At 32.6% G+C, this 72,089-nt stretch overlaps 3 protein-coding genes across 3 annotated transcripts; 2 read left to right on the top strand and 1 right to left on the bottom strand.

The window, feature by feature from the left end:
• Window positions 1-6,658: 6,658 nt before the first annotated feature.
• On the top strand, window positions 6,659-8,189 carry LOC127708412 (tetranectin-like protein). Its single transcript, XM_052213285.1, has 3 exons — window positions 6,659-6,790; window positions 7,077-7,164; window positions 7,969-8,189. The coding sequence occupies exons 1-3, from the start codon at window positions 6,659-6,661 to the stop codon at window positions 8,187-8,189; spliced, it is 441 nt and encodes a 146-aa protein (XP_052069245.1).
• Window positions 8,190-12,168: 3,979 nt separating this feature from the next.
• On the top strand, window positions 12,169-22,001 carry LOC127708413 (perlucin-like protein). Its single transcript, XM_052213286.1, has 4 exons — window positions 12,169-12,193; window positions 16,755-16,834; window positions 21,105-21,192; window positions 21,781-22,001. The coding sequence occupies exons 1-4, from the start codon at window positions 12,169-12,171 to the stop codon at window positions 21,999-22,001; spliced, it is 414 nt and encodes a 137-aa protein (XP_052069246.1).
• A 7,430-nt stretch (window positions 22,002-29,431) lies between these two features.
• On the bottom strand, window positions 29,432-54,830 carry LOC127707815 (ras-associating and dilute domain-containing protein-like). The gene is made up of 11 exons (XM_052212565.1): window positions 53,076-54,830; window positions 48,512-48,549; window positions 44,713-44,953; window positions 37,111-37,330; window positions 35,818-35,990; window positions 35,035-35,182; window positions 34,502-34,645; window positions 33,318-33,911; window positions 32,437-32,558; window positions 30,901-31,040; window positions 29,432-29,983 (listed from the first exon to the last, which is right to left on the bottom strand). The coding sequence occupies exons 1-11, from the start codon at window positions 54,693-54,695 to the stop codon at window positions 29,884-29,886; spliced, it is 3,540 nt and encodes a 1,179-aa protein (XP_052068525.1). The 5' UTR covers window positions 54,696-54,830; the 3' UTR covers window positions 29,432-29,883.
• Between the last annotated feature and the right edge of the window lie 17,259 nt (window positions 54,831-72,089).

A 72,089-nucleotide genomic window follows, 5' to 3' on the forward strand; every position in this document is an offset into this window, starting at 1 on the left:
GGATCTGCTTACCTGTCTGGAGCACTGATATCACCTCATGTTTTTGATGGGATTTGTGATGCTCAGTCTTTACTTTTCTATGTTTTGCTTTGTGTACTGTTGTTTGACTTTTGGTCTTTTTCAGTTTTGCCATGGTGTTGTAAGTTTATTTTCGACTTTACGTTTGAATGTACCTTTGGTACAAGTGAGAGGTTAAGCTAGCTATAAAACCAGGTTTAATCAACCATTTTCTATATAAAGAAATGCCTGTACCAAGTCTGGAATATGACAGTTGTTTACCATTCGTTAAATGTGTTTGAGCTTTTGATTTTGCCATTTTATAAAGGACTTTCCTTGGAGTTCTGTATTTTTGTTATTTTACCTTTTAGTATATTTCGCTTTTCTTTTGCTGGGTACATAAACTTAACAAGAACCTATACAAACAACGATATATAGTCTGGTCATCTTTATGTTTCACAAAACATCATTCTTATGTTTGTACTACAATGTTTTCTACAATAAAAGATGGCATCAAGAATAGTGGTGTTCGAATTTACGAACATATATTTTGGTTTTCTATCTTTCCATTTCGTATCGTTCCATTATTCGTGATCAATTCACCACTTCAAAATGTCCAAAAAATACTTCCATTATCGTTACAAATCTTACAGACTGCTGGAAGTACTTATGGACATTGCTAATTACAGACCATCAACACCGTGTAACTTCTTTCAAAGATGATGTTAAAAGTTTTTGAAAGTAAAATTTGCTGATAAGATTTTGGATGCTATGAATAGTAGCAATATTGTCCACCACAAATCTGTACAGAAAGTAATACCCGATTACTTAAAAGATAAATCTACGGAATATCCGTTTCACAGATGACAACGGATATGTTCCAATTGTCGTAACTACAATCCCGTTCCCCTTTATTCCTGATTGTGACCTACCGAATTAGACCTATCACCGGGTTTGTACTAACATGAGCAACACGACAGGTGCCACATGTGGAGCAGGATCTGCTTACCCCTCCAGAGCACCTGAGATCACCCCGAATTTTTTATGGGGTTCGTGTTGCTCAGTCTCATGTTATCTATGTTGTATTTTGTGTACTGTTGCTTGTTTGTCTTTGTCTTTTTTAGCATTGCTTTGTCAGTTTATTTTCGACTTATGAGTTTGAATGACCCTTATGTATCCTTCGCCTCTCTTCTACACCTATCATTTCTTTTACCTTCAACACACCATAGCATCCAAAATGATAATCACAAGAGGACATTAGAGACCTTTGTCCATATGGATCCAAACCTCCAGACTGCTGGCGTCAATGGTTCGCATATAAATATGGTTCTGCTTATCAAAAATGAACTAGGGACATATGCATGTTCCCTACAGGAGGTCTTGGCGTGGTATGGCGCCCTCCCTTTTTCTTGACGCCCTTCCTTTTAAAACAAATTGTCGCCATGTCCCTTTTCCATCGTATTTTATAACGCCCTGTCGTTATTTAAGATTGGTTCTGCGATTCATCTTTTAATAAGACAATTTTGAGTCATTTTCCTTTGGACGAAATTAAAGTTATAATGGCTAACATTTTATTGAACTTCTTGAAGCGACCGAGTACAATTATGGTTTCATGATTGAATCTGATAAGGACAACATCGACTTTGCGGCTTTTATTTTAGGCAATTAAAAAGGGAATCAGGCAATTGTTTGGGTTATAATTTTACGATTCAATGGATGAACATTACGTACTAAACAATCAGCTGTTTGTATATTTTCTGATTCTGATTTCTTTAACTATTTGATCGTTCGAGACGTCGGATTTGGTTTGAATTTACGACAGCTTTCTTACTGTTATAAATTAAAGTTAAGAGAATATATGATATAGTTCTGATTAGTTCCAAAAATCAACACCGTTAAAAAAAAAACAAAAAAAAACCCACAAAATTAGAAGGAAAAAAAAGAAGATTAATGGCCTAAAGTTTTGTACATTTATGAGTCAAGATAATGTAAGAGTTTATTAGTATAAACATGTCAGATCCAAACTAATTCTTTTGTGCAGCTAAAAAATCAATGCATATGCTCTTGGGCATGCAAGTCTTAACACTTTCAACACTTTCACAACACATTCTTAGACAATCAGGGACCCAGTTTTAAAATTTATAACTGAACTTATTGTTTAAAATAAGGCAGTTGTATTGTCAAATTCTATTAGCTGAGTCTAAAAATGAAAATCCTATTGCAAAAAGAAATTGAAATATTGTCTCAATATACGTATACATATCTTTATTTCTTACCATTAAATATTAAACAATTGTTTATTTCTATTAATTAGATATGAGAAGATGTGGTATAAGTGCCAATGAGACAACTCTCCATCCAAGTCACAATTTGTAAAAGTAAACCGTTATACGTCAAAGTACGGCCTTCAACACGGAGCCTTGGTTCACACCAAACAGCATGCTATAAAGGGCCCCAAAAAATGACTAGTGTAAAACCATTTAAACAGGAAAACCAACGGCCTAATCTATATAAAAAACGAAAAACGAGAAACATTTATGAACCACATCAACACACGACAACCACTGAACATCAGGTTCCTGACTTAGGACAGGTACAAACAAATGCAGCGGGTTTAAACGTTTTAATAGGCGCCAACATTCACCCTACCTGAAACAATAGTGTAACATCACAACATATTAAACCTCTATCCATAACAGTGTCTTTATATCTACGTTTAGGATGCCCTAAAAGGGTTGTCCACCATGTATACGATGACCTTAAAGTGGCGTGCTAAGAGTGCCCTCTTAGAACAATTACTATGCCGTTTTAAAAAGGGGCGGCCATCGTAAACAATAATCAACTTAATGAGTTATTAGCCAAATGCCCGAAACATCAAATTTCCAAACCAATACAGTGGAATACGAAATTCAGGATACTAATTGAAACAGCTAGTGATTATCACGAAAAATGGGTCACGGGAGATCCAGATGAACCAAAACTGGACATTTTATCAAATGATCAATGCTGTTCGAGCATGAATTCAGAAGCGAATGAAAAAAATATGATGCATCATGATCACATTGGTTTCTAACCCATGAAAAACTGATGTATGCTTTATCCTTTTTAATGACAAAAATGTTGTTTCAGCAGACATAACCTCAAGCAGTATTATGAAAAAATCTTTATTTTGGAATGCTTAACGGTAGAGGGAATTTTAAAAACAAAATTATGTGTTCTATTCTTTAGAAACTTTTTTCTTAATACATACACATTAAAGAATCTTTACAAATAACGATATGTAGACGCATTATCTGGATGTTTCCCAAAATACCTTACTACAGTTCATACTACCATTACTTCTACAGTAAAAGTTGACATTCAAATATAGTGTGATGAGGTCACCAATCAGATGAAAATTGTAAAACAATTCTGAAGATCTATTCAGCGATCTTCAATCACAACCACTGCAACTTTGCATGAACACCCCCATTTTTTTTATTTCAATGCGCTCTGCACTTCTTTTCCCCGCGCTTAACTGAATGATCGACTACATCTTCTCATTATACAGTGCTTTCTGTACAAAAATATGAATAGTCGTCTAATCTATAAATTTACCGATTGTGTCCTCATTTGACTTAGTGAAATCGCACAGCGGGTGCTGATTGCAAAGCAGGAGACGCTTGCCCTGTCGACACACCCGGTCTCGCTTTTAGAGTTCATTTGATTCCCGCAGGTTTTGCTATTATATATCGATTTTTTAATGGATTTATGACATTTGAACATCGGTAATCTACAGTAATCTCTTATTAAAATGTATGGCCTATTTTAAACTCGTCTATATTATCAATGTGAAATAAGGATTTGCATCTATCCTACAGAATATGAAGAACATTTCAATCATGAATTCTATATCTTATGGGACGAGATTCCTATTCTAACCACACAAGTTGTCTTTCTTTGTTTGAAATCCGGGGGATTCCTCTTGTTTAATTCTGATGTTTGTGCTTACACTAGGGCGTATTTAGGTAAACAACCTTCATATCGACTGCATGATTTCCTCAGGTGTAACGAAATGGAATAACGCAGGTTTCGGTGTCGCAATCGTAAGCTATGAAACTTTCTGCATTGTAGAAAAAGGCAGTGAGAGCTGGGGCCAACAAACTAGTTTAACCCCGCCACAGTTTGTATCTACCTGTCCTAAGTCAGGAGCCTGTAATTCAGTGGTTGTAGTTTGTTGCTGTATATCATATTTGTTCTTCGTTCATTGTTTTGTACATAAATCAGGCCGTTAGTTTTCTCGTTTGAATTGTTTTACATTTGTCATTTCGGGGCCTTTAATAGCAGACTATGCGTATGGTTTTGCTGATTGTTGTAGGCCGTACGGTGACCTATAGTTGTAAACTTCTATGTTGATTGGTCTCTGGTGGAGAGATGTCTCATTGGCAATCATACCACATCTTCATACTTTTATATTAAGGCATTACAAGAAACTGTCAACGTCATGTTGAGAGGGAAATATACTGTGAGACCTATTGTATTAGCACTTGTATACTGTAGACTTGTGTGTTGACCTTCAAATAATTGCGACAGACTTCTTTCAAATTTTCTCCTAACTCCTGCATAAAGTTAAGGTTAACGTACATGAACTATTTTATTACAGAAATCATTGTGGAGCAATATATTGATTATATCAAGTGGCCGATCTTTTTTTGTATAAAAACCGATAACCAGGTATAACTCAACATTTTCTTTGGAAAAGAGGGATATACCTGTACCTAGTCAGAGATATATATATAACAGTTTTTGTGCATTCTTTCCATTGGTTGTAATAGTCGAGAGTTTGAAGTTGTCAGGTTTTATGGGCATGTCAGAAGAATTTGAGCTAGCAGTATATGGATCTAAATTCAACATACAATGAACAATTTGTTGTTAATACACTAATTATTACATGATTGACAAAGTTTTAAGTAAACACATTGCAGATTGTATGAATGACATGACATTAACTTCTATCAATAGGAAAATATTGAATACTAAATAGTCTTATCAGCCTATTCCTTCGTAAGGAGACACAACACAAACAAATTTCAATTGACTGCATGGTATACCACAGAATAATTTGTTTAATAAAAATAAGATTTGCAGCTCTATACACAAAATTTTGGTGTTTCAAAGAACACGTAGTATCGTTTCTTAAGTAGAGAATAAAATATCCTTATTTCTAATTCTTATGATTTCAAAAGTCACAGAGAATGTATAAGCATGAAGATAAGACATCTAGATAATAATGAACTATGCATGTTGAATCAATAAATTTGTGACGTAGAAGACAACCTTTAAACTAAGCTAGTATCTTATTACTTTACAAACAACTTGAGATGAACGTGATTGTTTTTGTGGTGTTTCTATGTTGTGTGTCTTCTATCAGTTGTGAGTTACCGTACAATTAAGTTGCAGTCACAGATTTTTAAAAGCAATTCCAACAAGGCATATTAACTAAATATGAATAAGGAAAATTAAATGCATGTTATTTTCTAAAATATAATTGAATTATTTAAATGTCACGTATATTCATATTTGTATCAAATGCACGTAAAATCGATATAAAACATTCTTAAATTTATATGAAAATTATGAATTTTAATAGACTAATCCATTCGAAGCTTTACAAAAATGGCATCTTGAAGCTTGGTTTGAAAAAGGTGGAATGAAATTCAATATCATTTGACACCGATTAAACGGAGTTCGCTCAATTTCTGTTTAGTAAACTCATACATCTATATATCATATAATTTTAATTTAAGCATGTTACAAAAGTCTTGTGTGGTATATGAAAAATCAAATGGTAATAGTCCCAGCTTCATCTAAAATATCTCTTCTGTTTATGTATTTTGAGCTGTTTTAGTTAGGGATCTTAATATTTATGTTGTTTGAGTGCAAACCTGATGAAGGTTAGTACACAAAATCTTTTTTAAAGCGGTGACATATTTTATTGTTTTACTTTACATGCTTTTTGGTTGACCGTTAAGGAACATCAGCGTCACAAATAACAATACCACGGCTATGTTCGATTTGTCGTAACAATTATCCCGTCATCTGTTCAACGATTGTGACATCACCAAATGAGAATAATCACCGATTTCATACATACCATGAGCAACATGACGGGTGCCACTAGTAAAACAGGATCCGTTTACCATTCCAGAGCAGCTGGGATCACTCTAGGTTTTTTATTGGGGCTCGTGATACTTAGTCTTTAAGTTTTCTATGTAGTGTTTTGGACTTCTTTGTCTTTTCGTCGTCTTTCGATTGTTGGGCATTGTTAGTTTTCATTCGACTTATGAGTTTAGAGTGCCCCTTTGTATCTTTAGTCTTTTTATCATAATCTAGTTATCAATCATTGTAAAATAAGTCTTTAGAAACAATGTATCCATGTGCGACGTGCTACGTAGAGAAATCTCATAATATTTTCATAACGTTTAATATTATAGGATTTATCAATATGTATTTGTATATTTAATACTGAGTAATAGAAAATAGTATAATAACCGACGGCCACGATCTTCAACAATCGAGGCGAACACGAGACAAGCGATGCAGGTTATGCAGGATAAAAAATAACAGTTGCACGTTTCATTTGTACTTAAATGTTGGTGAACATGCTTTACTCCATAACAATATGACTTTAAGTATCATAAAATCTGTCTATTGTTTTTTTTTCTATTCTATAGGTTGCATGAATGGATGGACACAATTTGAAAACAGGTGCTATTTGTTCAGTCGGCAGGTGGAATCGTGGATTGAAGCATCGGTTAGTGGATTGCAGGATTGTTTGCTGCTTACAGAATTTCAAATGTTTATCTCTTTTTATTCAATTATTGTTCATCGTGATTTTAAATCTCATGTTCATAGACTAACTTTGAAATAACGAATAGTACATGCTTGTAACTACCGAATCAAGGCAATTTGTCCTATAGAATAAGACTTTAGAATGTGTTTTTATACAGGAAGTTCTCTTGCATAAATCTTTTATAATTATTGGTCTATCTGTAACACTCGAGTTGTCCACCCAGTCAGTTTGATATGTTTTTTTAAAGACAGTTTGTGGTGGATTTCATTCTAAACTTGCTGAGCCAATGAATACCAACACATCTCATTTCTTGATAAGTCACAGTCAGATCATAGGTATGTTTTAATAGAATAAGGAGCATGAAAAGAGACGATAACAACACACAAAAAAAAACACAAAAAACAACAAAAAACAACATTACACAATGAAATGATTTGATGACCATATAACAAGGGAACAAATATGTTTTACTTTACTTTATCCTAACAACTTCTGCATGGCCATGAACAAATCCCCTCTTCTCTATTAAAGCCTAATAATTAAAAAATTGCCACATCACTCCAGCTTTCATGGATCTTACTTAACTGCTAAAATATTCTTAAAGAGACATTTTTGTCAGCTGAAAATTGCTAACAGAACAAACTTATAGCCGTGGGCTTGTATACAACAAGGTGAATCAACATTATATTTACAATTAACTTAGAAGATTATTTAAGTATGTTCAAATTCAAATGCACGTAAAATGAATACACAATTTAAAATTATTACATATATCACAGATATATTGAAAATAGTGGGAATGGGTGGACGGAAATCAAACATTACATTCTGCAAGTCTGCATAACTGAAATTGAAATTCATGAAACGCTGATAAATGTGGATTTTCTTATTGTTTCAACGATGTAGATGTCAACAGATGTGAAGGAGAAGACATTCAAAATAACCCTGAAAAACCGTTACAACAAAGATATAAAACATAGAATAATAGTTGACAGTTTTACAGATAAAAAAATTAAAAGCATGCGCATCGCAAAATTTTTACTTTAGGAAAAAAAAGAAAAACATATACCATGTTATCTTGCCTCTACCTTAGACACATAAAAGTAATACGCATTTTATTGAATTGATTTACTTCGAAGGCGGTACCTTCTGGATAGGCATATCAGATATAATTCAAGAGGGAAAATGGATATACTCAACCAGACAGATTCCGATAAAAGTCAACAATTTTCAACCAGGGGAACCAAATGCTGGGACGGCTGCCAATTGTGTCGCTTTGTGGGCTGGCTTCTATGGGTATTGGGCAGATGAGAACTGTCTTGTAAGATACCAGTTCATTTGTGAAGCAGATAATAAGTAAGATTATTGGGGGAATACAATAATGCAAACACTATACGAAACATAAGTTAAAACAAAAAATGAACCAGATAAAAATAAATATCGATCCTTTAAAGAAAATTATTCTAAAAGGTTATCAATTCAACACTGTAATTAGATCTTGAACATTGTTTTATATTGATTTTGCTATCAGTAAATTAAAATCAAACTAAATATTATTTTTATATACATATGCACATTCATGGCTCTACAATCTGTCGATACCTGTATCTTGGCATTGCACAAGGTCGTGTTTTTCTCTGACTGTTAGTGACGTCTTTACACTAAATCCATTGGATGTTGGATGTGTACTGATTGATATTTTAGTCTTTGATGCATAATTGAATTTTTTTTTTATTAGTTGTTATTGGCTTTGAACTAGCTGTCAGTAACTGCGAGTACTCTCAGATCTGTACTTAGTGTTTTGTTTGTTGTTGTGGGATGTATAAGTACCCTGCTACGTCCACTCTGTGTTTTTGTTAGATGTATTTCTATTTGTTTCCATCTGATGAGTTAAGCCTTTTTCAACTGATTTTTTATAGATTGTTCTTATGTTGTACTGTTAAACCACTGTCCCAGGTTAGGGGGAGGATTGGTGCCTTCAAACTAGTTTAACCCCGTCACTTTCTATATGTGCCTGTCCCAAGTCAGGAGCCCGTAATTGAGTGGTGGTTGTTGTTTTTTGCTGTTTATCATATTAGTTTTTCGATTATTGTTTGTATAGAGTGTTCTTGTGTTGTACTGTTGCACCACTGTCCCAGGTTAGGGAGAGGGTTTGGTGCCATCTAACTAGTTTAACCCCGCCACATTCTTTATGTGCATATCCCAAGTCAGGAGCCTGTAATTCAGTGGTTGTCGTTTGTTGCTGTGTATTATATTTGTATTTCGTTCATTATTTTGTACATAAATTAGGCCCTTAGTTTTATTGTTTGAATTGTTTAACATTTGTCATTTCGGTGCCTCTTATAGCTGACTATGCAGTATGGATTTTGCTCATTGTTGAAGGCCGTACGGTGACCTATAGTTGTTAATTTCTGTGTCATTTGGTCTCTTGCGGAGAGTTGTCTCATTGGCAATCAAACCACATCTTCTTATTTTTATATGATATGAAAGAAAAAAAAAAGATTGGAGAAAGATATTCATTGGGTACAATTAAGAATTTTTTTAAGGCCAAATAAAGTACGAAGTTGAAGAGATTTGAGTATCAACATTCCGATAAGTTTTGCAAAAATAAATATAAGGTAATCTATTCCTGGGGTAGAAAATCCTTAGTATTTCGAACAATTTAAAGTTTTGTAAACAGATAATTCAGTGATGAACTCAGTTTTAATACATTAATTTAATGTATAAACGTCACAACGTATGATCATTAGGCCATGCAGGACCAACGCATTAGCTAATGAAGACAGGTATCCCCGGGGACTGTTAAACCAAAATCGGCCGAAATTCGTAATTTTTGTTAACGTTGCTTTGTTTCTTTGTTTTCGTTTGAATTCTTTTTTTCTGTATACCAAGTTAAACGTTTTAAAACTATTTGAAAATTTCTTAGACGAACGTTGTATTCCTGTTATTTTAGCAATTGTTTGTAATCTATATTGAAGAATTTGTCAAATTTAAAAAGAAAAGTCAAACAATTTTTTCTGATTTCCAAATAAAAAAAATCATTATCAGAAGCAATGATATGTCTTTTATCAACAACTTTTGTGTCTTTGCAATCCAACACGACAAGTACAAATTGTGATGGTGATGAAATGTAAAATGTTTGTCAGCACTACAAAATATGAAATGTAACTTTGATTTCAAAAGAAACTACATTTAGCACGTGGAGGGTTTGACAAGTTTGTAAATATACAATTTACGTGTTTTTCTTTAAGTTTGGTACTTTTTTGTTTGATCAGCTTTTCAATGCTTGTATTACTTTTTTTGATTTTCAAATATGTCGGCCTTGAGCATAACTGAAGATACATTAATTGTTGAAATGCACATCTGGTGCAGGAATATTGATACCATAAATGTTATTACTACCACAGGGTCGATACCTCTGCTGTTGGACTTTTAGTCCTCGACGGTATTATTAATCCAGTAGCCAGTACTGGCATGAAAATACTAATACTGTTGTAAAGCTGTTTCAAAATTTCAAAACCATTTTAAGTTATGGAATGTATCTCCCTCATGCATAGCTCGGCCTGCTGGTCCAGGTTTCGCTTTACTCTTGGTACCTTTGTATTCGTCTGTTCTTTAGTGTTTGTATTATGTTTTGGATTTTTATAAATAAGACTTATCAGTGGTGCTCTAATAAAAACAGTTGTTAAACCTAATCAATAACAAACCGAAAATATCAAAAAGAGTTGTGCCAAATCTGGTTTAGGCCATCTATTCCAATGGTAGAAAAACTTCAGTGTCTCGAATAATTTTATAAATTTAATGAACAGTAAATTTACAGAAATTGATCGTATCAATTAATCAATGAAAAAGGAGTGCTGACTTCTGGGTAGGTAATACCCTCGGGGCAATGAACTTTAAACCAGCATCGTCATTGACTATGTGGTTATAAAAAACTCATCAATGATACCAGTCAAACAATATTTTATATAAGGTATATCTTATTAGATTATATAAATTATAAATACGATTAATTTGCATTAAGATATGCAGTATGCTAAAAAACAAATCCACAAACACTATTGTTTAGAGAAAAAATGAACAATTGATGGAGAAAGGTATTTTGTATATTTCATAATGTATTTTTTTCTTTCTATTTAGGGTTGCTGGATGATGCTTTTACATGGATAAAGTGATAAAGAATAAATAAGGATAATCACAATTTATTATTTGTCATATTGTTTGCCACTTCAGGGATCGTTGCCCTTATATATATTGTGATCTATTCACGAAGACAAGCGTATAGACTACAGAATTTTAAGTCTAAAGTTTTATGAAATAACAAAAAGTCATCATCAATTTTTCAATCAAACAATTAGTTATCTTTCAATTCAAATTGAAAAAAAAATCAAGCCTGTCAACACTGAGGTTGTGAGTTCGAATCCCGTACGTGGCAGGTGCGTTAGACTCCAATCTTAATTGACTAGGAGTTTTCTTACCGAAAGTTGGTAGTTCTCTCCTGGCACTTCGGCTACTAATAAAACTGACCACCACAACATAGCCAATAGTGCTGAAAGTGGTGTTAAACACCAATCAATCAATCAATCAATCAATTCAATTCAAATAGTTGCTCTGTTAGAGCCCTTTTGGTATTAATGCTTTTCAATATGCAATGTATTTAGTTTCCTCAACCTTTGTTTTCGAGCATACCTGATTAGGGTTTTTCCAGAAACGCGTGTGTCATGAAATCGGGTAGACCGTAATAGAACATACGATTTCTCGCAAATTAGTATATATGATAAGCAAAATGCATCATGAAAATAGTACGGACTTTGCCCTCTTCCTGCCTCATATTATATAAGTTTGTTAGTTAACTTAAACTAAGGTTAGAACTACTACAGGAAGGGTAAATCTTGTACATTCTCTTTGAGTCCTGATTCATTTAAGCGTTTAAATGAAAATGGACAAGGTGCGTGACTTATGAACCAAAACTGAACACTGTATCTAAAAGGATCAACGCATTCCGGTCATGCATTCAGATGCTAAATCAACATCTACTACGTACAATGAGCATACTGGTGTTTAACCCTTTTAAGAAAAAAATGTATAGCAAATATACCGAACCCCAAGGTAATTCAAAACGGGGAACGCCATAAAAAATGACAAAATCAAATGTTATCAACCAACAGAACGATTGAGAAACAACTGTTATATTTCTGACATGTAACAGGCGATTTCAGAAGAAAACGGTGGGTCAAACCTGGTTTTATAGCTAGCTAAACCTCCCACTTGTATGAAAGTGGTTTATAGTTCCATTCTATTGACATAATTGGGTGAGAAACCAGGTTAATTTGACAACAATGGGGATACAGCAACCAAAACTGGGTGAACATATACACCACAGACATACAACACAACTGACTAAAAATCAAACAAACATACAAACAAATCTAACAAAGACGCAAACAAAAAAGTTTTTGTCGTTGATAGTAAATTGATAAAGACGCCGATTAAATTTAATTTTGTAGTTGATAGTTCATTCCGTATATAGTAAACAATTTCTTGATAGAGTACGAATTAAGTAAAATATAAATACAAGGAAGACTAAACTGGATGTTTTTTTTCTCTTTTTACAAGAATTAAATTAATGTTATATCAGACAGAGCCTATAACAATATTGAACTTGTAATTCACGGCAAAGCTAGGAATCCCACATATGTTCCTACATCTTTGACGAAAGAGGAAATTTTAGAAAATACAAATCCTTCCTTTTCCTTTATGATATCAACATTATAAAAGTAATATAGATATCTCCCGTATGAAGAACAGTATGTAGCTAGGTCTTCAAGATGTTCAACGAAATCTTTTTAAATTTCTTACTACCATTCTTTCGACAATAAAAATTGACCTTAAGAAGTATTGTGATGAGGTATATTCAACCAGTGGTGTCAATCAAATGAAAATTCTTTAAAATTCTTAAGATCTGCAAAATCTTCAATTATAGTTTTTACAGTTTTGCAGTAATAGCAAAACTTGATTTCACTACACTTAATGCTTCTATTACCATGCTTTGATACTATAACTGCTCATGAATTTTTACTAGATAACATTTTTGTTCTCTATGGAGATTCCGTATATCGTCAGGTTATCGGAATTCCCATGAGGATTAACTGTGCATCACTTATTGCGGACCTGTTTCTGTATTGTTATGAGTTACAATTTATGACTAAAATCAGCAAAGACACATCGAAACAACATCTGATTCAAAAATTTAATAACACTTTTAAAAATTGAGATGATATATTGGCTCTCAATGATGACGACTTCAGTATGTACACTAAAGAGATTTATCCTGCCGAACTAATTCTAAATAAAGCTAATACTAACAATGAACACTGCCCTTTCCTGGATCTCTTTATCTTTAATGGGAAACTTCATACCAAAATTTATGATAAAAAAGATGATTTTTCATTTCCTATTGTTAATTATCCAGTTTTAGATGGTGACGTTCCCTTGTCGCCATCTTATGGTGTTTATATATCTCAACTTGTTCGATTCGCTCGTGTATGTAACAACGTATTTGATTTCAACGAAAGAAATCTCTGCATTACTGAAAAATTATTACACCAGGGTTTTCGATATCACAAACTAGTCAAAACATTTACTAAATTTTATCATCGGTACAAGGACATCATTCGTAAATATAAATCAACATGCAGACATCTTATAAGTTCAGGTATTTCACATCCAATATTTTATGGTAATATTCTTTACAAAGCACAAAAAGTCGGCATTCACCTCAAAAGCTAACCAAACCTTTAAAAAGACTATTTCGGAAAGGATATAGTTACGATATTGTTGTCAAGTCATTAAGGATTGCATATTTTGGTATTAATATTGTTTCATTCATAGGGTCTTTGCATCGGAAATAAACACATTTATACTAAAACCAGTTGTTGGCATGATACGGGTTATATTCTTCTCGTATATTTTAAGATGGTATGATACTAAACCCCTAACGGGAGGGATTATACTTGATTTTCATATGATGAAGACATAATCTTTCAATCAGTTTAATTGAGGTTCGGAGCTGGTATGTCAGTAACTTCTAGTAGTCCTTTGTTCATTTATGTATCATTGTCATGTTGCTTAGTTTCTTTTGTTACCTATTCTAACATCGGACTCGGACTTCTTTTAAACTGAGTTTTACTGTGCGTATTGCTATGTGTTTCTTTTTTCTACATTGACTAGAGGTATAGGGGGAGGGTTGAGATCTCACAAAACATGTTTAACCCCGTCGCATTTTTGCGCCTGTCTCAAGTCAGGAGCCTCTGGCCTTTGTTAGTCTTGTATGTGTTTTAATTTAAGTTCATTTATATGTTTTGGAGTTTAGTGTGACGGCCCTTTTCACTGAAATAGCACACAATTTCATTTAGGGGCCAGCTGAGGACCACCTCCGGGTGCGGGATTTTCTCGCTGCATTGAAGACCCATTGGTGGCCTTCGGCTGTTGTCTGCTCTTTGGTCGGGTTGTTGTTTCTTTGACATATTCCCCACTTCCATTCTCAATTTTATCATTTGAAAGATCGAATACATCGTCTATTAAAACAAAGCTTTTTTTTGACACAAATGAAAATCGTAGATTAAGGTCATAAGAAATCTGACTTTTGTGTAGAACTGCACTGATTCCAAAACATAATTACGCAGAAGATGATGATATCATTAAAATGTTGGACTTTTTGATAGACAACATATTTGTTGAGTTTGGTGGATTGATATTGAAAATTTCTAAACTTAATAATCAAATCCTTCTCTGGTCATCTCAATGAGTAAAAACGTGATATGGTTGTCAGCGGCTATCTACCAAAAAGTCAAAGGACAAAGATGTAAGGACTATGATAAGAAAATTATACCGTATTGTAAGCTATGAAATGCTCCGGAAATCAATTATATGAAAAATTCAACAGAGAAACTTTCGACCTGATTTAAAATCATTACAAAAAACAGTTGTGACAGACGGCAACCAACTTAAATCACTCGACTACGGGCTCCTGGATTGGGACAGGCACATTAAAGTGGTTTGGGTTAAACATGTTTGTGAGCGCTCAACCATCCTCCTTACCTAGGAAAAATTTGTACCAGCAAAACATCATAACAAACTGTTGAAGTAACTTGAAAGAACTGGAGTCAACAGATCGATTCTAGATTTAAAAAAAGATCACCAAATGAGATTGATCACCGAATGGGATTGATCACCGAATGAGATTTATCATCGCATCTTTTATTAAAGTGTGTGTGGTTAGTTTGTGTTGTAAATAGATTTGCCTGTATCCTAATATGATTTTTTTTGGACATGAGTTCGTAAGTGTTCTCGTTTCATTCTGTAGAAAATGTAAAGCAGGTTTATACACTATTCTTTGGTGTTTCAAAGTATCGTTTCTTGAGTAGAGAATAACATACCTCAATATCTTACTCTTATGTATTCGAAAGTCACAGACAATGTATAAGTCTTGAGATAAGACATCTAGATGATAATAAACTATATTGAATTAATGTGTGTGTGTGTGTGTGTAAGACGAAGTTGATAACCTTTAAATTAAGCTAGTAACTTGAGATGAACGTGATTGATTTCGTGGTGGTTCTATGTTGTGTCTCTTCCATCAGTTGTGAGTTACTGTAAGATTAAGTTGCAGTCACATATTGTTTATTTATTTTTCATACAGCATGGCATATTAACTTTACATGAAAAAGGAAAAATTAAACCCATCTGTCTTCTTTATTTTCTCAGATATCATTGAATCATTTAAAGTATATTCATTTTTGTACCAAATGCAAGTAAAATCAGAATAAAATATTCTTAAGTTTGTCTGAAAATTATGATTTTTCAGAGACATTCATAGCTTTAAAAAAATATCTTGAAGCCTAGTTCTCAAAAAGTAAAAATGAAATTCTAATTGGCGTCCATTTATATCAATAGACGCCAATTAGAATAAAGTAGTTAGCTCAACTGGACTTAAAATTTTCTGTTTAATTTACTTGTCAAGGCAGTCTCATACATATGTATATATATATTAAACATCAATTTCTAAGTGAGGCATAAGTGCCTATAATGTTGTTTTTTTTTATTGGGACTATGCAAGTGTCTTTTGTGATATTTGAAAAATCAAGGGCAATTTTGTTAATTAACAATAGCATATGTAAAGTAAAAGGTCATAACCCCAACTTCCTTATCCATATATCTTTTATTTCTGTATTTTGAGCTGTTTATCCTTCTGAAGCACCTGAGATCACTGCTAGTTTTTGATGGGGTTCGTGTTGCTAAGTCTAAAGTTTTCTATATAGTGATTTGGACTTGTTTGTCTTTTCGCTATCTTTTGTTTGCTGACAGAAAGTTGCAAGTTTTTGTTCGGCTTATAAGTTTTGATTGTCCCTTTATATCTTCAATCTTTTTTGTTATAATAAAGATATCAATCATGGTAAAAAAGACTTAAAAAAAGATGTTATATTCAAATTTTATGAAACAAGCCACGTAGCTAAATCTCAAAATAAATTTAGTTTTTCGCTAGTTTTTAAATTTTGACAATGCCATTACAAATAACTTCTCTTATTGTTTGAACTCTGCTAATGATAAATATGACTGTAGGCTCCGGTGCAAACACGGATAGTTTTACACAAGGTATACTGCAACCCAATATATCTTCTATGTAACTTACTTCTTCAGTTAATATATTCAGAGTAACTTTTTCGGATTGATCAGATTCATAAGATCAGTTTTTAAACTTTAATTTCCTTTATGAGTTGGTTGAATAATTTACAAATCGTTTGAGTACTTTCTGGTTTATTTTTTATCATTTTAAAAGTTACCTCAGTATAAATCTATATTCTCAAAATTTACAATTATCTTTAAACAATTATCTCATACTTTCTATATTAATACTCCTCTTAAGGCTGTAAAAATGGATGGACACAGTTTGGAAATAAATGCTACTTCTTCAGTCACCAAGTTGAACCGTGGAGTGAGGCAATGGTGAGTAGTACTGTTCTTGCCTGTTTTACATTTCTTTGATAATATTGTTCGTGCCTATTTTAGATTTTTTGACAGTACTGTTCTCGCTTTTTTTAGATTCTTTGATAGTGCTGTTCCAACCTATGTTAAATTTCTCTGATAGACCTGTTCTAGCTTATTTTTGATTTTTTTGTTTCTACTGATCTTGTCTGTTGTAGATTTCTTTGATAGTACTAGTACTGTTCTTGTATATTTTAGATTTATTTGATAAAACTGGTACTTTTCTTAGATAAAGGAAGATGTGGTATGAGTGCCAATGAGATAACTCTCCATCAAAGTCACAATTTGTAACAGTAAACTATTATAGGTCAAAGTACGGCCTTCAACACGGAGCCTTGGCTCACACCGAACAGCAAGCTATAAAGGTCCTAAAAAATTACTAGTGTAGAACCATTCAAACAGGAAAACCAACGGTCTAATCTATATAAAAAATGAGAAACGAGAAACACTTATGAACCACATCAACAAACGACAACCACTGAACATCAGGTGCAAACAAATGCAGCGGGTTTAAACGTTTTAATAGGCGCCAACCTTCACCCTACCTGAAACAATAGTGTAACATCACAACATAAAAAGACACACTATAAAATATCAATTGAAATGGCTTAACTCAATCAAAAAACATATTAACAAAAACAAGTGAACATACACTGAACGAATAAATTTGATCTATGCCACAATTTAAATACAAAATTAATAAAAAACAAGGGGGTTAGATGTAAAACAGTATCATAAAGACAACCATAATCTTGGACAAAATGTCGCCAAATAAAATAACGTACACAGGTAAATAAAAATAATTTTGTTGTAAGGTATACATGGAGTACGTAGTACGAGAACAAAAGTGAAAATTTATCGTCATACTAAACACTTATCAAAGGTGGTATATATTAAAAATAGTAAGACTAGATATAACACTAAATAAGTAAACATTAAATAACAAAAATACATTACAAATTGTATTAACAGGTCAAATTAACACGAAAGTACGATTTGAAAGTATTCGCAGTTACTGAAAGCTGGTTAAAAGCCAAAAACAATTAATAATAAAACATCATGCATCAGAGACTAAACTCAACTAAAACACATCCCAGGGATTTAGTGTTTAAACGTCATGGACAGTCAAAGAAGACATGACTTGTGCAATGCCAAAATAAAAGTATAGACAGGCAGTAAGATAGTAAGGAGCTAACCTGTTAATAAATTTGTATAATGTAATATATAGATAGAGTAATCTATATAGAAAATGAACGTGGATGTGTATTTATACATCCCAAAAAACCGTTTGAAAAGAATACAAATTTAGTTATGTTTTAATTTGCTGATGACAACATCGATATTTGTGTCAATGTTAACTATATTCAAAGATCTAATTACAACATTGGTATGAGTGCCAATGAGACAACTCTCCATCCAAGTCACAATTTGTAACAGTAAACTATTATAGGTCAAAGTACGGCCTTCAACACGGAGCCTTGGCTCACACCGAACAGCAAGCTATAAAGGTCCTAAAAAATTACTAGTGTAGAATCATTCAAACAGGAAAACCAACGGTCTAATCTATATAAAAAATGAGAAACGAGAAACACTTATGAACCACATCAACAAACGACAACCACTGAACATCAGGTGCAAACAAATGCAGCGGGTTTAAACGTTTTAATAGGCGCCAACCTTCACCCTACCTGAAACAATAGTGTAACATCACAACATAAAAAGACACACTATAAAATATCAATTGAAATGGCTTAACTCAATCAAAAAACATATTAACAAAAACAAGTGAACATACACTGAACGAATAAATTTGATCTATGCCACAATTTAAATACAAAATTAATAAAAAACAAGGGGGTTAGATGTAAAACAGTATCATAAAGACAACCATAATCTTGGACAAAATGTCGCCAAATAAAATAACGTACACAGGTAAATGAAAATAATTTTGTTGTAAGGTATACATGGAGTACTTAGTACGAGAACAAAAGTGAAAATTTATCGTCATACTAAACACTTATCAAAGGTGGTATATATTAAAAATAGTAAGACTAGATATAACACTAAATAAGTAAACATTAAATAACAAAAATACATTACAAATTGTATCAACAGGTCAAATTAACACGAAAGTACGATTTGAGAGTATTCGCAGTTACTGAAAGCTAGTTAAAAGCCAAAAACAATTAATAATAAAACATCATGCATCAGAGACTAAAATCAACTAAAACACATCCCAGGGATTTAGTGTTTAAACGTCATGGACAGTCAAAGAAGACATGACTTGTGCAATGCCAAAATAAAAGTATAGACAGGCAGTAAGATAGTAAGGAGCTAACCTGTTAATAAATTTGTATAATGTAATATATAGATAGAGTAATCTCTATATAGAAAATGAACGTGGATGTGTATTTATACATCCCAAAAAACCGTTTGAAAAGAATACAAATTTAGTTATGTTTTAATTTGCTGATGACAACATCGATATTTGTGTCAATGTTAACTATATTCAAAGATCTAATTACAACATTGGTATGAGTGCCAATGAGACAACTCTCCATCCAAGTCACAATTTGTAACAGTAAACCATTATAGGTCAAAGTACGGCCTTCAAAACTAATAAGTTTTTTTAAAGGTTCGATGAGTTTACACGGATCACATAGTGATTTCCGCGCTTTTAGTACAATATTACCGTAAATTTAGGATGTGAAATACTGTTTTTAATAAGTTTTCTACAGGTACAGCCAAATTTACTAATCAAATCGTTGTATCTATGAAAGAATTTAGTAAAAGTTTTAAGTAATTTATGGTAACGAAATCCCTGACTTAATAATTTACCAGTGATGCATTGGTCACGTTCGTTAAAAACTATGACATCACTACACACACGGGCAGAACGAACGAGTTGGGATATATAAACACCGTATGATGGAACCAAAGGAACATCTCCGTCTAAAAAAGGAAAATAAACAATAGGGAATGAAAAATCGTCTCTTTTGTCGTAAATTTTAGTATGGAGTTTCCCTTTCCTATTTTAGATTTCTTTGATATTACTGGTACTGTTCTTGTATATTTTAGATGTCTTTAATAGTACTTGTACTATTCTTGTATATTTAGATTTATTTGATAGTACTGATTCTGTTCTTGCCTATCTCAGATTTCTTTGATTGTACTGGTACTATTATTGCCTATTTAAGATTTCTTTCATAGTACAAGTACTGTTTTTGTGCTTTTTATATTTCTTTGTTCTTAACGATGTATGTATTCAACCTTCTAAACTTTCAAGAACGGAATTAAATTCAGTATAAACTAAAAATTCATTGAAGTCGACCCAACGACAATTATGTCTTGATTAAGCATACCAGTTATAAGGATATGTTGTAGCTTAACAAGTTCTACTCAATAATCTTTCATTTTGAAAATTTAATAATCTAGTTTTTACAATAGTCATTTCTTATCTCAGTCTGTCAAGATCTTACCCGAAAAAAAATTAATCCAAAGCAAAACAAAATCAACGCTTGTTTTATTTTAATTGTGAATTGCTTGGTAAACCTCGACCAGACATGTGTATATATATTATACATGAAAGATGATACTAAAACATTAGAGTAATTCTCATATTGCTTCGTTTGGCATACTTTTAGTTCTGTTCGGTCGTGTTCTGTAGAGCCTAGCGAAGTACCAAATCACTGTGTCAAATAAAAAATGAAACATTTGACAATACAATATAATGACAATCTGAACAATGAAACAGATATTTAGTTCTTCGTTAAAACGTTAAGCTATTTTTCAGTGAAATTAAAATCTTAAAACTGCATTAATTATTTCAGATTACTCTTACATGTCTTAGTTCTGACTTTTGATATATTTTAGGATGTCGTTGTCATTATTACAAACCTGACCAGTATTATTCCTGTGTTTTATTGAACTCCAAAAGATGTTGCAGGAAAGTTTGGTATATAGGGGTATATTGCACCTTATGAAAGTGAGAGGCTAAAGATACCAAAGGGACATTCAAACTCATAAGTCGAAAATAAACTGACAACGCCATGTCAAAAAAAAAAAGACCAAAAGAAAAACAACAGTACAAAAAGCACAACATAAAAACTAAAGACTGAGCAACAAACGAACCCCACCAAAAACTGGGGTTGATCTCAGGTGCTCCGGAAGGGTTTATGAATGTTTTTTTAAAATTTCGTTTAATGCCATATTGTAATGATCTTTTTTGCAGTCAGTTTGTCGTGTCTTTGATTCCAAACTTGCTGAACCCATGACATCAGAAGAATCTAATTATATAATAAGTCAAGGTCAGAAAGTTGGTATGTTTTTGTTATAACAGTAAACAATATAATTTGTATTAAAATATTCTGTTTGGGTAAGATATTACAAAGTAAATGTGTTTAAAGTTAATATATTGTCTTGTGCCGACTTTGTCTTTTTTAATGTAATATTATACATGTTAACTATATATTCTCAGTTAACCAATTACGAATGTGTGCACCACCATCAGACAATGTTAACATTACTTAGATTTTATTGTTTAAATTATTCAAGTGAATGTGTTTTGTTTATGCTCACAAAAATTTTGCTATAGGTTTTAAGCTTTATTGTTTATCTATCATGTCTATGTGATAATAAAATCAGAAACTCGGTACATTCTTCGTATTTCAATTTGCCTGTAAAAAACACGGAATATGTGTATTCTCCCAATTTGCCATGGGATTGATTTTACTGTTGAAAACATAATATGACTTTCGCTTATTTATTTTACATGGGTAAAAATATTGTATTGATTGCTGTTTTCTTTTCGCCGCATCAGCACATGAATGTTTACTTTGCGGACCAATGAATAAGATAAGTCAAATGAACACATTGCAAATATAAATAATATGTTTTCAATTTTCCAGGAGGATCATTTTGGATTGGCATATCAGATATAATCGACGAAGACCGATGGATATACTCAACCGGACAAGAACCGATAAGAGTTAATAATTTTCAACCGGGCGAACCTAATGCCCATACTTCCGGAAACTGTGTAGTATTGTATGGTCCCTTCCGTGGAAATTGGGCAGATGAAAACTGTCTTACACTACACCAGTTCGTTTGTGAGACACATACAGAGTAAGACGAATTAAAAAATAGAAATAATTATCATAAAAGATTTGAATGCATCTTTTTGTAATTTTATGGAGGCATAAAAGCTTTGACCGAAGCACATTTTCCGCGCTTTATACTAAAACTGTAAGTATGTTTAACGGTTTAGGACACTATAAAATAACAAAAAGAAGTAGTCAATTCTTATAATTACATTTGAATGCTACAACCATGAAATAATGTGTTAAATCAAGCCTTTCCTTTGTTTTCTATGCATTTTGATATTGCCAGGGAGAGTATGTGCAATCATAGATATTGCGTTTTATACGGCAATAAAATATAACTTTTGGAAAGCGTCAACCAATCAAAGCCTTGAACTTTGTGACACTTCCATGTAATGTAATTATTTCTTTTTAAACAAAAGTAGTACACTAGCAGGCTGTATGTTACATTTTGCCACGGGGCTTACATGATCCCTAAAGACACTTGAATTAATTCCTTTTTTTCAAGTGCCTATCAGGCAACTGATTATCGGGCTTGACATCCAGGCAATACGACGAGAGTCTCATAGGACAGAACATTCTTACCTTTCCGGAACACCTGTATAACTCAGTTTTCATTAGAGTGCGCGTTACTTTTGATTAAAGTGTAGCCTGACCGTAAATATCTGTAATCTGCTGAGCGTGCGTTTGCCTCGTTTCGCTTGGATTTTCTATTTTAGGTTTCGTTCACTGTATTTCGATTTCTAATGTACCTATTGGTATATTAATTTCATCCAGGTTAAACTTTATATGCAACTGCCTCTTTCGCTGATATACTATTGCTTATATAGATATAAGAAGATGTGGTATGAGTGCCAAAGAGACAACTCTCCATCCAAGTCAAAATGTATAAAAGTAAACCATTATAGGTCAAAGTACGGTCTTCAACACGGAGCCTTGGCTCACACCGAACAGCAAGCTATAAAGGGCCCCAAAAATTACTAGTATAAAACCATTCAAACGGGAAACCAACGGTCTAATCTATATAAAAAACGAAAAACGAGAAACACGTATGAACCACATAAACAAACGACAACTACCGAACATCAGATTCCTGACTTTAAACGTTTTAATGGTACCAAACCTTCATCCTTATCTGAAACAATAGTGTAACATCACAACATAGAAAGACACATATTTTTACAACTGCAAAAAATAAAAGAAATTATTTATCTCTAACTTAAGCTTACATGTCTATGCGAAAAGAAATTGTTTTGAATTTGTTTCCAATATTACTTAAAATAACAATTGCATCGCCCCCGAGAGAGAGAGAGAGAGAGAGAGAGAGAGAGAGAGAGAGAGAGAGAGTTTGATAATACCCCCATTACTATATTGTTTTCCTAATCAAATTGATCACAAACTTAGAATGACAAGTATACACCGGTGTAATATGTATAATGCGACATAAGATTTTTACATTCCTACTGTGCATTTTCTTTCTACAATATGTTCTTCATTAAAAGTTGGAAATATATTTTCAATTATCGATGGGTACGTTTGACTAATCTAATACATGGGTCCGCAAAGTCTACGTTAATGTGCTGATACGGTGTAAGGTAAACAGCACTCAATATGAAATGTTAGTTTCAGCGTTCATGATGTAGGTAATTCAAGAAAAACGCTTCGGATGAACAAAATAAAAAAATAAAAATAAAAAAAATAAATGTTGTCATTTAACGATACAATTTTCTAACATAAATATATACAAATTAGAAAAAGTGTGCCTTACCATCAGACAAATTTAAACTTACTTAGTTTTTATTGTTTTATGACACTTCCATGTAATGTAATTATTTCTTTTTAAACAAAAGTAGTACACTAGCAGGCTGTATGTTACATTTTGCCACGGGGCTTACATGATCCCTAAAGACACATGAATTCATTCCTTGTTTTCAAGTGCCCATCAGGCAACTGATTATCGGATTTGACATCCAGGCAATACGACGAGAGTCTCATAGGGCAGAACATTCTTACCTTTCCGGAACACCTGCATAACTCAGTTTTCATTAGAGTGCGCGTTACTTTAGATTAAAGTGTAGCCTGACCGTAAATATCTGTAATCTGCTGAGCGTGCGTTTGCCTCGTTTCGCTTGGATTTTCTATTTTAGGTTTCGTTCACTGTATTTCGATTTCTAATGTACCTATTGGTTTATTAATTTCATCCAGGTTAAACTTTATATGCAACTGCCTCTTTCCCTGATATACTATTGCTTATATAGATATAAGAAGATGTGGTATGAGTGCCAAAGAGACAACTCTCCATCCAAGTCAAAATTTATAAAAGTAAACCATTATAGGTCAAAGTACGGTCTTCAACACGGAGCCTTGGCTCACACCGAACAGCAAGCTTTAAAGGGCCCCAAAAATTACTAGTGTAAACCCATTCAAACGGGAAAACCAACGGTCTAATCTATATAAAAAACGAGAAACACTTATGAACCACATCAACAAACGACAACTACTGAACATCAGATTCCTGACTTAGGACAGGTGCAAACAATTGCAGCGGGTTTAAACGTTATAATGGTACAAAACCTTCACCCTTTTTCTGAAACAATAGTGTAACATCACAGCATAGAAAGACACACTATAAAATATCAACTGAAATGGCTTAACTCAATCAAAGGACATATCAACACCAGTGAATATACACTGAACAAGTAAATTTGACCTATGATACAATGCAAATACAAAATAAATAAACTAAGGGAAGAATAATAAAAGTAACATGCTATACCGCTATGAAATGTAAAACAATTTAAGAAAAACAATATATGCTCGAACAAAAATATCAGCCATTTGCAATTACTTTAAACACAGGTAAATGAAAATAATTTTGTTGTTAGGTATACTTGTACAGTTCAAATAGAGAAAGAAAATATTTTTACAAAATAAATAATTTTGATGTTCATAGTACGAAATGAAAATTTAAAGTAATACCAAACACTTATCAAAGCTGGTATATAGACCAGATATAATCCTCAATAACATTAAATAACAAAAAAGCATTACAATTAGTAGTCAAATAAACAAGAAAGTACGATTTGAGAGTGCTCGCAGTTACTGAAAGCTAGTTAAAAGCCAAAAACAATTAATAATAAAAAATCATGCATCAGAGACTAAAATCAACTAAAACACATCCCAGGGATTTAGTATTTTAACGTCATGAACAGTCAAAGAAGACATGACTTGTGCAATGCCAAAAATAACTGTATCGATAGGCAGTAGGATAGTTGGGAGTTTAACCTCTTTATAGATCAAAATGAACGTGGTGTGTCTTTGTACATCCCGTTTGAAAAGAATACAAATTTAGTTATGTTTTAATTTGCTGATGACAAAATCGATATTAGTGCCATTGTAAACCATATTCAAAGATCTAATTACAACATTGGTAAGATAACCTTTACTAATAAGTTTGTTGAAATGTTCGATGAGTTTACACGGATCTCATAGTGATTTCCGCGCTTTAAGTACAATATTACCGTAAAATTTAGGATGTTAAATATCGTTTTTAATCAGTTTTCTACAGATACAGCCAAATTTACAAATCAATTCTTTGTATCTATGAAAGAATTTAGTAAAAGTTTTACGTAATTTATGGTAACGAAATCCCTGACTTAATAATTTATCAGTGATGCATTGATTACGTTCGTTAAAATCTATGACATCACTACACACACGGGCATAACGAACGAGTTGGGATATATAAACACCGTATGATGGAGCCAAAGGAACATCTCCGTCTAAAAAAGGAAAATTAACAATAGGGAATGAAAAGTCGTCTCTTTTGTTGTTAATTTTCGTATGGAGTTTTCCTTTAAAGATTGAAATGTCCAAATCTAGAAAAGGACAACTACTGCTGTATATGTTAGATTTAGTTAAAGTAAGTTCTATTGGGTAAATTTCGGTAGTATATTTAGAGAACTCTGGATTATTTAACGAAAAAATATCATCTAGATAACGGAAGGTATTGTTGAATGTATCAACCAAATGTAACAATGACGTGTCTTTACTGAGTTTGGTCATAAACTGAGATTCATAGCAATACAGGAATAAATCTGCTATTAAAGGGGCGCAGTTAGTGCCCATAGAAATACCTACTACTTGTCGATACACTCGATCGCCGAAACGTACATATATGTTGTCCAGGAGAAAATTTAAAGCTTCAATCATATCTTCAAATTTCCAGTTAGTGTATCTAGCATACTTTCCTTTTTCGTTACAGAAAAAGGCTTTAAACGAGTTACAGCAAATAAATTTTTAATGAGATTTTTCAAAAGACCATTTAATTAAATATGAAAACTTTTTCTTGATAAGATTGTGTGGAAGTGTAGTATAGAAAGTAGAAAAATCATAACTGTCAACAGAATTAAAAGGACCATCAAAAACATGTATTTTATCTAAAACCTCAAAAGAATTTTTAACACTCCAAAAATAATTAATACCATTATTTTCATAAGCTTTATTACAAAAGTTAATAACAAGTTCTTTGATAGTAGCAAGGGAAGTAGTTAGAAGCACTGATAGATATGTAGTAGTAGAACACTTACTAGATGAGTAAATGTTCGGAAGAGGCTTTAAGCTGGGTAGTGGCAGTGATATGCTTGTTTACAATTTGACTCTCTGTGGAGCGTACGGACCTGAATGTATACCGAAATGTTGACTGCTGTACCCCAATTTTGATATTTTTACTTATTGTGTCTGTTTGTTTAGCCCACACATTGTTGTCAATATAATGGAATTATATGTAACTGTCATACAAGTGAGAGGTTTGGCTAGCTATAAACCAGGTTTAAGCCACCATTTTCTACATAAGGAAATACCTGTACCAAGTCAGAAATATGACAGTTGTTCTCTATTCGTTTGATGTGTCATTTGATAAGTGATTTTCCGGTTTGAATTTTCCTTGCAGTTCAGTATTTTTGTTATTTTACTTTTTTCGTAACAGGCGATTGAGTGCTTATAAAAGAGTAAGAGATTCTTATCCTGTCTCACTCTGTTTCGAGATCACACACCTCATTTTTGCATATCAACCTTGAACTTTCATTGAAAGCGACACATGACTACTCAATTAAGTTATAACATCAAACGGGCATACTCGAATGTAGACTATTTCTCTTTATAGGTCAGGAGAGATTCCAATTGTTGGTTGAAGAAAGTGCTATAACATTCATTAGGAACTTGGTCATGCATAAATGTAAATAAATTGCGTCGGTATTTTAGCATCTTTTTCTATATTTTATTTAATGTTTTCTTGTCTCAAAGTGATGTTAATATATTTCCTGTCTCAAAGTGATGTTAATATATTTCTGTCTCACAGAATAGAAAAAGGGATCTGAAACTGGTTATTTTGATCTTTCCTCCAATAATAAAAATAAAAAGAAGACTTTTGAACTAATAGCTTCTCAGATTGAATAAGGACACAGACAATTTCGTTTACAAAAATGAAAATAAAAACACAAAACATGTATATACCGGCAAATAAATGAGTAAGTTACACAAACAGACCGAAAAAGGAGTTATATAAGTTTTTTAAAACTTGTTTCCGAATCCCATTTTTTATTTTAGTGCATAATTTAACTTTTTCAATTTTGTTTATCTCTAATTCAATACTGATACTGTTTTACCTATAACAAATAAGATTGAATTACTCTTATAAATGGAAGATAGAAGGCACAGCACAGGTTCATATAACTATTCTATGAGTCAGTTATGAAATGTTTAGTTAGCAGTTATACGTACGGAGGCAAACATTTTCGTTTTATGTACCCCCTTCTAAACAGTCTTAAAAGTATTCAAGTATTCGCTTGTTGAACCTGGTTTTTATTCCTACTGGAGATCAGACACATGTAACTCTATCATCTTAGATTTTAGAAGCATTTTTAGATTAACTTAGGAACTACGAGATCAGTCTTTGACTAGAATCCTACAGGGAATGTCACAACAAAAAACTTCTTTCTGACTTGAAGAGGACTGTAAATTTACATTGAAACATTTCAACAGCCCAGTAGTCAGCACTTCGGTGTTGACATGAATATCAATTATATGGTCATTTTTATAAATTTCCTGTTACAAAACTTTGAATATTTCGAAAAACTAAGGATTTTCTTATCCCAGGAATAGATTACCTTAGCCGTATTTGGCACAACTTTTAGGAATTTTGGGTCCTCAATGCTCTTCAACTTTGTACTTGTTTGGCTTTATAACTATTTTGATCTGAGCGTCACTGATGAGTCTTATGTAGACGAAACGCGCGTCGGCGTATTAAATTATAATCCTGGTACCTTTGATAACTGTCAACAGCCTGTTTCTATTTTGGTTGATATGATACTCAGCAGCTTGTGTTGCCGGTAAAAGTTACCTTAATAGAACATTGCTGATAATTATATAAACAAAGGTAATTTTCTTTTGTTTTCTATACAACGATGTGTTTTGTATCATGTGGTTTGTCTTGTGGTCATTTTCTTTTTTGCCATTGCGTTGTCAATTTTTTTTTCGACCTATGAGTTTAAATGTCCCTTTGGCATCTTTCGACACTCTTTTATTGTACCGATTTTTTTTAATGTACTGTTGACATTTACGCTATCACATGCGCTAACGTTTTCGGGAAAAAAATATCAGTCCGTATCGTCATCTGCTGCGGTTGCAATACCTTCATTCCTTGCTAATAAGTTCATATTACAGTGTATGGCAATATCTTATCTTACGAATAATGAGTAGTCATTACTGCAAATCTTTTCTGCAGGTATTTAATAATGGTTGTAGCGTAGTCTTTTCTTCAATTACCCCGCCTACGGACAAGGACATATTTTCCAAGTCTGTCGGTATGTCTGTCCGTTGGCCAGTCCGTCTTTTCTATATAAGTTATATTTTTGGTTTAAGGAAGGTTCAGAATTTTATTTTAAGTAGTTTGTGCTCATATTATCTTGAAAGTTAATACGCATTAAGTGAATTGTGTAATGTATATGCCATATAAGTGTTTTGATTCTGATTTCATGGTTCACTGAACATGGAAATGTGATAGGTCAAAGGTTTGGTTTAAGGTAGGATTAACTTTAAATAATAAGGTAGTAACTTTAAGCTTTTTACACATTCACATTTTGCGTGGTCGCTTTTTATTGTCATCCTCTGAATATTTCAAATGTTTGGGGTAAGAAACTATTGATCTCGACCATACGTCACGAATGACAATCAAATAACATATGCAGTGCGATTGGAAAGCAGTTTCATTTGTATTTCTTCTACATACCCCCAATTCCGTATATTAATCCATTCCGTTCCGAAACTATTTTCCTTTACAACATTAGTGGAGAGAAGCATGCGGATCGGAACTGGAACTGCCGGGTAGTTTGCTTAATACCGTCAAATTTTTCATATCTTTATAAGTAAGGTTTTTCGTTTAATAGTAGGAACACTAATATGTAACAATCACATATCAAAATTTTATTCACAAATAGTATAAATCATAGATAATATATAGTATATTGTTATAATGTTTTATAACGAGTCTTTCCATACGATACATATTTTAGAATCCACAATGCGTAGATTTGTCATTTTTATGAATTTTTAGACAACAAACATATCGAAATCTCATTCTTAGGTAGATGGTTAAAATGATCTTGACGAAGTTCAAATATTCAAAAAAAAATCTTTCAAAAATAAGAATAATTTGAAATATAAAAAAAGAACAGATTATCTTATCAATCTAAAATTCTTTTAACATCTTACATGATACCTGATGAATGAAATTAAATTCTTGAACGTTCAAAAATGATGTAATAAACGTTTATAAATAGAAGATATTACATTTAAATTTAAATATTATACATCAAACTGTATGTGCACACATTTAAAAATGATCCTGTCTTTTTAGCAACTTGATGATGAAATCTTCGTGGCAATGGACTCGTTTCCTTTGGCTACTAATAACGTCAACTGCTCTCCAGCCGCACGTATCAATTTCATAGCACTGGAAAATAAAACAAGAATTGTTAGAATCGTTAACACCTAATAAATTTTGTTCGAGTTATATAAGTGTGGACACAGACTTATGTTGTCTAATGAGCGAATTTGTATAATGACTTGTGCAGGGGTTGATTCTGCAGAGTGCTAATATGCATTTATAAATGTTATGCTTAACAAACGAAATTAGTGTAATTAGAACACCATTCCTTTGCTGACATTCTTGTCTGATGACATTAATATCCACATTATTAATATTACATGTAATATGTAATTCAAGACATAAAATATGTACACGCAATTAACGAAACCTAAAGCCTTGGATCAGTGCTTTTACAGCTGTTCTTTGCCTCCAACATGAGGCATATAGTTCCAACTCTCTGGATGTTCAAGATACCTTCTAGCACGGGTTTTAGCGTAATTATCTTCTATAACGCTACGCTCCTACATTAATGCGGAAATATTAGATATTACAGACTAAAACAGACAAAGAAATCTGACAAATCAGGTCATAACAAGCCCGACAATAACAGTTTAGAATACAAAAACAATACAAACAGTTATACGTTCACATAGCACATCGAGATATTTGTTTTAAACTTGCATGGCAAAAAGTATTTAGTGAAAAGATCAAACGATTCGGATGGACTACTACATTTTGTACATAGAACAATTATGATAAATCCACAGACAGAAAGAAAAAGGTATGTAGAACATTAAAATTAGCTATTACCCCAATACACGAGAAAATACGACATACCCTCGGTGACCAACAGTCCACAAGCAGAGGAATCGACCCCGGTGGTAGTAATTAAGATATCAGGACAAAAAGGTGATCAGTGCTATATAAATCCTTCGTGACATAATTGAAATCAACCAGTAAATGACAACCGAAAACATGGAAATCAGTTATAGTGAACCAACCTTTGATAATCAGCACCAACTATACTTTTACCATTCACACATAGCAGACGATCGCCAACTTGTATTTTACCAATTTCTGCTGCTGGACTTCCTGGCAAGACTTTTCTAATGTATATCCCGGCCAGTCTTAGAGGTGTATACTACAAGTGATTGATTAAAAAATATTTAATTTTGTGATAGGTTAGACGTTAAATATACATCAATTACGTATCTAATAGAACAATAGATCTGAAACTTTTGCTGACTTCACAATTTTTTATAGATATGAAAATAAGGAGATGTGGTGATTGCCAACGAGACAACTATCCACCAAAGTTCAAATAAAGTGGATGTAAGCAATTATAGGCAACCGTACGGCCATCAACAATGAGAAAAACCCATACCGTATAGTGGCGTTTGTTTAGCACTGTGTTACATATTTGTTTTTCGTTCATTATTTGGTACATAAATTAGGCCGTTAGTTTTCTCGTTTGAATTGTTTTACATTTGTCATTTCAGGGCCTCTTATAGCTGACTATGCTGTATGGGCTTTGTTCATTGTTGAAGGCCGTATGGTGACCTATAGTTGTTAATTTCTGTGTCATTTGGTCTCTTGTGGAGAGTTGTCTCATTGGCAATCATGCCACATCTTCTTTTTTATATACGATATTGCTATATTTGTCGCGATGCAATAATATATACCATAATCTTGGTTTTCCTTCTTCAAAAATAAGATACATTAATTTTATAATTTCAAATCGTGGTTTATTTGGTGATGGCAAAGTGTTTCAAGCGTTAAAGAAGGTTTCTGGTTAATCCAATACAGTCATTAATTTTATTTTTCATATGAATAAAACACGACAATGAGATAGCACTCAACAACGCAAGTTAAAAATCATAATTCATATTTAGTGTAGCAAGACATGATATTTGACTTCTTGCAACGTTATCGATTCAACGTTCTTTTAAAAAAAACAACAAAAGACACTTATCAACCTGTTGCGTCCGAATCGCTTTTCTGGATAAACATTCAATTGAAATACTCAAATCAAACATTTGAAAGTCAAGGCTGTATAATTACTAGAATACGTGAGTAGCTATAAAACCCATATGGTGCACAAAAAGAGTAACGTAAGGATGTACTTAGGTGAAATTAAAAAATCTAGAATTTAAAATTGATACTAAAAGTCAGAAGAGCATTAGTTAAGGAACAAAATAAGCTATAAATATTGATAGGTTATGGAGCTCCTTTTCGAGATATTTGAGTTTTAAAAAATGGCGGAAAAAGGCTGACTCGGATTTTTACCTTATATTTGCATTGGTATTATTTGGGTCTCAAATCGAGAAAAAAAAAATCTAGAATCTGCTTAAATTTTGGTAAATGACTTTTTATGAGCTATGGGTGTTATGGGGCAAATATTTTACCCTGTATCGTAGGAAAAAAACCAAGGAGTCCGAACATCTGACAAAAATTTCTAAACCTGACCTTAGTACATCCTTAATCCATCTAATGTTCACTTAATGTAAGGAAGCAATTTATTTAAACAGACAACTCACCAGGCCGTCTATCAGGCCAAGTCCTAGACCCTTATCACCCTTTGTGATCCCAACTGAGAAAACCGGATTATTTGCTGACTTCACTGTAGTACCCAAAACTGGAACCAGTGGAGGTCTGCTATCTGTAAAAAAAGATAGTAAAAAAATGATATGACTCCAGGTATTTCATGTTTCATTATTTTTGGTATATTTAATGGATGACAATTAATATATAATGTAATTCATATAAAAATGAAAGCACTGGCTACTATTACCCGCAAAAAGTAACAATAAGAAATTGTAACTTCCGAGACTTATTGCCGAAATATAGTTTTGGACAGGTACCCCATTTCATACGGAAATTGCAGATCCATATGTATGCACCGACCGCAAATTGGACGGCTTCGTATCCATACTTAAGAACAGTGAGTTGTTTTGATGGGCCATCAAAGGCAAAAATGAACGTCACATTGGTCAATACATCTGGAAGTTTAATCATGTTAATGCTTTTTCACAAATTCATTGTTTAAACTTATTCCACAGATTGCTCGCAAATGAAACATTTTTTTAGATCAGTGCCTGCCTAGATATATTTTGCGGGTAACAATAACTGCATGAAACAATAAGAAATGATATTATTGTTACCTGCAATTTCCGTTTGAAATCAGCCCCACTGTCCGTAATTACACTTCCGTAGTAGTCTCGTAAGTATCAATAATTATTCATTATGGTTATTTTTTGCAGGTAATAGTAGCCAGTGCCAAAAATGAAATTGTTGTCCGGGTTTTCGAATTAAAAAAAAATAAAATGAATCAACATTAATACAAAAATCGCTTAAACAAGAGTTATAGATCAAATTAAACATAATATTTTGAATCTTGCTACCTGGAATTTAAACTTACTTGTCGGACTCATTTGTCCAAGTGATTCGTAGATCTGACGATTTACTTGAGCAAGATTTTCCCTCCCTAAGGGATCCTCATCGTCAAGTTCATGTGATAACTGTTTCTTAAGACTGATACTGTTAGTACTTAGAGAAAGACTTCCATTTGTCAATTGCTGTGGTGATGTTGGTGACGAAGGAAACTTGTAACTTCTTGGTGGCAGGGGTGGTGCAGCGTCTTCGATTGGAGTAATATCATTTTGAAAATTTTCAGGAACGTTTAAATTATTGTTTGTGATTAACAAATCAAGTCTTCTGTTGATAGACTCTTGTCGTCTTGACGATGGGGGATGTTTTGGCGAAGAGGGCGTGGAAGTCTTTGGCGTTGAATTAGTATCACTTTCATATGAAAGTTTGTAGAACTGTTTTTTGGCTACAGTACTAATGTCAGTTGGAGAGGTTGTATCTTCATTCTGACTTAAATCTCTATACACTTCTGTATCACTACGATTACCATCAGGAGTATTGAAGAAAGAATTGTGAAGTTCAGCTTTAGGAAAGTTGCTGGAAAATCTTGGAGTATTAGAGGGACTGAATCCGCTATCACTGTCATCTGAATAAATAAAAAATTCAGTTATGTACAATGCAGTTAATCTTTTTTACATGAAATCTGTTTGCAAGTGGTTACCGTCAATTTTGAACACAATATCTAGCAACCATTTATTTTATAAATATAGAATCTCAAACACTATATATTTAAAAGCAAGTGTTAGATTAGGTGTTGCTATAAAGCAAAAAATGCGCATGATAGCTTAGCAATAAAATTGGTAATTGAAATATGATGGTGGCTTTTCAGTAGCAAACCTGTTAACTAGGCACTTAATAAATGTTTCAAAATGTGTTGATTCCCATTGATTAACATTTTGTCTAAGGCACAGCTGATGAAGGTTATTCCATAAACATGTATCGCACGAATTCAAATCATTCTGTTAATTTATCAATAAAAATTAACATAATTTTTAATGGCGTGAACAATTTCACTACTTTTGCAATCATATGGGCCATATTATATATTTCCTACATCCTGCTGTATATGATATTTGTGATATCGGTTATTCAAAACATTTAAACTATAAAACTAAAATTTGTCATCATGGTACATGACATACAAAAGTGCATGTTATGACATAACTCAAAATGTACCTTCAGTTACTCCATATACTGGATGAAGTTCTTTGAAAATCTTCCAGAAATTAGAATCATCAGGAGGGTGCATCAAGTCAATACAACCATTGTCTTGTGGAATCAAAAATGGCGGATGTGCTGTCATTTCCAAAGGTATATCTTCTATCAAAGAGATTGTAATAGGATTCTCATGAATTTATGATTTAAATCCATTTTTCTAAAAGCTCATAAAACTTTAGAAAATTTCTAAAATATAATTTCGTTCAATATGTGGATCATGCAAACACCGTCCCAGAAAGTCGGATTTATCCTTTTATAAATGGAATTGAAAAACGTTTCCTTTGGTTGAAATAAAAAAGTAAACAAATAAAATGCATAATATTCTTATGCTATATATATTATATCTGTATATTTGTCTGAATTAAGACACTGAAGTTATCTTGTTCCCAATTTTACTTTATATGTATCATGAATTGGTTTCCGAAACCTTCATAGAACACTAACACTTCGTTTACAAAATTACAAAAGGGAACGAACGAAATTCCCAATACCTTTCATGTCTGCCTGATGTCTGTCTTCTGGTGATGGTAACCATGAAGGAGGCGGTGGTTTATCGCCATTATCATACCCACCCACCAGATGATAAAGTTGCGCCTCGTTTAATGGTTGAAAATGGGTCTTTAGTTTCATCCAGTCAAACTGAAAAATATCAATGCCGCAAATCTTAAGTTAAATATATATGAACTTAATAATAATATGTTTTCAAACTATTCTCACATATCAATCATCTTAACTGATTATGTTCTAATTACCTAGACATACTGTATAGACACTAGTCTGTTGTTGTAGACCATCTATAAACACTTAAAAGTCTTCTTTTTTTGTCGTTGGGTTGCTTTCTTATTGTCAATTTAAAGCATTATGTCAATGAATCGTATACACAATGTTTATATTTTAAAATAGATAATTGGTTTTACTCCAAAATGGATGCATATCAATTGTGTAGGACGTTTTTAACCACACTTCTGAAAATAATCCAGAATGATCATGCAGATCCTGCAACGTCAGTTAGTTGACTCCATTTCCTACACGATCAGCTTTTTGGTATAATTATGTAAAAATACTGTATTGAATAACAGTATGGTCATTACAACTGAGATTATGCAATTTCATAGCCATTGCATGAATTGATGTAAATAAACCAAGTTGATACTGACGCCATGTTGCATGATTTTCCCTTTAAGATCCTTTAAAGTAGTTTCAGGAACAGGTTTCAGTAAATAAATGACACCAAGAGTGTAGTGTTGTACGTCTGCTTGTGCTATATTACTTACTTTTAGTAATAAAGATTTGGAGGTAGAAAGGAATTCTGCAGCAGTGAGAAGTTTTTCAGAGACTTGAGTAAATTCTTCTTCAAAGCCATTTCTTTGAGCCCAATCTTCAATCTGGCCAAGGTTAGTTCGTATTCTGACACCTGCAGTCCAGTTGTAGTAAATAGGACCTGAATCTGAAACAAATACACAAGATCTAAGCTTCGTCATCAACAATGGTAGCTACATTTTCGTCGAAAGACAAGAATGTGTACTCAGGTTGTTTGTTCTGTTTTTCATGTTATTTTTTTACACATTTATTTCGATATTCTAGTAACCGAAAAGTTAATAGTGCCTTAATTTTTTTAACATCCACTGGCAAATATTTTCAAGTAAAAATTTGTAACTATGCACAAAACAGGGCGTCACCGATCAATGGGCATCTGAATAATCACCCTCCTGCTGTCAGGACGTGGCTTCATATTCATATATCCCCAAAACAGACAACCCTTAGAAGGTTATAACAACCGGATAGCAGAATACAAGTTGACCTTGTTTCTATACCTAAAATTTTAATGAGGTGTATGTAAAAAATGCCGAGAGTAATATATCTCGGAGCACTGTACAAATAAACAGACAATAGAAGTATTTTTGGCTGTATTTTAACATATTTATTGACATTCATTTTTATTTTGAAAAAAAAACATTGACAGTTTATCTTTGTTAAAAAACGCTATTGGTGTGTCCTATGTAAAACATTGGTCATTTTCTGAAAAAACACACATACAAATTATTTGTTTCTAGTACCTCAAAAGTGCGTCTGATTTCAGGCATACGAGATATTGGTCTGTACACACTGCGCATGTTTTTGTTTTAGATTTGTGGTATCACGCTTATCATTATGATTTAAAACAATCGTGTTTAAATTTTCAAATAAATGGTAACTCTTTTATTATGATTAATCATGAAATATAAAAAGTTGAAAAAAAAGAATGATCCATATTGTACCGACTTGTATTCAGAACTCATTAAAGTCAGCAAAGTATAATTCCACCTAAACGACAGCGAGTTTTTTTTTAACAAATTGCAGTGAGTCACGAAGGCAAATTCTTTAGAATGATCTGAATCGATAGGCCTTATCGCTATTTGGGAATCTGCGAAGCTTGACCCGAGAATACATTATTTTTCATCTTTACTTAAATGCAAAAACAGTATTCGGTAGTATTATTTGAAACAAAAGCTAAAAAGTTAACAAAGTATACTTTCAATCATATTGAAACTTTTTGAAGTAGTTATATGTGTCAGTAAGATTCTTACCATCTTGAAACAGTTTGTTGAAGATAGAGGTACTGCAGAAAAAGAAGAGATACATAAATATTTGTTTTAGTACGTCCTGGTGCAGTTGTTGAGCGGTTGTCAAGCGAAGCACAGCATCGAAAACACTTGTTATTTTTGACATTCCATTTCTCTTGCTCATGGTATCACTTTCTGTGAAAGGATTTCCATCCAGAACACTTCCAAGTAATCCATAGAGAGCCTGAAATTAGATTGGAATTACCATAGCTGAAATACAATATGAAGTAGAAGGAAAAACTTTAAAAATGTGTTTTATGACATAAACATTAGATTTTTTATTATAGTTCAAATTTGTAAAACTGAATGTAAAATTTCGAAATTTATTCCATACAAAATAACGGGGATGTGGCGGTCTGACCTTCAGTCTTTTTTGTTAAGTATCCACTGGCGTAGAACTTAAACGGATGTATGGATTATTGTTTAACGTCCAGTGGCAAACATTACATAATTTCAGGACGAGAACTATGAACATGTGTATGCATCCTGCTTGTTCAGGCATACTGTTTCAGGTGTTCAATATAATGGTTCAGAAAGCAACGGTCTGCAGGAAGAAATGTCAACGTACCTGGACACGTTATTCGGACTCCTGGTCGACTGAGTCTTACTCTTAAATATCATGTGCTTAATGGAGAAGCAGTAAATGCAAATCTTCAATTCTGTATTGACCCGGCATGGGGATCAAACTCGCGACCTCCTGCACACCATGTAAGCATGGTACCACGATATTCCCAGTGCAGTTGGAAAAACAAAGGAGATGCAATTCACATATTTTTCATCTAAAATTGGTCGTAAATTTAAATTCTCATGCTGCATTTTGCATCAAATTCTGAAGTTAAGCAACAAAAAGAAAAACAAATATCAACCAGTCAATACATTTAATTCATTTCAATTTCTACGTACATGTACTTAGTATTTCAAAAACCTTCACCTGGAATATTATAGTCAAACAAAACGCTTTATTGAAGCAATATGCATGTATTTGTATTCAAGTGAGTATTTAGGTGAGTTTCATAATAAGATAAAGTTCAATTGATTATTAAAGAACTCCCATGTAAATTGTACAATGACTTACATAATTACTTTTATAATTATTTTTTTTCCTATGAATACAATACGTTATCAATTATTTTTCAGCAACATTAAATCTGTATAATTAGTTTTAGGTATACTTATAATTGAATGTGATTGAACAGCAGTGTTTTCAAAGGGAGAGTAATTTGAAATGATTATTTACACTACTTGCAATGACTTTGTAAAGATCTTACGATAAAATGTATTCTCCATTTCCACTACTAAAGCACAATTCAATACAAAAATAAAGAATCAATAACTTCAGTGTATGAAGTTGGGTTCGATGAAACGATTTACCATACCAATTTTATAAAATTTCATTTTATTATCATTAAATATAGGTTGAATTGGTTTTGTATTAAACGCTGTAAATGGAAAATCATTCATGTCAAATTATAGAAAAATAACGATTTTTTAATCGTTTCAAAAACTTATTTTTAATTTAAAAATTATGCTCTACGATATGATTCAGAAGAATTTAAATGAATAAATGATTAAAAAAATTTGATCAATTTGAACTTGACACGTTTTAACTTTTTGCAATGAAATATTTCATTGTTAGAGATTGTTAATTCTTTAAAAGTGTTTAAAATATTTAAGTTATGTTCGATAAGCAATATGAGGATGGATCACTTCTTCAGGGGTGTGTTGTAACCATGCAATAAAACTATAGCGAATGAGACAGTTACCGAAAAATGCACTGCAACCAGCAATGAATGAGACAACCAATAACTAATAAAATTGCCATAAACAAAACACACCAACAACAAACCACAAAAACAAGTATGACAGTCACCAATTAAACACAAAACAATTATCAACGAATCAATTAGCAAATTAAAATAACATACGACAACCCGAATAACAAAACACCACACAACACATATTTCCGACCCACTGCCTATCAAGCAGCAAATGAAATGAAAAACATACCAACTACAAAGAATGAGACGGTCATCGAACAACACAGAATTCGACAAATACAGAGAGCCATTGATCAACCATTGAATAAGACACACTAACCGACAACGAATACCTAGTCAAAATTCAAGTGTATAATCTTGAACAATAAGCACATGACTTGATCGTTAAGCAAGTTGAAAATCGTCCCAAGTGCTGCAAAAATGTGATATTAGTTCAATATTAATAAAATTGCAATTTTCTAAAAGGGTAAAATAAAAAAAAAGATACAGCTTTTAACAATGATAACTTAATGTTTCTTACTTTACACACAAATAACCAGGCCCAATTATGATAGTCCTCAACATACACAATGGTATTTAAATGTACAGAATGTGCTATAATATGATTAAAACTCGCAGTAAAAGCACTAAGATCAATGATATGCAATTGCAAGTTTCTTATTTTAATGAAAGTTGTATATTTGTAAAGCAAATTTTTGCCATAGAAACACAATTTGCATACGTCTGATGTCAAATAAAAATTTGCAATACAACCAAGAGTAATATGGCAACCAGACTACAAGACTAGTTTCTGACGATAGAACAATACTGAATAATCAATGTAACTACAGAGCTGAAAGTTCGTTTTCTGATTAAAGATCGCCGAATGCAAAACATTTATAAGAACTTATAGCCACGAGTTCTTTTAGTCTACTTTTGCTGTATATATGTAGACGTTTTATCTGGTCACATAAATGTTTCAAGTACAGTAAATGACAGATTACGCTTGGATTATTATTGATGAAACGAAAGGCGATTTTTTCCAGTTTTCTGCAATATTAAATTCTTTTTTTTCAGACAGAATCAAAGTTATTTAACCAAAACGAGTGAAACTTTTTTCTTAGAATCTTGATTTTGAGCTGTAAATAGGTCTGAGCAATAGTATAATCCCTCACACCAGATAAGTGAGATAATTTGATATTTTTTTGTAGCTTTATTTCTGGTCAGTTGATTGACGAAGAAACAATCTTCTCAGTCATATTTTTTTAATGAAATAAAATATGAAGACCTCTTCAAACATTTATCGATCTTCCACTCGCCTTGTATCACTCCGCTCAGCTCCAAATAAAATCCCAACTTACAGCCTTGTGTGTTTGACATGACATAATTAACTGCAACATTGTATTACCGAAGTCATAAAGTTTGCCTCAACATTGACAGGTTTGAACTATACTTGTTTAGTCTCATTCACATTTATAAATATTGATAAGTGTTGTGTATTTACTATTAATTCCTGCATGCAACAATTACATGCAACAATTACCACCTATTACCAAGAAACCAAACATGTGGTATTCATCAACATACAAACTTATAATTGAAGTGACAAATTTATTTGAAAATTTTGTGTTTTCTAAGTGGTGCATCTGATAAGCTGATTTTCAATCCAACATCATTTTGATGTAATTTCTTGGGCTTAGTTGTAGGACTGTAAAGTTATAATTTAAAAAAGCTTACTTATGGGAAAGCAGCTGCGTCAAGACACTGAACACACTTTGAAATAAATGACAAAATTAAACGAGATACCACAATCAAACCTTGTAGATAATGTCTAGTTTTTAACAGAACTTAACTTAACCAAAATATGTCTGTTGAATTTACCATATATTTGTTTTTCTTTTAGGATATCGATGTTATCTTCAGGTCAATTACCTTAAAGATTGCCATCTGTCACGCAAATTTTCTTGAACGTATTAAAGAACGCAAGTTGAGACAGAGATGTTGCGTTTACGATTATGCTTTCTCATTACTGCTGTTGGAGGGATTATTTCAAACACCTTTGTTGAAAGTGTTTTAACAGGTGCCGAATTATCTCTAGAACGAAGCGTGCGTATCTTGGTTTCAGAAATGAACATCCTCAAAGATAGAATGAAAAAAATGGAACAGACTCATCAGGAAACTGTCGAAGATAATAGAAATTTAAGAACTGTGGTCAATTCTCTTATTTCAAAGAATGGAGAGCTAGAAAGCAGATTTTACTCCGTTGAACAGTTTCAAAGAAAGCGGTATAGAAAGGATGAGTTTGTGGACGCTTCAGATGTTCTGTCAAGTAGTGAGAATATTTTAAATAATAGCAGTGTTGTCGAATTAGGAACATTTGAGAATAAGATGAAATCCCTGAGTCATGGAATCCATTCCAAAAGAAAGACTCGGTCTGTCGACCCTATTTCAGCATCAGGTAAATAAAAAAAATTAAAAACATATATCTAAAGTAAATTGGCAGACGAAGCTGTCCAGTTAAGACGAGCCTATTATGTTGAACAACGAGATACTGTGACCTAATAAATGCGCAAATAGTATGTTATAGTATTATATGTTTGACGGATCTACTATACAACTTAAAACAGTATTTCTTTTTTTTTTAATAAATGAGTTTAATTTTACATCGTTTAGAACCCCGTGTAATCTTCTGCCAAAATGTGTTACATTATTGTTGTAAAATTATCTTCAAAACCCTTTTGTTTATTTTACCACAACAGAAGAATGTCAATTTATAAAATTTACCCTCTTGCTGGGGAAGGACAAGTGTGTCAACAGCGATGATACCGTAGGGACACATGTGTCAACAACGACTGTGTCGGAGGGACACATAAGTTCATACATTTAATTTATGCCAGCAGCTGTTCATTACTGTATCTCTTTCAAATAAAACATCGAAAATTAGTTAGTGTACTATTTTTCTTCAATGAGCCTCCAATGTAAATCGCCAATTGCTCGATTTTTATTATTATATTGAAATAAAACCCGAGTTGATATCAAGCGATATTCTAGTCTCACTCGATATGAAATCTATAATAATATGACGTGGAACTAACCTTATATGAACGAAGCATTGACCTTTTTTTTGTTATATGAAAATAACACTTTATAAATTTGCTGTGTCCAAAGCACTTTTCATATTATGTTCAAATTTCATTGTATGATGTGTATTACCATTGTATGATATGATTTGGGAACGACATTATGTGATGTGCGATGCCCATTCTACAATTTATATTGTGAATACTTTAATTTTCATATGATGTGCATTTAACATTTTATCATTTACAAATTCTTATAATGTTGTTCTTTTGTTGTCATTATGGTTAATATACATGAATACGAGTAGACCGGTTGCTGTCTTCGTCGCAGCTGATTCCGATCAGCATCTTCGCAAAAATTTTACGATAAACCTCATAGTTGTTATATATAGGACAATAGAGTTTTGCATGAGGTACACATTGACGGGTGGGTAAGCTTTTTTTCCATACAAAAATAATATATGTATAAGCTTTTTATCCAGCATTTGTATACCAGCATTACATCTTAGTAAAAGAAATTTGGGGCTCACGTCGACCAGACAGGAACTGCATCACAAAAGGACCCGAAAGGTGTTTACACATCATACATATAATGACAGATGCACATTATTTGAGGGTAAAGTGACAAAATTTTAAGGTGTGTGGATGTGGATGATGTTCTAGATTGTGATTCCTTCAATTCAGTATACTTTAAATTTTTATTAAAGTCATTTTTCTCTTTCTTTATAAATTTTGCCAATTATTCCTTATTCTATATTTTAGCACCCTTTTATTCTCTATTCTTTATTTTTTGGCCAATTATTCTCTATTCTGTAAAACCCATCCAGACCCTCATGCATATCGTTTACTGAAAATCATACAGTTTTTTGCATTCAATAACAAATTCTATTTTCTGAAGATGGGATCAAATTTATAAACAGTTACTAACATGACTAAATCACAATTACTAATCAAACTCACACCAACAAAATTATGGTTATAGTCTTTAAAATGCCAAAATATGTGCAAATCAATTAGATACTTTTTATTATACAATCCTCGCTTCACAAACAACCGAAACGAAATTATGTACGCTTCAGTACCTACATTTAATACATTTTAGCAACAACTTATGATGTTACAATGTATATAAGAAAAACTTATTCTATGTCCTTGTGATAACAAGCTATTATATGTAAATGGGCATTTTTGCATCACTTATGGAAAGAGTGCGAGACCGGGAAATCTCAGAAACCCCGAGTATTAATTATTTTTATTTCTGTTTGACGTTTTGTAATATATTGCTGTATGTATGATTTTAGATGATGGTGTAGTAGCATTTTCAAAAGGCGTTGCACCGAATACATATAACTCAGGTTCAGCGTTTGGAATAACACTGTTGGATGTTGGTGATTCAATTTGGGTGAATGTAATTAAAGATAATCACGAAGGTTCTGGCAGCATGGTGTATAAGAAGATGTCTTCTTTTATGGGATTTAGTTTGAATTAAAAAAATGTTTAGAACTGATCGACCTTTGGTTTTGTCATTTTTATGCCGTTATTCAAACAATGCTCGCATGTAATAAAAAAGTAGCATAATTTTCGCCTATGAAATTAAAATCCAATTACATGTAGTAACCGTTGGGTAGCTTAGGTTATCGGGAAGAGTAAAACGTTAATTGCGACAAATAAAACTTGGTCCACAATTGGAACGCATCCGTGGTGATATTTTGTAACGATCAACCAAGTCCTGAACAAAAGTATAACGGTGTGACGTCAATTTTACCAGCTCCATTGCAATTTTGAAATGTTTCCGATATGTTGTTCTAGAGTTTTGAGACTCTAACTGTCAGATTCAATTATTTTTTTCTCGTATGTCACAAACTAACTCAAGTATGCACAGATAAATTTCCAGGCAACTTTACAATAATTTTGGGAGTTTCAAAAGATTTTGAGTCTGTTTAGATATGCCTCTTCAGCATTAAGGCGTATTGACCAAACAATTTGAAGCCTAATGATATCGTCTGGCAAGTTCTTTTTTTTTTGGAAGGCCAGTTTACTAACTCTGATTTATTGCTTTCTGTTTCATTCTTTTCAATAGGACGGGTCTATTTTGCATTGCTGTTTATTATATCATTCAGAAAGTATAATTCACTTTTTGAATTTAACATCCCAAGACAGTCAATATCTGACACAGCCAAACGGATATGCCTTTGGACTTAACAAAACCAGTATTTACATATGCCATATAGACTGGGGAGTCCATATCAAAAGTGCCGTATGGGACGATATAAGTATAAAATTAGAAAAATATACATGCGATTGATCCAAAATTAGCACAAAAATATAATTTCGGTTTCAACCAACGTTTACTACCATTCTTGTGTCGGCATCTCTTGTAAATTATCCTGTTTTAATCACACCGCACAAATAGTTCAGTCTAAAGTGGAAATCCAACTATTAAATATTTTCATCAAATGATTTAGAGATTTCCCATAGATATACTACAATTACGAATTGACTATCTATCTATAATAATGTATACTAATAAGCAAATGACCACATGGACAGGAAACTCTCATAGGTTGCTCATTACATTATGTGTATCTCTTATTTTACTTTTCATAACAAAACCGTTTTGGATTCCCTCTAGAAAATCAAATGGAAAATATTTCAATGTATGGACAATTGAAGGAGTTATTTGATATTCGTCCCCTTTGCCCAAAATACTATAACGTCACATTGCTTACCTTGGTTATTGCATAGATCGCCTGTTGGAAGCAAAACACAACAATTTCCTCAAGACCTGTTGCTAGATTTCTGAATGCTGATTGTGGGTCATCGTCGGACAGTTTCCGTCCAACAAATGGAAGTTTAAAGTTATGCTTCCTGAGAAAAAGAATCAAATGAACACAATTTGACATCCATCTAACTGCATATTTTAAAAAGTCTTCTGTCACAGATGAATTCCTTTTGTTTCTGACTAGTCCACTGCAATAAAGAACAATGAATAGATGTGGTTTTTTTAAACATAAACATTAAAAAAAATCTGGAAGTTGATATACATGTAGTTATTTAATATAAATTTATAAAATAAATGTAGGTGGCTATGACTTTAACTTTTATTTAATTAAAGCTTTATATTTTATTGGTTTGGAACTTGTAAATTATCGTGTATTAAAGGTGCTTTTATGTGGAAGCGGACAGTATTTTCAAATGCGACCAAAATTTTTAAATAATTTTTTTTGTATCTTCACAGCGCAGTTATTGTTATGTTAAAATACCCCCCAAAATGTACGTAAATTGGTGATGGGGTTAAACATGTCATTCTTATATATTGTATTTCAAATAAGATTTTTTTTAAATCTTCACGTCAAACTTGTTCATATGTTAAAATAAAAAAAAATGTACGTAAAGTGGTTATGGGGTCAAAATAAATGTCATTCGAAACTATTGTATTTCGCATAACATGTTTTCAAATCTTCACAGCGCAATTATTCACATGTTAAAATACCAAAAAAATGCACGTAAAGTAGTAATAGGGTCAAACATTTTATGTCATTTGAAACTATTGTGTACAAGTCTATTAACTATGTAAAGACATGTATAAGAAACGGCTTGGTTACGACGTATACATTTCAGACCCATCAAACAGAAATGGAACTTCTCCCTTTGCGAGTATCCATCACACTATTCAGCTTTCAATATTTGCTACAACGTGTGATGCTGATGCTGAATTTCAGAAAGTAATTGAAGTTTTCAGAGGAATACATGAATGTACTATTATAGGGCGCAACTTAATATTATGTTTTCCTTTTAAATTAGACTTATTTATATTCGTCCTATCCATATTTTGAGCAGTCCTGCATCTCCATCTATTCTGATGTATTTATCTTCCCCAACATTGACCATTTAGTGGTTTTCAAAACCGCTCATGATTCATACATGCGTTGTTTGACATGTATCTATACTACTAAAGGAAGAGACCGATTTCATTGAGCCGCAACTCCTCTGAAACCATACAAAGTCGGAAATATTTATTGATTGATTTTTGATTTTTGGTGTTTTAACGACACTTTTAAGCACCGCTTTTGGGCTATTTCGTGGCGGCCAGTCTGTATTTGTGGAGCAAGCCGGAGTGCCCGGAGAAAACCACCGACCCTTGATAGGAAAACTGACAATCCTAGTCAATTAATATTGGAGTCGAGTGCACCCGCACGAGCGGGGTTCGAACTCACAACCTCAGTGTTGAATGGCTAGTGATTACAGTAGTAACTCAGTACTAAGACCACTCGGCCACCGAGGCCCCCGGAAATATTTGTGATACGACGTATAAATGTAGTGTTTTGTACTTCTTAAATTTTTCTTTGAAACAATCTTTTTTCCACAGAAAACGCCATTTTTTGAGAAAATATCCAAATTCGGAGACCGTTATCGATCCGTGTCTTATACGCTTTCGCGCATGCTCAGTCGACGTACTGCCCGCGAAATCTACATTACCTTATCTGTACGCCGTATCTGTCAGGTGCACCACCAAACGGTGTATTTGGGGTTTTCTATATACATGGGTCGTTATACAGGGTTGACACTACTAAATTCAATCATTGTCACATTGTTTCCTATTGTAGTATTTTATTCAGCATAACTTTATAAGATGACAATACGAATACTAAAAATCCAGACTTAAAATAAGGCGTAGGGACAGTTTCCAATTTGTTAGCCGGCATGACGTAAAAACGGCGAATCAAAGAATTCAACTTTATATATTAACTAATATAGCACAATGGTGTTGATTGAAAATTACACAATTCCAGGCCCCTTTGTTTTCCAAATAAATAATATTATCAATTATTAATAAGTTCCAGGTCAACGGGTTCAAGCAGAAAGATTTTGAAAGCAGAGAAAACTGTGCATCTAATAAGCATGACTTTATCAGATGACAATAGCAATACTAAAAATCCAGGCTTAAAATAAGGCTTATACACGATTAAATACTTTAATTCAGTCACGGACCCGCAATGTCGCGGGTGTGTTCTAGTGTTTTAAATCTAATGCATAACAATATTTCCTGAGGCGTTGAAAATTCATTTAGGGAAAAGATTTACAAAGTGTAATTTTATTTGCATTTTTATATCGATAGAACCTTAACAGCACCGTGCATCAGTGAATCAATGTCTTCACTGAGTACTAAGAAGACAATCGTGAGAGTTCATCTAATAATGTCAATGTAACAACTTAATGTATATAAAGTGCTGCAAGCTTGGTCTGTGTAATTATTTTCTACCTTGTGTTTCGTATGGAACTCTGTAAATATAAGGGTTAAGGAATAAGCTCCATTCGTTCATTACCCTCTGTGTACGTATATATATATATATATATATATATATTATAATATATAAAATGACTGAATAATAGCCAACGATAAATCTTACGGGGCGATGGATCATATAAATATGATACAGTACACTACAAAATATAATATATTATAACCAGTCTAAAAGGGTACAACATCACCAAAAACTGACAATAAACGAACAAATGTAACTATAAATATTTCGGATAAAAGATATCCTTCATCAGTATGAGCACGATGTAAAATGAATCAGATCAATCTATTCTGATTATTAAACTATAGCAGTCTTGAATTCTATACAATAAAAAAAGTGAAACAGTTTCATCCGAACATCATATGTAGAGACGCTAATAAATTTTTAAAATTTCCAAAAAACGACTCAAAGACATGCCTAAAATGAAAATAGTAATTAGAGATATGAACTGGCACAACTCTAAAATTCCAATATGACGTCAGTTAAGATGTTACAACAACTGCGTGTGAATACATTCCCCCCAAAAAAAAAAAAAAAAAAAAACAGCACTGATCGATATAAGCTGGTAAAATATGTCAAACAGAGGCTTTTATCATCCCAAATAAATACCAGTTTTATAATGAAAAGAAAAAATAATAGTAAATTTGGGATAAGGTTTAAAAAATGGACGTGGATGCGTACTTGTAAATCCCTACCAAATAAAAAGAACCCTGGTATTTAAACTAGTAAAATTCAAAAAATTCCAAAAGAATCCTTAAAACTGTAAGGGTCAAGTAAGGAAACCGGAGTAACTGGAAACAAATGATGTCAGGAAAATGAGTGATGGTAGGGAAAATGAGTGACTCATTCTATGTTTTGTCATTTATGCCCTCTGGGGAAACTGTCCTTAGCTTTCTTATCCAAAACCTTTCCCGAGCAAGTCTTTCGGCCCTTGACCAACCCTCGTTGTGGTCTATGATTGTGATTGTAAGGTTTTTGAGATCAGCTTGGGCGTGCCCAGGTGATCTCAAATGACGACTTACGGGGAGGTCGGGCTTGCAGGTGTAGTCACTTCGATGACCATTCATTTATATATATGTGTGTGTGTGTGTGTGTGTGTGTGTGTGTGTGTGTGTGTGTGTGTGTGTGAAGATATTTAGATTTTGTGGTCCAGCCCAATTTAAAAAAGTATATACCCCGTGTGTTCATAGCATGTATTACTAGTACATGTGGGTATACATACCAGTTAAACTTCTGTTCTGACAACGATTTCGATATCTCCTGTAAATAAATTGATATGTAAATATTGTAAAGTTAGTACTCCATTAGAGAATTACTTAAATTAAAGTGTAAACAAATTAAGCATTATATATTCCTTCTTCAATGATATATGTAGTGATTTACCTTTCAATTTAAAGCATTTTCACTAGAGACATAAAGTCACTATCTAATGACAATGCAAATCAATGTTTAAACCTTTCATTATTTATTTCTTCCAAAGCAATTTTACTTATAAATTTTAAATACTAGAACGATTGGATCTTATCACTGTGGGAAATGTTTAGATGTACTATTGTCTATCTGTTTTCTTCATAAGATAAATAAACAGGAAAAAAAAGAGGTAAAATAATACTGATTTTCCAATGTATCTTATAAAAATAAGGAGATGTGGTATGATTGCCAATGAGACAACTATCCACCAAAGTTCAAATGAAGTGGATGTAAGCAATTATAGGCAACCGTACGGCCTTCAACAATGAGAAAAACCCATACCGTATGGTCGCCGACATGAAAATATGAAACAATTCAATTGAGAAAATTAACGGCCTAATTTATAACAAAACAATTTACGAAAAACAAAAATGACAGAACGAACCAACGACTACTACAGGCTCCTGACTAGTTTGAATATTTGAAAAAAATTCGTTTGTCGGGTTAAAATTTTAATCCGAGTCACCAATTCTTCATGAATCAGGTCATTATTATCTTTCTGTACCAAAGAGGTCAAATTCGCACTCAAAAGAACAATTTTAATCAGAAACCAGACTCTTTTTTATGTATGTTTTACTTTACCTTGTCACTAATGAGTTTAGTTTATAAAACCTAAGAATGTTGAAATGTCTTTGTCGAGCGTGTACACCTAGCCTAAACCTTGCTGAATATGTCTCAAAGAATATTAGAGAAATGGATGACGATGATAATGAATGGCTATTTGACGTCTAGTCTCTAATCAAAATCATATTCAAGACGAGAATATGGTCATGTGATATGCTTAATAACAGTGCTATGTACTTGACCGACACGGGGATTTTTCGAGGTAACAGTCCGCAGCGTGATAAGTTACCCAATACTGACTCTTACCGGCCAGTCTTTTCTCTTACTTCTAAATGCCACATGCTTAGAGGAGAAGCAGCAGACACCTTTTTTCAAGTCTTTGGTTGGATCACAAGAACAGCAATGCTGTTACAGAAATGGATGAGGAACTTAAACCTATGTTTTGCAATATACAAATGTAGATCTGCTTCAAATTGGACAATGTCCCATTATGTGTTAGCGTTATGATGAGTACATATGAATATGATAAAGACTTTTGAATCTATCTAATTGACCGAACATGATTGATACATGCTCCAACTAATTCCACATGAAAGGTTCATAAAAATCAAACCCGTACAATAGATATTCTTAAGAAAAAATTACTATATTTGAGAACTCTTTTCACAAAAAATCTTATAATTAAAATTGATCGTAAGTTATACTGAAATGTGTATGACTTACGAGTAGTTTAACTCTTAAGATTTTTTGAGAAAAGAGCCGCAGCCCTTTAAAGAATCATATTAACTCTGATTCATGGGTCGGAAGCCTACAAAGGAAATTTTTGTTGATATCATGGCTTATTTTGTAGTATGTAGAACATTCTTGCCATTTTTCAATGGAACCCTTACCAAGTGAGATATAAATGATAATAACACTTTATGAATTTGGTGCATGATATACATATCGACTACTACTTTAACAAGAACAAATCTAAGCGGCGTATAAATACAGTTATCAGGGATGATAACAATGTTTTGGTTTTTCAATTTAAATATGTAGTAAATCGTTTAACAAATTTGTTTATCTTTTAACTTTTATCAGAAGTACTTTAGCAAAGTGCTTGACATTCTTCATATTTTAATATCTATTTTAAATCTCTAGTCACTGTCAGATTTTATTTGATGTTACTTAAAGTCTTGCTTGAAAACAATGTGTTAAACGAGGTCAACATGGGCTTGTTTTCACAAAAATTATATGCGATTATTTAAGTTTATGGACCACTTTTTGTGTACATTTGACTACTAACAGAGAATTATCTTTTGGTATTGTATTTTTGTGATACTTGCAACCTAGTTTTCGTATTTATAGTTTTATACGGCTATCGACTCTTCATGGAACCCCCGCCAAGTTTTTAAAGTGTTATATATTAAATTAAAACAATGCGTCAAATCAGGTCAAAATACATGTAGGCTTAAGTACATGAAAAAAATATACCTGGATTAAATATCTTTGTTGGTGGTCACTTTACCAATATTTTTCATGTTTAGATAATATGCGAATTTCCTCAATGATAAATGCTTTTGAACAACATATTTATTATTGAACAATTTTCTCAGTATTGATATAAATGTATGTATCATTTTCTCGGGTTGAATGAAACACATTTAAAAACAAGTTCACAGTTTGATGAGTTTAAAAGGGTAAAAATGTTCAAATTAAATAGTGTCAACTCATTCATTCATAACTATTAAATATCTTACCCAGACTAAAAGTTCCAACACATACGATAATTGTAAAAACAAATATCTATTGAGAATCTAAGGCCCAAGGTTGGAAATTTAAAAGTTATTTATTTCAAGCAGCAAGAATTCAATTGTATTTAAAGTATATATATAAAAAATATAAGAGATGTTAAACTGTTATGAAAATGCATTTGATGCATGTATGTAGATGATCAGCGTGTCTATACTGGACAATGTATACTCAAAGAGCATAGGAAGTCTATTAAGGGAATAGGGGTTTGGATGAATTTACAGAAAAGAGAATAATGGGCAAAGTGAAGAGAACAATGGTCAAATTTTGTTTTAAATATGTACTACTTTCCAGTATGTTCTTTTTTGACCGGGGCCGATTTGGTAGTGATCATCTTACAAAGTCTTTACGAATGATTTTGCAAAGAATTCCGCTCAAACCGGTGCTAGGTGCCGTCTTAAACTTGCGGCGAGGTGAGAGTTTTTTTGTCTCCGTGTTTAAGGCCTAAATTTGACTTCGAAATGAAGAACAGCACTGTTTCTTTGCTTTTTGTGTGTTTTTTGCTGTGCATTTGTATGCACCTGTCGTAAGTCAGGAGCATATTGTTCAGTGGTTGTCGTTTGTTGATGTGGTTCATAAGTGTTTCTCGTTTCTCGTTTTTTATATAGATTAGACCGTTGGTTTTCCTGTTTGAATTGTTTTACACTAGTCATTTTGGGGGCTCTTTATACATGTAGCTTGCTGTTCGGTGTGAGCCAAGGCTCCGTGTTGAAGGCCGTACTTTGACCTATAATTGTTTACTTTTTACACATTGCGACTTGGATGGAGAGTTGTCTCATTGGCACTCATACCACATCTTCTTATTTATATGTACTGATTTTGTGTCATGAATTGATATCCCATATCTTTTTTTTTCTACTAAATAAATAAGGAATAGTAAAATTGGCGAAAAATTAAAGAATAGATAATGATTGGGTATAAAAAGTAGAGAATAATGGGCAAAACCATAAAACAAATAGAGAAAAATCGTTTAAAAATTAAAGAATACAAAAATAATGTGCCCCAAGGAGATTTTGTACACAAATATTAACCAAATACAGTTGCAGAATTGTCTGTATATAGAAAAATGTATGACGGTCATTTCAGTACTTTGTATACTTCGTGTTGCTCAGTCTTTAGTTTTCTATGTTAATATTGTGTTTTGTGTTTTGTGTACTGTTTGTCTTTTTCTTTTTAGCCGCGGCGTTGTCAGAATATGTTCGACTTATGAGATTGAATGTCCTTTTGGTATCTTTTCTATCTGTCTCAATCTAAGATATCCTCCTTTTCCAGTGGTAATCCCATTTCTAACCCTTTATCAACGTCGACCAACATTTGCAGAACTTAACATTTCTATTAATTGCAAATATAACCTCTAGTCCAGAAACTGCATGAAATATTTGCAACTGGACGTTTAGCAAACATAAATCAATCAATCTGAAAAGCGGATAAAACATAAATGTCAACAAATGATATTTCGACGGATGATGAAAATTTAGTTAAATGAACAGGGTAAGTTAATATCTTTTTTTTCTTACACGATATGCAAATGCTATGTATATTCATATAAACTACTTTTACATTCTGCTGTCAAAATATATGTAGCATTTGTCAAAAGGTGACACATTCTTCAATATGTTCCTTATTTTGTTATGTTAATGCCTATTTGTCCCACACATTGTGTATACAACATTGTGAAAGGGGTTACAATTGTATCTAAAACATTATGAAAGGGGTTACAATTGTATCTAAAATATTGTGAAAGGGGTTACAATTGCATCTAAAACATTGTAAAAAGGGGTTACAATTGTATCTAAAATATTGTGAAAGGGGTTACAATTGTATCTAAAACATTGTGAAAGGGGTTACAATTGTATCTAAAACATTGTGAAAGGGGTTACAATTGTATCTAAAACATAATTGTGAAAGGGGATACCCGGTTTGAAATATGATGTATCTAAAATAAAAATAATACTCACTCCAACACTTTCTCGAACAACTCCTAATATCCGAAGGAGAAGGTTCCGAATGTGATGAAGATCAAATCGTTTACAAGAGTATTCAATACACATACTGTAAAGGTATGCCGGAGCCAACGGAAATCCTAAAAAGTCTTGTTTAACTATTGCACCGATTGCTTTCATGAGATCCTCTTCTTTCTCTCTAGAATATGCAAATCTAAATCTTTCACCAGTTGACTCCATTGTCGAAATTGACACATTATCCTCTTGTGAAAGAGGTAATGGCGGCACTACATTTTGAGGCAGACCCGAAGTAAAATCCCTTTGTGAATTAGAAAAAGAACTACTGAATTGTCTTGAAGACTCGTCAAAAACATCATCAGTTCCCAACCATGGTAACTGAAGAGGTATATCGTGTCCGAGAGAGAAGTCTTTAAAAAGAAAGATGTAATATTTTCCAAGAGACAAAATGTCCCCTGCATGCAATGTTGTCCGATTTGTAACAGGGTAGCCATTTATAAAAACAGTTGATGTCGGTGTCCCTTGAACTTCAACAGTATAATTATAAGTTTGGCGTTCGGAGGGATTGGATATCCGTTTTAAATGGAGGTAGCAATGTCGAGGTTGTATATCTGGAGCATGCAAAATTATCCTTTGAGAATCTGATGTGGATGTTTTGTTATTGCATATGAGGACATTTTTGGAACAAATAGTATGACATAGGGGATCTTTCTTTACATCGAACCCACGTATCGTGAGAAGAAAAGGTCTTTGATTTACAGACGATGGTGGTAGCTCGAGTAACTTTTGTCTCTGTGGCAACTGTGGAGATCTTAAGCCGTTTGATGCGAGGTTAATATTTAAATCTAAACTGTTTATGACTTTATTGCACTCATATTTTTTAGCCACCCAGCTTTGAGACCTAATGTTTGCATTTATATTCAAATCATCCGAAAATTTGTCTCGTCTATGATGGTGTGGTTCATATGGTATTGCTCCCGGTCTAAGCTTTGATATTGAAATTTTCCTAGCATTTTCATTTAATCCTGATGTGTCATCTCCTTCTATACAATTTGAAAAGTCAGTTTTCCGTCGCAGTTCATAACGTCTGCTAAGTCCGTCTGCTGGGCGCCAAAAGTTCTGTAACAGCAATGGACGATCATGGTCCGACAGCATTCGGCAGCATTTTGTCTGCCATTTTGAAGAGTTTCTATGATCGGTTTCTTCAGATAGAGAGTTATTGACTTTTCCTACAACATCACATAAGAAATAATCTACGTGTTTTTCTTGAGGTACATCGTATCTATCCAATGCTTGTTTCACAAGCTCCTGGGCAGTAGATCTGAATGAAGCTAGAACACTTTTGTACTCAACTCCAGGTACAATTGTTTCTCCAAATATTTTCAAAACACCCGGACTTAGATGATCGGTGGAAAGTTCACTTGCACAGTTATCGTCCACAAAAACTTTCCGTTTCCGTCCTTGATATATTACGGTTCTTCTTATTTCTCGTTCTTCGAAAAACAATGATACCGGAGAGTAAATCTCATAATCCGTGTCACTAACATCTCCCATATATTCGAGTTCACGTGGAATACGACTTCGTTTCCAGTCATATGGTTCCATTCTCTCGAACATTGCACTTAGATATTAGGTAATCCTCATTTGCTGGTAAAATCTAAAGAAAAAAGAAAAAAAAGCGTTTTGCGCATTACAAGGTATGAGTAAATTTTTTTAAAATGTGACGGTATACGTCGACGTCAGAATTACTAAAAGTCAATCAATACAACATTTTTCATTATGAAATAAGGATCTGCGGTATGATTGCCAATAAGTCAACTATCCACCATGTTCTTCATGACGTTAAGGTACCATACGTCCTTCAACAATGAACAAAACCCATATGGTACAGTCAGCTTTAAAAACTCCCGACATGACAATATGGGAAACAATCCAAACGAAAAACCAACGGCATAATTTGTAACAAAACAATAACGTCTACCGGCCTCATATATGTACACAACAATAAACGAAAAACAAATATGACAGACAGCAACCAATGACAACCACTGAAATACAGTCTCCTGACTTGGGACATACACATATAGAATGTAGTGGGTTAATCAGGTTTGTGAGCACTCAACCTTCCCCTAACATAGAACAGTGGTGTGGTAGCACAACATAAGAACAAACTATAAAAATCAGTTGGAAATGGCTTGACATAAGATTGGCATGAAGCACATGAACTCAAACATCTTACACAAAGGCCAATGACACAAAGTGTTGATCTAAGAGTACTCGCAGTTAGCTAGTTCAAAGCCAACTACAACTAATAAAAAAATGCTGTTCTCGCTGAATAAAGCATCAGTCAGTACACATCCAACGGATTTATTGCAAAGACGCCATGAACAGTCTGGGAAAAGCATTACCTTGTGCAATACCAAATATGAGTAGATAGTATCGACTTGATGTAGGACCAAAAGTTTTCATTACCGTAAAGCAATCTATAGTTATTTGAATTTATCAAAACGAAATTGATATTAGTTCAGAAAAAAACAATATTCAATATTCATGCATCTAAGCAGATATTACTAGTGAGGTAGGATTTTGATCTTATTTGATACGTTATGGAGTTAATGGTTCGCAAATTCACAAAAAACTTGAGTAAATAGTGCACTTTTGGTGCAGGAATCTAAATTTGCTAAAACAAGCAATACGTTATAACGTTCTCAGTTTTGTTATTTGAATACTAGTACTGACGATGGCATAATTTCAAAACGGATCTGTCTTTAAATAAGAATGGCCCTAAGATAGAATTTTGACAAGGAAAACTGAAACGTTGGATACACACTCCCATTTTGGCTTCGTGGAGATGTTACACAATGCAATGAATATAAAATAAACGTATCTAGTAAGTTAAGATATTGTATATTAAAAGAAGTATTATACTTATCTCAAGGTTTTAAAAGCTTAACATGGAGTGTGTACTTAATCTTCTAAAATATTTAACTGCTTTAGGGCATTAAAATTCCTTTAGAAGATTATTGAATCATTCAATTTTCAATTTTCCTCTAAAATTTAAAATTAATTTAAAAAAATGTTTATAAAAATAAAAACGTCAACTTACCATAATTCTTCAGTGGAAGTTTCCTCTCTCAATATCCATTACATTTTTTGGGGAGAGATTTTGAACTACATTCTTTATGTGTATTGCGTGGACCTTTGTATCTGTCATTTAATACATGTATGTAATACCTATTGTTAAATTTGATATAGTCGTTTGGGTCAATGAATTGTTTTTAAATCCGTTTTACTTTTTTACACAAGCCTCTTACCTCATTGTAAATACTTATTGTTACTTAAAACATACGACTGTTCCTTGTACTTAACAAACTGTTAATTACACATTTTAGTAAGGGGCGAGAACAAAGACATTTTCGCATATGCACGGACAATTCAAATCTTGTCGTTTTTTAAACATTGTGCAAAGAAATTCTTTAACTTTCCTTTAAACAATTCTTCCGTGATATATTCACTTTCACTGCATATATTTTGTAAACAAAAACAATTATCGTTCACAAATCGTCTCTTTTAAAAAACAGATAACAACACAATATCTCGTTCCAATTTTATGAATAAAAATAATAGAAAATCACCGTTGGTCCTTAAGACGCCGTTGTATTATCAAACAGATATTGTATAAAGATATGAAAATGACAGACCGGAACAGTTTTGTTCTACGCACATACAAAATTCCTCTGAATATTTTCCGTAACTATATAGAATATAATATAATAATTGTTATTCCTTAATCCACAATTTAACTTTACTTAATGGGGAGTCTGTTTTCAATGTTATGCTATTGTAATCGTACCGACCTATATATATATAAACTACAACACCTATTTATTTTCATAAAACTAGAAATTTAATCAAACGTTTAAGGATTATATAGCAATTACATTTTATAAACGTTGATCTTAAAAGTAACCAATTTGCTTTTAAATAAGTCGCTTAAACATAGGTGCAGTAGAAAAACTTGATAAAATCACGAAAATAATTTACCACAGGTTACAGTTAATATTTTTTTCATCATATTTTTATGCTTTGATCATTGAAGTACACGACTTTTAACCAAATTCAATTATACTCTAAATATATTTTTCATTTCAAAGCATTACATCAAAAAATCGTATTACCATAAAGACCCTCTTGTTACCCCACCTTGATAAACAAAGATATATAAGTAAATAAATGGTCAATTTCCTTATATTACAGATGACCGAATAAAAATTATATTTACATGTAAAGATCCCGAACAAATATTGTAACTGATCTATACAATTTGGCAAGTATGGTATACAATAAAAATATCAATAAAAAGACAATAACCGTTTCTTACATTAAAATGCCTATCTATTTATTGGAAAATTTTCACTCTCAACCATTCATACATTTCAAATCCAACTACTTGTACAAATTAAATGAATCGAAGAATAATATAAGAGCAAACAGTAAATTATGACAAGCGTAATAAATTATACTTACAAAAGAATTAAATCTTTTCCTCAACACCATTGTTTAGTTGTCTGGAATCTTTCATTGATCCCTACCATCACTGAAGGCACAAGTTATTGTAGTCGAATTGTATATAAAAAAGTTGTTATCGCTGGCTAGCGCTCGTATGAAAAAAGTTAAAATGAATTAAACAGAAACAGATATACAGATGTTTCGTATGTTGTCAAGTTTATGGAAAAATGTTTAGGTCGATACTATAATCTTTTTGCATTCTTGACCTCTTTTGTTTACCGAAAATATCCCCATTTTCAAGCAACAGTCATTACACAATTATGAGACAGCGTTACAAATATAAACAAACGCGTTCCAATTTATTCGTTCTTATATGGAATGTATACTACAAGGAAACAAAAAGTTTAACTGAAAAACAATTACTACAAAACACACAAATGTAAAGCTTCAAACATTTCTTTACAAATTAAATTTGAAAATTATTACTTATATGACACATACTTTCATTTTTTCAAGGCAAACTATTTAAAATATTTTCATTTACATCCCATTATATGACAGTTATTAAAATAGCTTTCATTAATAATTGTCTAAACATATCACGTTTCACCTTTCAACCTTTAAAAGACCACTAAGTTTTAATAAAATTTGACATTACATTGACAATAACTATACCATTGCATTGACCGAAATTATAGTTCAATAAAAGTAGTACATTGTTTTCCCCTCTTACCCAGATTGAACCTTGGGTATATAAATTGGACCAAGTTTTTTCCGACTAAGGGGAAGTAACTACAGTTGTAAGGAATGTATCAAATACAATACCTTTCGATTTGAATGGGACACTAAATCCGAAATCCCGGACTGATAGAGCGCCACGCTTTCTTGCATGTTGGAGAACTTTTGCAATAACTTTTTGAGGGGTCAGTTGTTCACCTGTTTCAAGGCCAAATTTCTTCCCCTATCCAAGATTCATTTTTTCTAGTGGCAGTCCTAATTTCCCACCCTCTTTCCCGGTCGGCAAACGTTGCAATACCCACTAATTTATTGTACAATTGCTTTTTAAATCTGTTCTCTTCCCGGAGATGTATATGATATGTGTCACTGGACGTCAGGCACACACTTGAAATATTGTATTGAATTGTGTCTATTGTTGAAGACTATATATAAGCCTCAAGATGTATTGTTTACCTTTGGTTTACCTCTATATTTTGTTATTCATAACAACCAATCGATCTATCAATGATGTGTATACATACATATTGATGTATGTTATATTAGAAATTAATTTAGAAATGTGAAAACTGCATTCATATGATCGTAAAAAGTGTGTAATTTTTCATATCAAAATGTCATCAAAACATGTGGGTGGTTTATATTAATATTATTGACCTAATCCTAATTTCTCCTTCTTATCGTAAAAAGTCTTATTATGAATTCGGACAACGGCACAAGGTGAAAATAGTTTTGAGGCATTCAAATAATGATATATTCGAAAAGTTTAGAAGGTGCTTTGTGGAGAGACTGGTGTGTGGACAGGAGGGGTTTCAGGGCAACTAATAATAAAGTATCTTTATACATTAATTTAGATTTTTGCTGAAATGTTCGGGTATTCTTAAAACAGTCTTTCACTCTATTCCTAATGTGCGGTACGGTGGGAAAAAAAGGGGAGGGGGGGGGACTCACAATGCCCTTGTCCCACTCATGAAAGTAAACAGTTAATAATAAGACAATCGATCAAAGTTGATTATGATTAAGATCACAATTCCACCAACCCAGCCCCTGCTCATACACCAAAAAGTAGCAGTTTGATAAAAATGCTAAGATAGTCGATGAAGCAAGATTAAGGCATGCTGTTTCAGGCGTCAGCGTCAGTGTTTATCAATTGTTATAGATTGTAATTTATTTACACAGGCTTGTCGTATATCTGTATAAACATTTTTTTTTTGTGATTTCTTGGTTATTCTTATGGGTTCTCTCAATACTAATTATTGGAGTATCATCATTAAAGATATTCGAAATGTTTCCGTATGTTGAACCGGCTTTGCAAAACACAACTTGTACACTTCTCTTGATTTTTCCTTGAGAGAGGTAAATCAAAAATTTTGATATATACACAGATATATATGTTCTTTTTTGAAATACATCTGATCATACGAAACGACAGCAACTGATGACATAATTTATAAATATATTATAATAATTTTGGCCTCCATAACATACATAAGTTACTAGTAACTGAAAGTGAATTGTATTTCCGACATGGACAAAGAACGATAACTAGCAATGTTTTTCTATTGTGTTTTGGTTTTGATGTCCGATATTCATGAACAAAATTTGATGACATTACGTCAACGAGATGGCAACCAAAACGATTAATTGATTAGTGTTTGCTTAACGTCCAGTGACAAATATTTCGTGCATGTTCAGGACGAGAACAAATTGACAATAGTTACAATACTTGAAGTAGGTAATGCAATAGAGGCCGTCCGGGATAAAGGTCTGGGAAATTTGGACTGCCACTGGAAAAAGAGGATATAATTAGATAGGGACATAAATTTTGCCTTGCAACAGGCAACCTAAGGACCCCTCACAGAATTGGTGCAAGGGTCATTAACAAGCACAGAGCGTGGCACTCTCTACACGAGACATGGTATTTAACTTTCCCTTTCTAACTGGACGTAGATGCGTACTTAAACATCCCGCACAGCAAACGGACGCCCTAATTTGGCAAGGGTTTTACTTGTGGATGCAACCAAATGATGCGCGGACACTCACTCTCAAAGAAATACAAAAGTCATCAAAGGATTATGGTTTTACAACAACAGAGAATTGTGTTTACTATAATTATGTAGAACTCTAAATCATCTCGAATCTTGAAATGCTGTACAGTATCGGAGCACTGCGCTTCTCGATATAAAGCTTCGCATTGTGTCTAGCGGCTGTTGTAAAAAGAAATTTATAAGCAGGTAAATCCGATAATTTGTTAACTGTACCGTATTACTGGTCTTGTTTCCCCTTAATCAGTTTTATGCTTGGTTGTCCTAAAGAAAGTAAGGTTGATAATATTAGTTTTGCCACCGGACATTAAATACTCGCCCATACATTCGAACTTTTAATACAAACCATTCCCGATGAAAGTAAATTCATGTGTGTGTATCATTAAATCTCTGCAAAACCAATAATTGCCATCATACACTAATTCGGATTGAAAGTGAAAGGTAATATGGTCTTTACAGATGTCACTTTAGAACCTTCTCCTTTCTTTTTGGCATAATGTTAGTAAAAACAATCCATCTCATTCCTTAAAAGTGACGTATTTGAAATTATAGTCACTGTATACTAATCTTTCTTGGCATTGTAGGAGAATGAGAATTTGCAATATTTGTTGCAGTTTTCTAAACTGATTTGTATGGTAACAGTCAGCTTATAGAAGTTCATATCTACAGATTTTAGAAAATAAATATTTGGTCCTGCAATACATGTACTAAAAAGTAGGACACCAGTTCTACTACAGAATGTGAAGGTTAAAAGGTTAAAAGCCAAACACGTTTGTATAGAAAGCAAGATAATAATTCTTTGAACTGTATACATAAACGTGAACATGAGACACGTAATATAGAAGAAAAAAATGCACGTGTTGACGTGCTTAGCATACCTTCACTCGTAATTCAAAGTATCGGCAAACACTGGAAGTATGTGTTTTGCAGATCCCTAACGCGCACACACGTTATAACTTATCATTGTTGACCTGATGACAAAGATGAAGTCATTCTGTTATGCAGTATTTGAGAAATGTGTGACAAAAAAAATTTTAAGTTCATATAACATATTGAAAAATTCAAAAGTATTCAGTATCTGGGATAGCCGAAAAGTGCTCAAACGTTACAACTTATCTCTTTCAAATCTTTAGTCAAATATGAAGCTATTCTGTTAAGTAATTTTTCAGAAAATTGTTACAAAATTATTTGTGGACAAACCGGGACGAACATACCGACAAGATGATATACAGAGTAGAGTGGAGATATAACGGACACATTTTCGTTAAAATCGACATAAAACTATATATATATTAATTACACAACTTGTACATGTACGTAATAAATAATACAGTTGTCTTTCTTATCACATACAAACAGATACCATTGCTTATGTTAGATTTCTAATGGTGCAAGAGCATGTCCTTTTCATTCTAGATTGTATCTTTTGTCGAAAGGAAGACAGAATGGCCGTAAAGAAAAGGGACAGTTGGACAATAGAACCAACAACAAAGTTCGAGTTTGATGGAGTAGTGACAGCTCTGAAGGTCTAAGAACAGAAACAAGATGACGAACTTTGAGCTCTTCATAAACATCGAAGACAAGAAGTTTCCCCAAACTCATTTGTAGCTACCGGTATATGCATAATATTATGAAACCTAATATCAAGTCATTCGAAAAATTATCTTTTTCGGCTATCCATAGTTATTTAAATTTATTGTCAAATGTTACTAAAGTGTTTGTTTGTTTTTATATATTGAAATATCAAGTTTATAGAGTATATCTTTGATTACATTTTACTGACAAAAATGTATTTATCACAGAGGAAATTGTGATTTAAGTAAGGCTTTAATATATATTTGACGACCACGAGAAATTACGATAACTTGTAGGGCTCACAAAACGATTTCCTTTCATGTTTTTTTTACTCCTTTAAACTATGACTATCAGTCTTTTTTTATATAATCAAATATTCAAACTTCTATTACTTTTGACTAAGAAAATTTGAATATCGAATATCAAATATCGATAAGTGTAATAAAATTGCATTATGGGTATTTAAGACCCGTTCAACAGTTATTGCTTCATGTTGACGTGATTTATGTAACTGCTAAGCACTTCGTACCTTTTTAGAATGGTTAAAATTGTACATATTTTGGTTTAATGAAATTTATGTTGCTTAGAGTAGTTTGAAGAACCAAAAAATGAAATACACAGGAAAAGGAGGGTTTTTTGAACTTTCATATTATTTTTGTTTTGTTGAAAACTTGCTTTTTGTTGAAAACTTGCTATTTTTGGTTATGGTGGCGGCCGTAATTGATAACTCCTAATTATTAAAGAACACAAAACACAAAAAATGGGTAAAATCCATTGAAATCCATTGAAGGACAAAAACTCTTATAAGGGTAGATTGATGAATTTAGGATTTGTACTTCTTTGTAGAGTTTGTTTTGCTGGTTATTTTTTTTTATAGTTAACCGTTTCTCTCTATCTTATAATGTTTTTGCTGAAATATGCCGAAGTAGACAATTCATCATGCAATATAATTGTTCCTTTCCTTTGTATTTTAAACGATTGATTTTGTTTGCTTTTACATTATGATATGGCATGCTGATGCATGTGTCTTATTATAGATATAAGAAGATGTGGTATGAGTGCCAATGAGACAACTCTCCATCCAAGTCAAAATTTATAAAAGTAAACCATTATAAGTCAAAGTACGGCCTTCAAGACGGAGCCTTGGCTCACACCGAACAGCAAGCTATAAAGGGCCCCAAAAATTAGTCTAAAACCATTCAATCGGGAAAACCAACGGTCTAATCTATATAAAAAACGAGAAACGAGAAACACTTATGAACCACATCAACAAACGACAACTACTGAACATCAGATTCCTGACTTAGGACAGGTGCAAACAATCGCTGCGGGTTTAAACGTTTTAATGGTACCAAACCGTCACCATTATCTGAAACAATAGTGTAACATCACAACATAGAAAGACACACTATAAAATATCAATTGAAATGGCTTAACTCAATCAAAAGACATATTAACACCAGTGAACATACACTGAACAAATAAATTTGATCTATGATACAATGCAAATACAAAATAAATAAACTAAGGGAAGAATAATAAAAGTAACATGTTATATCGCTGTGAAATGTTAAACAATTTAAGAAAAACAATATGCTTGAACAAAAATATCAGCCATCTGCAATTACTTTAAACACTGTTTATTAACTGAATAGGACCCTCGTAAGTTGGAATAAATTGTGTCAGATTCTTTTATGTATTTCGCAATAACATATGTTTAAATATTGGTTTAAAAGATTTTGGGTTTTTTGAAAGGTTACGACGGACGACGGACACTAGACAAGCCATGTTATGAGAAAAGTTAACATTGGCACTTATTTAGTCTGGTGTTTATCACACATTTCATATAGAATGCACGTAGTAAAGAGTTGTACATGTATAATGATCGTATTTCTTATTCACATGTGGAGGAGGTACTGCTTACCTTTTCGGAGTACCTGAGTTCACTCCCGTTTTTTTGTGGGGTTTGTGTTGCTCAATCTTTAGTTTCTTATGTAATATTTTGTAGAATTGTTCGCTTTTTCGTCGTTTTTCGTTTTTTGCCATTGCGTTGCAAGTTTTTCTTTGACTTGTGAGTCTTCCGCCTCTTTTTTAAAGTTCGCCCGAGCATTAAAACATCCACATACGCATTAATTTTGAATATTAATGAAAGTATTAGCATATCATTTAGAAGTAAGCAACAACGACTTCAACCAGATAAGCCGAATCGTCAGTGTTCTAAAGTTTTCTAAATGTATTTTAATTTCTTTCAATTAGTAATTTCAACAGGTTTTTCCAATTGTAAGTATAAAATAAACATAGACACCAATGACGTGTGTTAAAATTTTAAATATCATCATACTGTCAGTGATCAATTCCAATCTTTTGTCGTATTTCATATTAAACATTGAATTGATTAGTTCCAAGGAATAATTAGAAAGGTAAGTTTGTTTACAAAAATTTCTGTTAGTTTTCGTCAATCATTTCCAAACGTGAATGAACTTTGTTATTTGCTATCTAATTTCATACAAACATTTGAGGTCACTGATTTAAGAATTTAAACTACTGCTACATGTACTTAAAAACGTTCAAACTCCACTGATACATTTTAAACTGGGATGATAATGTGCTGTATACTAGTAATTTCAAATTTACGGACTACACACATACATTTCAAACTTACAGCATGTTTATTGATGTATAAAAGGTAGTTTATATAAAAATAAGGAGATGTGGTATGAATGCCAATGAGACAACTATCCACTTTAATTGTTCGTGTCGGTAAAATTGCTGAAAAATGGTATATTTCGTCATCCGAGTCATACCGTTGAAACCTTCGAATTAATCTCAGAACTATAATGCTCTGAATCACGATATTTTGTTTTTATTACAAATCGGGTTGCATGTATCAATGAAGAGTCTAGGTTATATATCATGAGTATGTATAATGATGCCTTCAAGTTGTCACAGAAGCCAAAAGTATACCTCTTACCCCAATAAGATATATGATACACGAATATGATTTCATTTTTTTCATAAGTCTTATGCAATATGTTAAACTAATGTTTGTCTCAATCTAAACCTGTTTATTACAAATTTACAGAAAATATCACTATAAATCTTCAGTTTAAAGAAAACCTTGAAGTCAAGCTTTCGAAAAATGAAATAGATTCTAATTTTCAGGTCTTCGATGATATCTCATGTATCAGATTGTTTTCTAATTCCTTGCACCGAAAAACCATCTATAAATTATGTTTTACGTTTGATAAGGAGTCTCTGCATAAACTATTAAGTATCCCTCGTGTTCATAAGGTATCACTTAATGGCAAATTAAACCTCTAAAATGCAAAAAATATATGTACAGTAGCAACAGACGTAGCAGTATCGGAGCACCTAAAATCACCCCCGTTTTTTTGTTGGGCTCGTATTGCTCAGTTTTCAGTTTTGTTTGTTGTATTCTGTAGACTGTTGTTTTTTGGTGGTCTTTCGTTTTTTTCCATGGCGTTGTCAATATAAAAATAAGAAGATGTGGTATGATTGCCAATGAGACAACTCTCCAAAAGAGACCAACTGACACAGACATTAACAACTATAGCATTAGGTCACCGTACAGCCTTCAACAATGAGTAAAACCCATGCCGCATAGTCAGCTATAATAGGCCCCGAAATGACAAATGTAAAACAATTCAAACGAGAGAACTAACGGCCTGATTTATGTACAAAATAATGAACGAAAAACAAATATGATATACAGCAACAAACGACAACCGTTGAATTACAGGTTCCTGACGTAGGACAGGCACATACAGAATGTGGCGGGGTCAAACATGTTTGAAGGCGCGCCAACCTCCACTAACCTGGGACAGTGGTCTAACAGTACAACATAAGAACAAACTATAAAAATCAGTTGAAAAGGGCTTAACTCATCAGATCGATGCAAAGCAGAAATACATCTAACAAAAACACATAACATTAACAACATCAACCATGAGTACAGACAGCTTCAATAACGAATAATTGAAGGCATCCAGGAACAAAATATGAAGATGTGATAGATAAAATAAATGCACCCAGATTATAAAGCAAACTGAGTGCTTAAATTAAATTGCGATTGGTTTGTGCAATTTGCATTAGACATCCGGTTTGCAGAAACTGGGATTTGCAATATGATTAAGAAAAATGATGTACACGCCCAAATAATAAATAAAATAGTCAAGCCTTAAAACGTAAATTCAAATACATGTAGTAGCAGTATATATACACTTTTCTATTCACAACTGTCCAACATTGCTTTCAATTGACTTGTGCAAGAATCTACACACAATTAAATATTTTCAATAATGTGTTTTAACACCACCATTATCTTATTCTATTCACAGTCAATTATTTTAAATGATAATCAAACAAAAAATTCAACAACAATTTTTTGGTGACCAGTCAGCGATTTCGGGTTCACGTATCTCTTTTTTAAAGAAAACAACTTGTTTTTTCTTTCAACATGCTGTTGTCTGTCCGTCTTTGACTAGCAACTTTTCATTGGCCTCTTCTTCCAATTTTTATAAAAAAAAATAATATCATTAAATAAACGTATCATAGACACCAGGTTTAAAATTGCTGGACGCGCGTTTTGTCTACAAAAGACTTATCGGTGACGCTCAGCAGACAAAAAGCCAAATAAAGTACAAAGTTGAAGATCATTGAGGAATTGCGAAAGGTCTTGTAAACTACAGATAAGGTAATATATTTAAAAGTTGTGGGTGTGTCAGTAAAAAAACCTGTCAATATATTCAAAGCAATGCGACAGATAGTTAATATATTAAACTACATGTACTCCGTATTTCCGTAACGAAAAATTGAACCTTATAGCTTATACCTAGCTTAAACGAAATCATTCTTTTTATGTTAGGTCTAATGATTGGTATTTTTCCTAAGGGATATCCGTGGTAGACACAGGCCTTTGAATTATTTCTTCTTCTTATTTGATCTAAGCTTTTTTTGCAAATTGATTGCTTGTTAGGGAAGAGACCGTGCTCATTTAATTAATATATATAAACGTATTATCCAAATTTTACCGAGAAAAAAGTATGCACAAAATAGGCATCAATTATGTAAACAATTCTTTTCAATTCAGAAAAATCAATCACATTCATCAATTACTATATAGAATCGTAAAAATAAATATAATTACGAAACTTAGGAATTAGATAACATGATAAAAGATCGGATGATAAAACTATTATACAAATTTTAATGATATTTCACTAAAAGTGCATTTCGACCCGTGATAACCATATGTCGATGCCTTTGGCTAAAATACCAGAGCTCTATATTTAGGCACATCTCTGGTATCACGGCCGGTAGGTTAATATTCAATCTAAATATAATAAAACATATGTCATTCATATCATGCTTATAGTTTCAATGTGTATAAAGAGTTTGTTTTGTTATTATTTCCGCGTTTTCTTCCAACCTTTTTATTGGTTGATTTGAAAAAGATGAGGCGAACATGGCGACTGCGCACCAATACTATAATAGCCTTGTCTTTTCTTTGAAGTGATTTATTTGCGCTGAAAATATTCAAGACAATTTGATAATCAAAAACAATATATAACCCCTCTTTTCCCTTCGGATGTACTAATTCAAATTGGAAATCACTTAGAGATATCATAAAGTCGACAACGATTAATTATGAATGAAAAGCTGACGGAGCGAATGTCCACAGACTGGACCTAAGTAATTGTTAATAGGATCAGATTAATGTAGGATATTAGAATTAGATCCATAGAGAATACAATACAAATCACCAATGACACTCATAGTTTCACAGTTATACATTCCTAATCATCATTAAAATGATTTGTATTTACGTGAAATCAGTAATATTACTTATAACATTTGAATATATTCATATAATTTATTTATATTTTGGGCAGCATTTTAATTTCCATGGATCAGTGTGAGTATCGATCATATTTGTTTGTTCTTTCTTTATTAATATTCTTTTTTTTTGTGTTTCACTTGGATGTCTACGGAAATAAAACTCCCTCATTACGTCTTTGCGTACCATGTTCTCCCAGCAAGCCGTTTTAAATGTCAAGTTACAGAGCTCAAAGGTAAACTAATAAGCCATGGCTTTTGTCTTGAAGACAATGAAATGCCGGATCTTTTTTGCAAACATTAATTTACACTATGCAAACAAATGTATTGATTTGTAATGATGGTACGTTTTAATCTTTTTCAACATACTATTTTGTAGAAAAAAATGGAGTTAATTGTGTTTATAGTTGCTGTTCTGGAAATGGTACTAGCAGGTCAATATAAAATAGGTAAGCATATTCCACTTAACCTTATATGTTTATCTGGCGTGCATAATCAAGTTAAATTGTATAAGGAAAACTTAATTCTTTTTTTTTTTATCTATTAGTATTATTTTGATCTGTCTGTTGAATAATCTAGTCCATAAGAGCAGTTCAAAGATTGTCGCACTGCGTTAGGCTGTCGTCCTTTTTCGTTAATAGCAGGTTTTGAAATATACCAAAAGAGCGCATTTATTTCTCCATAAATGAGAATGAAAAAAAAAGCAAAAAAAAAAAAAAAAAAACTTTTGAAAAGCGCAATTTTGTATTTATTGAAGAGGTTATGTCTTAATTTAAGGGTAAGTGTACTCATAGATATCGAAATAATGAAATACACGTAGGAAAAAATGTAAAATTATATCAGAATACAGCAGACAAAAAATCTAATTTCTTTCGAGCGGTCAGTATAAGATAACTTTCATTGCAATAAGTCAAAACTAATGTACATTCTGTCCGCCCTGTAAAAGAAATAGATTAAAACCCTATGGAGAAGTACAACCAACGAAGGTCTAGTGTTATGACAAGTCAACAGTAATTTTTGTTTATGTGACTCCCCCTTTTTAATGTAGTCATTATCAGTGTATAAAGTTATATATTTTATTATAATATAAAAACAAATGATATGGGTATCCATGCATGATACAAAATTAGTACATGCACAGCAAAAAAAAACACACACAAAGTAGAGGAACAGCGCTTTTATTGCTGTTCTTCATCTCAAATTCACAGTGGGGCCTTCAACACGGAACAAAAAAAAACCTCTCACCTCACTGCAAGTTACTGGATATAAAAAGAGATCACTTAAATAAATAAGTATACTTTAACTCCCCGAGGTTAAACATGCCGGTACTAAACCTTTTTCAACTGATTTTTATAGTTTGTTCTTATGTTGTGCTGTTACACCACCGTCCCAGGTTGGGAAGAGGGTTGAACGCTCACAAACATGTTTAACCCCGTCACATTCTTTATGTGCCTGTCCAAAGTCAGGAGCCTGTAGTTCAGTGGTTGTCGTTGGTTCATGTCTGTCATATCTTTTTCATAATCGTTTTGTTATCAATTAGGCCGTTAGTTTTCTAAATTGAATTATTTCATATTTTTCATGTCGGAGCCTTTTATAGCCGACTATACGGTATAGGTTTTTCTCATTGTTGAAAGCCGTACGATTGCCTATAACTGCTTACATCCATTTTATTTGAACTTTGGTGGATAGTTGTCTCATTAACAATCATACCTCATCTCCTTATTTTTATATTAAGCAAGAAAACAATAATAAATTATATAACAGTGAGTCATCTAATGAAGAAATGAACAAACAAATAAATAAAATAAGATAAAATCACCTTCGAAATATATTTCAAGCTTCAAGACAATAAGTTTATTTTGTAAACTTTGCTCCACGGTTCTATTGATCTTAGGTTGTTGTTGTATCAACAACATTTTTATTTTTGAACAAATAATTTTTTTTCATAACTGTTTATGCGTTTTCTTCTTTTTTCTAACCCTTTGAATCATTTAGATACTTATTCACATATTCACCAATAAATTGTGAACTATTAGATCGCAGGGAAGTACGTGTGTACCTTATTTACTTTATTGGTTGAAGCCAGCATTCATTTTTAATAACAGACTTATCAAAAAAAAAAACAGCAATTCGAGTCAATATAATACTTCCATTGTCACACAGATACATTATTTGAAAGTGGGTGTGATAAATACGACATTGTCATTGAATAAACTTCTATACAGAGTAATAATTGTGGAATTAATAACCTTTTTGTAACTTATGAAAACAGTCAGTGCTTGCTATGACTTTATTGTAATAAATTTAATCCTACATTGTGTGTCAAAGTTATTAGTTTATGTGTTGTATTGTTGTATGATAGTTATTTTTTTTATTGCCTGACCCTTATGGGTGTTATTTTGCGATAACGATTACTTTATTATGTTGTCCCCTGTTTATTGTTATTTTTGTCAATATGTATCATGTTATTTTGCTATACTAGCATTGTTTACTTCTGCATTAATATTCAAGCCAGCGTCTGAAAATTATCAAATCAAGTTAATTTCTAATTGTGAAGAGATAAAATATTGTACAAATGTTACAATAAAATTTCTCAATGCATTATTAAATTATATTATCCCTAACTAGCGCATATTATGATACATGAACAAGAGATTGGCAATTCTATAATTTCAAAACTATTTAATCTATTAAAGTATCAAGCGGTTCTCTCTTTATTTTTCATACTTTTTTTCACGTACATACAATTTTCTCCTTTTTAAAATTTTTTCTCATTTTTAGAATTTTTTGGAAACGATTGTGTTGGAATGGTCGGTTCTTCTTTTTTTTATTTATTGTACAAATGTGATGTTATAAACAATGGAAATTGGAATGAAATGTTGATAGGGTATTGCAGGTATTTTTCCAAATATTTTTTTGTGATTTTTGAGAAAGTAAGATTTACCTTGTACTCAAATATTTTCAATGAAATCGAGAGGGCTGCGAGATACTGGTATCATGAGATTTCGTCTAGTTGTCAATCTCCTCTATTTCATATCTGTCCAAACGTAGCAAGCTGTGGGCCATTCATAAGTCCTTTTGGTTTATGTTTAAATTTGAAATAGTAATCTCAGACCGTAAAAGATCTATATGAAGCAGTTCATATAATTCTTTTAATTCACGGGAAGATTTCAAGATATATAAAGAAAACTTGATTAGATGATACAGGTGAAGGTCGATTTAATAGTTTCAAAGGGACATTAGGCACCAAACTCATCAACGCCGATTATTATAATAACAAAAAAGCGTGACTACAGGGCTTCACTGGCTTCATTATGTGTAATAATAATATCAGTCATTAACAGATAAAATGATATATGCATATCATGCAATCTTACATCGTTATTTTGACGTGAACTTTGTCAACAAATAATTAACGAGTTTCTGCTGCGGACACAATTTACAGTGACTACCTAGACTGTGCGGGATAGATGAAACCGTCATAAAAACAAAGCTAATCAAACCAGACGAGCTTGCTGTAAAAAATATTTTATTTACTACCAAATAGATGACCGTGCGTGTTTATAGACATTGCATTTTGCTTGTAAAACAAGCGAATATTTAATAAATATTGCGATTGAAATATCAAGTTGAAACACCTTTTGGTTTTATAATATAATAAACTTTATTGCAAAACATGAAACCCTGGCGGGTTAAAATGCAAACATAGTACATTGTATACACAAGTGACAAGAAACATAATACATGATAAATGTTTTAAACAAGTCAAGTTGATATTAATAATATATATATATATATATAATAATTGACCAATAAGCCTTGTATGTTTTGTGACTTTGCTTTTAAACAGTGCATTTTCATTGAATTATATCTGTAATTATTGCATGAACTACCGGCCCACATTATTGACATTAATCATTAATACAAGGGTGACTGAGTATAGATCAAACTATGGTCACCTTGTCTTCTTCCAACCGCAAGTATAACCCTTGTCAAAGTAGGTCATCCGTTTGGATTTGCGGGATGTATAAATACGCAGCCACGTCCGGTTAGAATAGGGACGTTGAATCTGAAGCCTCGAATAGAGGGGGACACTTTCTGCACTCAAAGAACCATTGCAATCAGTAGTTTTAAATATATCAACGTGTTTCGGTCTATATATACAAAATTATACTTTTTTTAACGTGTAGATTTTTTTTCCTTATGTTTTGTTTTTTAAACTATTTTGTAGTTTGTAGTGCAGATTTGGTTTTGTCATGCCTAGACTCCAAAGTTTGTAGTGCATATTTGA

The sequence above is a fragment of the Mytilus californianus genome, unplaced genomic scaffold (genome assembly GCF_021869535.1).
Source record: "Mytilus californianus isolate M0D057914Y unplaced genomic scaffold, xbMytCali1.0.p SCAF_7, whole genome shotgun sequence".
Lineage (NCBI taxonomy): Eukaryota > Metazoa > Mollusca > Bivalvia > Mytilida > Mytilidae > Mytilus > Mytilus californianus.

Bases quoted from the DNA above. Each gene is read 5' to 3' on its own strand.
- LOC127707815 (XM_052212565.1), bottom strand. From the start codon at position 54,695: ATGTTCGAGAGAATGGAACCATATGACTGGAAACGAAGTCGTATTCCA. The intron at 48,550-53,075 runs GTGAGTATTATT...ATTTATTTACAG, and splicing joins TTGTTCGAGAAAGTGTTGGA to GAGATATCGAAATCGTTGTC. The intron at 37,331-44,712 runs GTAAGCAATGTG...ATCTAATTTCAG, and splicing joins CGATCTATGCAATAACCAAG to GCTCTCTATGGATTACTTGG.
- LOC127708413 (XM_052213286.1), top strand. From the start codon at position 12,169: ATGGGGATACAGCAACCAAAACTGG. The intron at 12,194-16,754 runs GTGAACATATAC...ACTCCTCTTAAG, and splicing joins GATACAGCAACCAAAACTGG to GCTGTAAAAATGGATGGACA. The intron at 21,193-21,780 runs GTATGTTTTTGT...TCAATTTTCCAG, and splicing joins AAGTCAAGGTCAGAAAGTTG to GAGGATCATTTTGGATTGGC.
- LOC127708412 (XM_052213285.1), top strand. From the start codon at position 6,659: ATGACTTTAAGTATCATAAAATCTGTCTATTGTTTTTTTTTCTATTCT. The intron at 6,791-7,076 runs GTTAGTGGATTG...GTTTTTTTAAAG, and splicing joins AATCGTGGATTGAAGCATCG to ACAGTTTGTGGTGGATTTCA. The intron at 7,165-7,968 runs GTATGTTTTAAT...TTTACTTCGAAG, and splicing joins AAGTCACAGTCAGATCATAG to GCGGTACCTTCTGGATAGGC.